Below are 72,089 nucleotides of genomic sequence, written 5' to 3' on the forward strand. Positions count from 1 at the left end.
GTCATATGGTATAGCAGGAAAGGCTGGCCATATGGCCTTAACCAATTTCTAGCCTCTCTGAGCCTGTGATTTCTTATCTGTAAAGTGGGGATCCATCACCTTTGGGATTCAATTCATTTTTCCCTCCTTTATTAAACACTACTATGTACTAACCAATGATAAGGATGGAAGAAAATTAGATATGACTCATTATCACCTGTTACTCTCATGACCCCTCCTACTTCTTAAAACCCTGGTCGGGTAAGAAATGTGAGCACTACAAGAGGGAAGTAGGTTCATTTTAACGCCTGAACAATATGCCTGGTTCCCCAGCTTGCTTTATCCTCATTTTTCTCCTCTGCCAGCTCACAGGTGAGTCCACCCAGATTCTCTTGTTCTTTTGACTGCCTTCCCCATCATGAGGTGTATTTCCAGGCTCTGGGTCCATTCTGGAGGCTCTTCTCCCTTGTCTAATATTGCTTTTTATATCCCGTGGTCTCTGAATACCAGAGGGCAGAAAGAGACTAGAAGGAGACTAGAATGAATGACTCTGAGGACCGATGGCCCTTCTGACTGTCCTAGGGAAAGAAGGGCTGAAAAAAGTAGTTTTGGGTATCAGAAAGACCTGTGTTCTAATCCAGATTCTGCCACAAATTAAATAAAGAATGTCATTTTCCCTGGACTTTAGACTTCCTTCCTTTTGAGGGTAACTTTAAAAGCAAAATGAGATCATACAAGTGTGTTTATTATTTTCATAAATATTAAAAATATTTTATTTAAATATATTTATAACATACTTATACATTTTATATTTAGAAATATATTTTTAAATATAATTAGAAATATATTTTTAAATAATTATACATAATAACTATATTGATGAAAGGAAACATTTGAATTTTATCTCTTAACCCAAGCAATCCAATTAGTCCTTGTAGAGAACCAACTCATATTGTCAGCATTTTATGTTTAATGCCAGGAATGACTGAGGGCTTTTTCTACCTGTCACAGGTATTCTAGTTTTTTAACATTTTACTGTACTCAGGGCTCTCAGAAAGGACCAGGAGCTCCATAAATTAGGAGTATATATCCAGTCATCAAACTTGTGGGGTACCTCCATGAGGTCTCCCTCTGAGGATTTGTCATAGCTAATTCATTTATGTGTGACCCCGGCCTGCTTGACGTGACCTGCCCAAGATTACACATCAGCACTCCCAGTGCTGCCCAAGATTGTACAGTCAGCACTCCCAGTCCTTTCTTACTCCAACCTGTTTTCGCCAAGTGTTCAGCATCAGCAGACTCTCACCCTCCTTGAATTCATTAGAGATTGGCAGTTTTAGGAAGCACTTAGTTTTAGGAAGCAGGTGGTCCTAAAATAGGCTTTCGCTTTGAAAACCCTAAGTGGTGATTAAAAGTGGAACTTGAGAAAGGTGAGGTGGCGGGGGACATGACAGGTGCTCACCCAAAACCTGAACTGTGGGCAGCAGGGTGCAAGTGTGTGCCATGCTCCAGGAAGCCGCGGGCACCTGGGCGATCATAAGTCCACAACTGCAAAGAGTCCAATATTGTTCTAGTCCCTCCAATGGGCAGCACAGTGGAAGCAATGCTGGCCCTGGACACATACTCCTGGGTTTGATTTAGTAGCTAAATTCTGTGAATAAGTTACTCATCTGTGAAGCTTTGTCTTCACAAGTTCATAATGGAAAATGAAACCTAGCTTGCAGAATTATTGTAGTGCTTTAAATGAGATATCAAATGCAAAACAATTAGAATAATAATCACCATTTATTAAGCTCCCCCTACTTCCAAGGTATTTTTCATACAATCACCTCACATGTCTGTAAGATAGGTATTATTATCCTCAATTTACAGATGAGGAAACTTAGGTGCAGAGAGGACAAATATTGGGCAACATTATACAACTAATAAGAGAGAGAGAGAGAGAGAGAGAGAGCAGAGACTGAGATCGCAAAGATGGTGCTCTTTTCATCACACCAACATGCATAACACTGTTGAGCTGGTACCAGAGAAGTGCTCAATAAATGTGCATTCAAGCTGACTCTTCCCAGGAGAGCTAGTTGTCATTCCTGCCCCCTCCAGGTACATGAGGCCAAGGTAGGGACTGGAAATGCCCAAGAAGAGCAGGTAATTCTGTTTCCAAAATATGAGTGCACCGACAGGGACCCACCCCGGGCAAATTCAGAGGGGCCAAGGTGCAACTATGCTGTCTCAGGATTCTCATCTGGAAAACAGGTACTGTAATTTGTCCCCAATTCAGATTTTGTGATGAGTAAATGATACAGGAGTGTTAAGGAGACAAGAAAAAAGGAAAACAGAAAAAGTGTGTGTGGGGAGAGGGGGGATGTTGGGGAGGTGTTGCAAAGAACCAGAATATACAAGAAAGAGGGGCCAGGAGATGAGTGAGGGGCAGAGCAATAAAGAGCTTGAATGTGAATGTTTCGGGTTAGGGCTGGAGAGGTACCAAAGGTGTAAGGTGAACTGGGAGGTTTGCAAGCCTCTGCTTCATATGTAGATGGTTCCCGACTTACAATGACTCAATTTGCTGTTTTCTGACTTTATGATGTTGTGCATCAGTAGAAACTGTATTTTACATTTTGAAATTTGATCCTTTCCCTGGCTAGCAATATGTCCTGGGTCACCATCCTTGATTCTGGCTGTACTGATGATTTCCTTTTCTCCTAATTTGGCCCTCTCCCTCCACTCAACTCTTCAGCCTTGGGGGAACACTTTAAGGAGTGGAGGTAAAGGGAAGTGGCAAAAGGGGGGAGCTGTTGTCCCTTCCTGTTATGGAGGGCATCTTAAGGCTGACTCTCCTGATACCAAAAATATCTATGTCTTGGCCAGGGCAGAAAGCAGAGGGTCTTCTGTCCCAGCTCCCTTAATCTCCAAAGGCCAGTTGTCGGTGAATGTTCCCTGCAGGAGATATCCCCCTGTGTGCTGATCAGACTCACTGTTTTGCTATGAAGTAGCCAGTGACTGGTCTGTAGGCATTAGGTTCCAGACTATCTTCAGAGAAGCTCACCTTGCCAAATAGCCATCCAAAAAAGTTTTGGAAAATCTCTGTTTCTCAATTTTAGCCATTCTTCTGAAAATGAAACCAAAAACTGGGAAGCTTTCTTAAGGTCTGTTCCTTACAACACTACTCCCTGACCTCACACCATGTTATAGACTACTCTGTACTTCTAAAAGTGCTTTCATATCCATATTCACCCTTCATTCTCCCCCAAATCCTGGCAAACAAAAGTTATATTTTGCCTATGAGCGTTAAGAACACCAAAACTCAGAATAGTAAGCAGTGAGTCAGCAGTGGAGAGAAAGCAGGCCTCTGATACAGAGGAACTAGCTAGTTTCTCATCCCACTTCTGCCACTTCCCAGTTTGGGCCTTGGGAAAGTCATTCAGCATCTTGAAGCCCCAGTGTCCTCACCTATAAAGTGGAACTTATCCTCATGGAGTTGCTTTAAGGATCAAGAAAAATAATGCCCATTAAATTAGTTTTATCACAGAGTGATACCAAGTGTTTGTTGCTGGAGTTATTATTATGGAGGAACCAGAATGAAACCCAGTTCTTCTGACTCCCAGATAAGCCAGAGCTCTAAATTTTTCATACACTCCACATTGCCTGGGAGGAGAGACCATCTCCATCCCTCCTTGGGTGGGACCTCAGACCCCATCACCAGGTCATCTGGAACATAATGCCTATAGATATTGGCTAATTCACAGCAAAATGGTATCATGCAGGGTGTTATGCAGGGTATCTGGTCCCGCTCCCCACATAAGAACACAGGACATGGTGAGGCCAAAGAGGAACACCCATGGAGCAATAGAAAGGGGAGTCATACCACTATATTCTAACTGGTGGCCAGGTGAGACACACGAAGTAGGAGCCACATGATCTGCAATTCGCTGTCCACTTCTCTGCCTGCCAACCAACCAACCTCACTTGCTAACTGCAATCCCCGCCTCTCTGCAATCCCCGCTTGCTAGCTCAGCCACCATTTGCTGTTAGCGTAGCCATGACAGTTATATTAGTGGCCAATGGCTCACTGGTTACAGCTGACGGCCAACTAGCCACAGCTGATGGCCATCTGATCACAGTTGATGGCCATTTACTACCTGAGCCAGCACCTTTCCATGTGAGGCCGAGAGCCTGGAAAATTCATTCCTGGCCCTGTCCCCACAAATGGTATGCCCAATCACCACCCAGGGAATATTTCCTTCTGAAGAATTTTAAGTGGAAAATAAATTACTGGTAGATATTCAGAGGGTGCATGTGAGAAAGAGTTGGAGACTTTCTCAGGGAAGGACATTGAACTAGACTTTATGGGTCTTGAATAAGATTTAGATGAGCAGAGACAAGCACAAACAAAAGTTTGTGAGGTAGAAAGTAAAATGGGATCAGGCTGCTTGCCTGGTGGTAGTAAGTGTATGGCATCCTGGGCTTCATATCTTCCCACAGCATCATATGGTCATCCTGACCTTGGAGCAGAAGTCCTGAGCTTCTCTCAGATACAATCAATGCAGGTCATGTGTTATCCCTAAATTAATTACTATGCCAGAGAAAGGCTACCACCTGAGCTGAATGCCTGTCCTTACCCAAACCACCTGGCTACTACAAAGTGAGGAAGGCGTGAAATGGATGCAGGGAAGTGAAGTTACACCATTCACTGTGCTGACCTAGATGGGAGGGTAGGTAGATAAGTCTCATAGGGCCAAATCTTCCCAGGTCTTGTAAATAGGCATTGTTAATAGCCCCTCATTCTCTACAGTCATCTGACCCCACAAATCATGTTAAGTTCCCCCATTGTGCATTCCAGAAGTACCTGTTACTCCCCCTTTTATAATACATGTAGTTACTTATTTCATGACAATCTCCCAACACCATGAGTGCAAAGATCATGACTGTCTTGCTCCCCACTTATATTCTCAACTCCTAAACAGTACCTGGCACAAATGTGAAACTAAATAAAAGTGTTTTTTGGGTTTTTTTCCCCTTCTTCTGCCTCCGCTCCCCGGACTCCAGTTCAAGCCACTGTTTCTCAGTCTAGTTGTGTAGGACACAGCTCCCTGGACTATGCTGGTATTATGAGCTTTGCACTCCCCCCGGCTGAGGCAGTTGGTCGCCTTTCATCAGTGGTCCCCTCATGGTGGAGAGCTGCTGGCCGCTCATGATGGCTGCCGGCCTCCGGCTTCTCATGGCAGCACAACGCAGCCCAGCTCCAGGGAGAGCTGTTGTTCACAGTCTTAGCTGTAGAGGGCACAGCTTACTGGCCCATGTGGGAATCCAATCAGAGACCTCGGCATTAGCTCGGTGCTCCAACCACCTGAGCCACTGAGCTGGCCCTAAAAATTTTTAAAGGAAGGAATGACCGAATGAGAAAAGCATGACCTACCTAAACATGGTAAAACTCTATGGGGTCACACTTGCATGCGAAGAAGCTGTCACAGAAAGGGAAGATTCAGTTCCTCCTTGGACAGCTGAGAATTGAGAAGTTTCTTGTTTCACAGTCAACTGGGAAGAGGAAACAAAACTGGTTGGGACTCATAAATCCTGCTTCCTATCCTCTGAACTCACATTTAGGGATTGGCATGAACCTACTTTCTTCCTTTATGACTGCTTTTGCCACCCTGAAGATACAAATAAGGTAGAACAAACTCCATCTACACTCATGTTAGCAATTTACAGTTATCTGCCAACTTCATTCTAACAAGGACCTATAAATTTGGAAACATTTTCTTATATCGCCACACAATTCACATCTTTTGACATTTATCATGAAAATATAGCTCTTCGTGTGAAGTGAAAAAAATAATTTTTCATGGTTTAAATACATGCACACATGCTAAAGCACTAAAGCCACATCCTGGCAGTTTTCTCACCTCCCTAACTTAAATATCTCTCTAAAACCTCATGTGAAACTGAAATTACTCTAAGGTGCTCTACATTTAAGCATTATACCAAATTGAAGGCAAGTGATATCCAATCTTTATTTGACTGCAAAATTTTAACTCCTTCCATTTCTGTTGTTAAAGTGAATGAATAAATGCATTAATTAATCAATCAAAAATTCAAAATAAAATTGATTTTGTCTATAACATTTACTGGGATTATTTTGACAACCTTTGAGATATTCAAAGAGAGTAACTGAAAAACCATCCTGCCTCAGTATCAGGGGAGTAGGGAGAACAGTTTTTTGAAAAATCAGGTTACTTAATAGGATAATTTGATAAAGTCCTGAAGGATCCAAAGAATAGATGAACTCACTGATAAATTATAGGGAGAAAAATGTTTTAAAACAGGAATCAGCTCCTAAAAGGCATTTACCCAGGGAGAGAAACCAGTGCTTTTGGAGATAAATTTAGCAAAAAAGTTGGTCAAGATGCCAGACCTGTAATCAAGGGACTAGGTTAACATTTGGTAGCATCAGATTCTCTTACTCTGGAGCACTGGGAGAGTAACTTATGCTGGAGGGAAGGTCACCAAAGGACATAAAGAGAAAATTAGGATTCTTAAATCCATTATATCATAAAATAAAAAAATAAATTATCCTTAAACTTCTAAGCTATCACTATCATTAGGAACTTATAGCTTACTTCCCAATGTCCTGATCGTACTTGGGAACAACTGACCCAATGTCAGTTAGGCTGCTCCTTCCTCTGCTTCAAAATCAACTCTCCTAGGAGCAATGGGGTGGGGGTATCCTAAGCAGGGCTTAGGAAGTAACCTCCCCACTTGACCCCTGCAGGAACTTGTCAAGGATGGAACTGGGTCTTATGGTCTACCTCAGAGCTTGGTCTTTTAAGTCAGAGGTCTCCAGGAACCGGGTGGGTTCACCTGCAGTCACCCCTTTCAGGAAAAAGTTCTGACCTCAATGGCTTCATATGAGTGAGGTTCCAAAGGATTTCCCAGGGGCTGGTTGGGTTGGAATTAGAGAGTTTTTTGGGACCTTCCCAGAACCCAAAGGGGGTAAGTAATTGTTCTAAAGTGCAGGGACTAACGCTTATTTTATGATTCTCTGTGTCTGCAGGGCAAGCAGCCTCTGGAACCCTGAAGAAACTGGTTGGTGCCCTTGGGGGGTCTGTGACTTTTCCTCTGACACACTCAGTAAATCAGATTGATAGCATTGTCTGGATCTTAAACACAACTATTCTTGTTACCATACAACCAAAAATGGCAGACAGACAAGACAATATCATAGTGATTCAAAATCATAACAAGAAAAGGGTGAATTTCCCACATGGAAACTACTCTCTGAAGCTCAGCAAACTGAATAAGAGTGACTCAGGTACCTATCGTGTGGAGATATACAGCTCATCCCTCCAGGGTCCCTTCAGCCAGGAATATGAGCTGCATGTCTATGGTGAGTAGAAACAGTTCCAAAAGTGGATGACTGCTTTGATAAAGTGGTAAACTCCTTGATATTGGAGATATTCAAGCAAAGGCAGGATAAACACTTGGTAAGAATGGAAGAAAGAAGTCCTGCATGCATGAAGTAGATATAGCTGATCCCTGAGGTTCTTTCCTACTTAGAGATTCTATAAGAGGCAGTGTGGTGCAGCAGATGGGCAAAACAGGAAGTGGCAATCACACAGGCCAAATGCTTGCTTCTCTACTTACTAGTTTCATGGCCTTAACCAAATTACTTTGAAACTTATTTTTCATATCTGTAATGGGGAGGAAAATAATAGCTATCTTAGAAAGATTATCAGGTATAAACATTAATTACAATTCTTCCCCTACAGATTCCAACCAATTGAGAAATAGACACAAGAATCAGAAGGAGATAAAAATAGCTTTATTTTTTCTGGTAAAGCTAGATAGCAGAAATATTTTTCCCTAAGTCTAGACCTTGAATCTCATTCAAGAAAGATGAACTTTCAAAACAATTGACCAACTACAATAATAACTGCCTCACTAACTGAGCTGCAAAGTCATGGACCCAGGAGATGGACCTCCAGCTTTGCTTGTAGGAGGTAGGCCATTTACCTTGATCTAGGTGTGTCTTCCATATATACATAGTTGAAGGGAACAGAAGACATGCATTCTGTGGGCAAACTAGCTATGGGAGGGGAAGAAAGGGCAAACCACACTTAGCAGTAATCTTAACAGTTCAACCCCACAAGTAGAAAAATGTAGATAATAGATGCCAGATTCTCACCATATCAGCAATTAACCAATTAATCATTCTCTGAGGGAGAGGAGTAAGCACAAAGTATGGAGAGGGACCAGTAGTGTTATTCCTCCAGAAAAGTAAAGTGAAAGTCTCTTCAAAGAAGCCTAAAGATAGGGTAATAGGGAGTCTCTAAAAAAAGTTAAAAGTAGTTAACATCTAATATGCATTTAACATAATATTGAATGTCAACTGTAACTGAGAAAAAAAGAATTAAAAATAAATAAAATAAAATGCATTTAACACAATGTTTGTGATATGGTTGTGTTAATAAATGGCAGCTGCATTCTTGTTGGGTTGTTATTATTTCTATAACTATTGTTGTTGTATAGCTGTGGGCAAGCTGACCGAGATAGTTCTCTTTCCCAGATAAGAATGAAAATTCTACTCTGAATTTCTGCTTCCTCTCCACTCTGTTGTACTTTGAAGAGATTCAGGTCCAAGGTTCACAAGAATAATTCAGAAAAAGGAGGGCAATCGGCACAGTTTCCACCCTTGCTTGTCCATTTCTCTTCTACAGAGCACCTATTAAAGCCCAAAGTCACCATGAGTCTGCAGAACAATAAGAATGGCACCTGTGTGACCAATCTGACATGCTTCATGGAACAAGGAGGAGAGGATGTGACTTACAGCTGGAAGTCCTTGGGGCAGGCAACCAACGAATCCCATTATGGCTCCATCCTCCCCATATCCTGGAGGCTGGGGGAAATGGATATGACCTTTATCTGCATGGCCAGGAACCCCATTAGTAGCAACTCTTCAAACCCCATCTCTGCCTGGAAGCTCTGTGAAGGTAACTGTCTTACTCTTCCTCCAGGAGCCGCTGGTCTGAGGATCTATACCTTCTTCAGCTCCTGGTTCCCATGGGAACAACCCCATGTTAAAACTGGAGGCCTCTCGGGAGTCACCAGACTGGGAGGAAGGTGGTAGTTGCTCCAAAAGTTGGATCATTTTCTCTAACTGATTCTTTCTTCCCTGTGCCTCCACCTATTCTCTCTTTAAAGGTGCTGCTGATAACCTAGATTCCACCATTATCCTGAACCTCCTGTGGGTATTCCTCCTGCTCAGTGTCCTTGCACTGGTGCCAATTATTTTGATTATGTGGAGAGAAAGAAGAAAAGGTAGAGCATGTACCATTTTTGTCTCCACCCTTATTCATGCATTTTCTCCCTCATTTACTCAACAAGCACATGTTAACTGTGTTCCAGGCTTGGTGTTAGGCACTAAGGATACAGAAATGAAAGACCATAGTCTCTGTCCTCAAGGAGAGTACCATCTGCCGGCGCTCCTTAGTTATGGGGTAGAGTGCTTAACTCCTTAACTTCTCTCCTGAGGCCAAAGTCCTTTCAGTTCCCTCTCCAGTACCTACCCTTTCCTTCCCCCAGGGGTACTTACTGATGTGATCCCCTGGTTGACACAGATCCCACCACTGCTGACTCTGCTACCCTGACCTGGGAGGTGATGGCTTCCAGCTCAGAGATCCCATAGAGCAGCACCCTCCAGTCAGCCCTTCCAATCCCCATCCCTGTCAGTGCCCCCCAAAGCAATCTCAGTCCTCTCTATTGGATCAATTTCAGAGACCTCTCTTTACTCCCAACCTCAGTCTAGACACATTCTTCCTGGAGAAGCCTGATTTTGTCTTTGTCTCTCTCTATGCTGCCCCCCATGCTATGTCCCTAAATCCTGCTGATTTGCCTTCTCAGGATCTCACTGATACTGTCCATAAGGGCTATTGGGGAGGAACCTAAGCATTGATTCAGTATGAACTGTAGACTTCCCCCTCTTGAAAGCATTTCTGACCTACTCTCTTTCCATTTGGGTGCTTGGTCCAGAGACTGGGAAGTAAAGTGATGAGGCTAACCAGTTCATCCTGGAATTTTCCTGGGTTTAGCACTAAAAGTCCCATGTCCTGGAAATCCTTCTAGTAACAGGGAAACCAGAATGGTTGTTCACCTTAAGTAGGTTGTCATTTGGGGTGGTAGGCCAATGGAGTGGTGAGTGGAAAGAAAGGCCACTTCTGATTCTCTCCCTACTTGGTTTCAGGGTCCATTAAAAAGAAGAAGAGAATGGACATTCATCAGGAAGTTCTTAATTACTATCCCCCTTCTGGAGAGACCTCAGAGTATGACACAATCTCTAACCTTAATGTGAGTCCATTCCCATTTTTCCTGGGGCCTGATCCTCCTCTCTGAGGCCCTTCTTGTTTTACTTGAGATTTTTTTCATAGATTTGAACAACATGGGAAATGAGGATGTATAGCTCTTTTTTCCCCCCTTCAGATTGCACAAATACTTCAAGTTTTGACAAAAAAAAAAAAAAAAAGATCCTGGGAGGAAGTGCAAAATACAAAATCAAATGACTAAAAAATGCTGAACAAACAGCATTATTACTATACAAAATATTTATATTACTGAACTAGTAACAGTTGATGTTATCCATGTCTGTAAAATTTTGGAATCACATAGCTGCTCTGTTAAATGTAGTCCATGTCAGCTTCCAAAAACCAGAAGAGATTTTAGTTAGCTTCATTCTTGATGCCTCATCAAAATTTTCTATAAGATCTGGAGCATCATCATCCTTTTAGTCAATATATTCTGGTTTTGGTGCTTTGCTATCCGACACTTGCCAAGGGCACTGTTCAGCTCACTTTCTAAGACTTGTTAAGCTGTCAGCACCAAGTTGACTTAATACTCCAGGAAGCATTTCTGTGATTGCTTTGGTTTCTGTATGACTGGTAATTGCACAGGTATTAGCAGAAAGGGAAGCTTGGACTTTGGGATTGTTGAAATGAATAACTGTCCCATCATCTTTAGTCATATTTACCTCTTCAATACCAGCTATATTATTCACAGCCCGTTTTATTTTAGAGAACTCTGAAGATTTTTGTTATCAGCTGTAGCTATTGCATGTATCACCTTCTTCTTTCTGTGAGCTGTATCCTTGCCCCCTATCTGAACCTGAGCCTGAAGTTTGCCTACATTTTCTTGATCCATGCTGTTGGTAAATCTGAAGCAGGGTGGGTCCTCCAATTAAGGATGTATAACTCTTGAAATCCAATGCACATGTGTCTCCCCCAAGTCTTTATGGGTTCTTTCTTATACAGAAGTTGGTGGCCTCCAACTCGTTCTGACCCAAACAGTAAGGCTCATACTGTGATCTATAGAATCACCTCTTTCCTCCACATTTCACAATAACCACTCAACAAGCCTGATTCCTTTTGCATAGGACACTGGGTAGAGAAGTGTGCCTTTGACATCATATTTGAGTTACAGTGTCAGTAGACTGGCTTTCGAGATGCCTTTTCCTCTGAAGAAACTTTAGAAGCCATCAGGAGAGGACTTAGAAGGCTCCACAGTGGCTCTGGGCCCACACTCAGGCTACCCAAGTGTGGGTCACTAAGCTGAAGTGAATGAACACAAGGTTAATCCAATGGAAATTCTTTGAAGAACATAAGAATAAAGTTTAAAGAAACCCAAATAACAAGAGATAATTTGGAGACATAAACTGTGTAGACAACCTCAAATATCCCCCCAGGAACAAACATTGTAGCCCAGGATGGACTAGCTCCTTATAGGTCATAGACTGCTTTTCCACATTGACCCATTTAATGAAGAAATAAGAACACTATGGAGCCTCAAAATCCATTTTACTCCCGCGTTTAGTGTCTCCCAATCAGGTTGCATCTTCCTACTCTTACCTACAACTTTTGCAAGAGGAGACATTACATTTCCTCTTTGAAAATGTTAGTGTCCTGAGAGCTCCTTCCTTCCTACAGGGAGACTGCTCTGTGTTCGATTCAGTCTGGGTTCTTTCAAAATTGATCACGTTCTGCTCCCTTTTGTCCTGCTCAAGACATATTCCCAGGAGACAATAGGACTGTCCTGGATGTTCAGGAATAAACTTCATCAAACCAGAGTATTTTTCTCCAGCCTGGAAGGAGCTTTTGTTATTGCTATTACTTTTTTTTTTTTTTAAGATTTTATTGGGGAAGGGGAACAGGACTTTACTGGGGAACAGTGTACTTCCAGGCCTTTTTTCCAAGTCAAGTTGTCCTTTCAATCTTAGTTGTGGAGGGTGCCGTTCAGCTTCAAGTTGTTGTCCTTTCAGTCTTAGTTGTGGAAGGCACAGCTCAGCTCCAGGTCCAGTTGCCGTTTTCTAGTTGCAGGGGGCACAGCCCACCATCCCTTGCGGGAGACGAGGAATTGAACTGGCAACCTTGTGGTCGAGAGGATGCACTCCAACTAACTGAGCCATCCGGGAGCTCAGCTGCAGCTCAGCTCAAGGTGCCATGTTCAATCTTAGTTGCAGGGGGCGGAGCCCACCATCCCTTGAGGGACTGGCGGAGTTGAACCAGCAACCTTGTGGTTGAGAGCCCACTAGCCCATGTGGGAATCGAACTGACAGCCTTCGGAGTTAGGAACATGGAGCTCTAACTGCCTGAGCCACCTGGCCGGCCCCTATTACTATTGTTTTGTTTTATTCTGCCGCATCATCATTCTTACTCATCTCCTTTTCCAAGGACCCTGATTTCCAAGGGCCCTTTTAACTGATGGAAAGGTTTATTTGCAACATTAGCAAAATTACTTCAAATTATCCTTTAATTAAGAGGCTCATAGCTCATGGGGACTTATATATCTTATATTTTTTAAATTAATTTCAACACAACAGTTTTATTTTATTTTATTTTTCCCCCCTTTCTTCTGCCTCCCCCTCCCCCTCCAGTTGAAGCAGTTGTTTCTCAGTCTAGTTGTGTAGGACACAGCTCCCTGGCCCAGGCTGGTGTTATGGGCCTTGTGCTCCCCCAAGCTGAGGCAGTCAGTCTTCGGTCGGCCGTTCACAGCAGCTCACGACAGCTCTCGCTGGCTGCCCTACTCATGCTGGCTACTGGCCATTCATGGCAGCATACAGTAACCCTTGGCAGCTCACACCAACCTCTGACTGCTCACTGCAGCCCAGCTCCATGGAGAGCTGTTGTTCACAATCTTAGCTGTGGAGGGCGCAGCTCACTGGCCCATGTGGGAATCGAAATGGCGGCCTTCAGTGTTACGCATTAGGAGCCCGGTGCTCCAACCACCTGAGCCACCAGGCGGGCCTACATCACAGTTTTAAAACAGTGCAAGTGTTTCTTTTTAAAAAGTTACTAATAATTATAACAGTCACTAGCAAGAACATTTCCCACTATCCATTCCTATTTCAGAACTCTCTACCTCCATCACCATCTCCTCCTGTCTCTGCTTTCCTTTCTCTGGATTCTGGACATCTCTTTTGCCTTGTCTATGTGATTCAGGGGTGGATGATAATTTGTTTTGTTTTGTTTTGTTAATAGAAAACTATTCCAGAGGAAAATTCAATAAATACGCTTTATTCCACAGTAGAAATACCCAAAAAGGTAAGAAGTGTTAGAACTGTGCTTCATCTTAGTTGTCCCATTGCTTTTCCTAGTTCAAGCTTAGCTTCAAATTTCTTGGACCGCAAGGATCTCATGTTCCCTGTCCTGATATTATAAAGACATCTCCATTCCCTTTGCTTACAGTTACAGAAGAATATAGAGAATAGAAGAAAATTGTGTTTTAGGAGCCAAATGGGGCTAATGTGGAACAAACAGTAGCAGAGAGGTTCTACCCTGTTTCCCTGAAAATAAGACCTAACCGGACAATCAGCTCTAATGTGTCTTTTGAAGCAAAAATTAATATAAGATCTGGTCTTATATTATATAAGGTCTGATCTTATAGTATAGTAAAATATAATATAATATAATATAACATAACATAACATAACATAACATAACATAACATAACATAACATAACATAACATAACACCGAGTCTTATATTAATTTTTGCTCCAAAAGACACATTGGAGCTGATTGTCCGGCTAGGTCTTATTTTTGGGGAAACAAGTTAGGTAGGAATGATAGGGAAAATCAGCCTGATCCTGACTGAGGGTATAAGTGGGGGGAAAGGCCACGGTTAGGTGGTGCTTGGGAGGAGAGGAACAGCTGTTGAGGAGACTCCAGCTTGCTTCTGAGCTACCAGTAAACTGGAGGCAGGAGAGATTTCCTTTTCTTTTCTGTGGTCTAGCTGTTATATCTAGTTTGTACACTTCCCCAAATCTAACTACTAAGGTAGCAAGTTTTAAAGTTTATTCATTCACAGACCACACTTGGCAGAAACAGTGATGCCTCTTTTCTCCCCTCCCAACCAGATCCGAAAAGATGAGGATGAGTAAAACAGTTTGCTTAGTAATAGGAAAGATTGGTTCTGATAGATTATTGGAAGAGAAATTCAGTTCATTAAGCATTCAACAAGACAAATGTGTGTTAACCTTAAGGAATAGTTTCTCTAAAGTCAGAATGATTAAACAGTGGGAGCAAGAACAGCGGGAGGCTCGGGTTAAGTAACCTTGGCAATTAAGAGTGTCTGGGATGAAGGGGTCTCCTAAAGGGGATTCAGAGTCCTGCCCACCTTAACACTATGCCTTCTTATGTCTGCTTAACAGATGGAAAAACCCCACCCATTGCCCACATTGCCAGATACACCAAGGCTATTTGCATATGAGAATGTCATCTAAACAGCTGTGTGCTCTTTCCTGTCTCCCCCTCACCCCCCCAAAAAGTCAAAAGAATTCACTGATGTGACCAAAAATATCGAAGAATGAACATTGACTTCCTTCCAGGATAACTATCTATCTTTTATGCGACTTCAAATTTATGAGTTACTAATTCTATCCACTGCTAAGAAATCTCCTCAAACCCAGAATAACTATGTCTTCCTGGAAATGTTACTGTGAATTTATCAGCCAAGCCCAAGCAAGGGGCTTAGAAGTGTCTCTATTGATATGTAAGTGCAGTGTCACACAAATGAATGATGGCTCCATCCCAGGCCTTCGAAGTCAGGAATACACCAAAGGTCTGTTTGTCAAGAGGGCAAAAAGACAGGAACAGCAGATGTTTCCAGCAGAGGCAGATATAGCAGCCAGAAATAGATTTATTAACCAATATATTAATTATGTACCTGATACAGTGATGAGCTTACACTGATTTTGGTCAGTCATGCAGTCTGCTCTCATGAAATTGGCCCCTCATGAACTACTTCTGTGGGCAGTCACACCAGGCCTGACCACAGATTCCTAACATCCAACGAGTCAGTTGTGGACCCATAGGAGTTGGGGATCAAAGTGCACAAGGACAAAAAAGCCAGGTCAAAGACTCGGTTTAGCTGGATGGAAACTCAGAAGTGCGCCTGACCCCAGGACAATGACCACTGCCCCAGTTGCAATGACCACTGCAATGAGAAGTTCAGGCCTTAGGCCTGTACAGAACCCATCTCAATGGAGAAACTGAGCGTGAAGACACACTTCAAATTATTACAGGAGACTTGGAGTCAAGGTGTGGTCACTTGCAAACCTTTAAATTCACTTAAATCACTCAACCAATATTTATTGAGAAACTCTGCTAGGTCAGTCTGGCAAATAAGACAGACGTCCTCTCTGTCCCCGGGGAGTTTACCTTCTTCTTAATAAAATGAAAAACCTGAGGATGGGAAGCGTTGCTTTTGGTGGACTCATATCTTGAATAGAAATATTGGGAACAGATATGATGTCCCAAGTCTAGGGGTGTGAAGTGTCAAATGACAAAACAAAAACAATTTAATTTGATGTCCTTTATCCATGGATTGGGGGAGTACAGTGCCTTACCAGCAGTGGAACCCTCTTCCCAAGGGAATTTGGGCAAGTGTGAGTTCTATGGAACATTGTTACAAGAGGGAACGAGGAAACAGGCATGATTGGCTAAAAGGTCAGGGCCAGCAGGTCCAGTTTCTAGGTTAAAGTGAGCTAGCTGGAGCCCAGTGAGAGGATTGTGATTGGTATACATGAGGTTTCCTTGACAGGTGTTTCCTATAAGTGCAGACTAATTTAGGTTTAGATTTGTGACATGGGTCGGGCCACTGGGACAGCCTCCATTTTGTGGATCCTGATATACCAATTAACTTTATCAGAAGTTAACACACATGCAGAAATGTGTGTTAAAATTTGTGAAAAGGGAAAATATCAGTAGGCAAGAAAAAAAACCTTCATATGTAAGATGGTCAAGGTAACAGACAATAAACCTTCAAGAAAAAAACTAAGGAAGAGGGAACCAAAAGAACAGCCTGAAGCTGATTCAAGAGGAAATGACGGTAGGAAGTAGGAAACAGTTTGTTAACTCTGAGGAACGTGGAAGAGAGCTGTGCTGGTCTCCATGTGGAGCTGCGCAGGTGTAGAAGAGAAAAAAATAATTTTCCCTCTACTTTTCTAGGTTCTTGGCTGAGACACCCCTGTAATAAAAAGACAGATTAACAGAAGTAAAACAAACAAGTTTAATAACATGTATACATGGGAGATACCCAGGAAAACTAACTCCCTGAAATGGCCCAAGCTATCACCTTAAATATCATCTCTAGCTAAAGACAAAAGAAGATGTTGGGGTTGAGGGCAGTTATGGGAGGTTATTAGCAAAGAACAGTAACTAGGGTAAGGTTGTTATGCAGATTTAAGTTGTGGTCTTGTCCATTGATAGGAAGTTTCTAGAGATTTACTCATCCTGCTCTTTCTGGTCCAGAGAGGAAGACCCTTATAAATGGAGAGCTCCCCTATAAATGTAAATGTCTCCTACTAAAGAGTAACATCTGCTCATTTTCAGAGTTTTTCCTTGTCTGCTAGTTCTTAAAAATAATGAGCTCAAAATAATCGTTATGCCAAAGAGGCAAATTTTGGGGTGACACATTCTGCTTCCTTACATATGTGTGCCCTGCCTGAAGCACTGCACGTGAGGGAATGCCATTCACATGATAAATGTTATAAATGCCTGTATTTATTACTACAATTTTTGGGTGGTGTATGGGGGAATAAAGTATCTTTCTAAAAATAAAATCAGTCTTTAGAAGAGGTGTTTTTTCTAATTCTCACAAAGGTGACAGTGGTTGGGGCCATGACTATAGTAACACTTGGAAAACAATTTGCAATGGAGATAGAGTAAAAGTCAGGGTTTTAAACTTGTCCAATGCCAACTAAGTATTTGTGTGACCCACACTGCTACCACTTCAGCTGTGATACCTTCGGGCCCAGGGTGAAACAAGTGAGGAGGCACTCACCACAACACAAAATTTAAGAGGGCACCAAAAATTCAGCCATCTATGTAAATAATATTTTTGTGCAATATTTTTTAAAATCAAAACTAATGCAAAAAATCCATGATGGACAAAATATCAAATTTTTAAATAATAAGTGCTATGCCAAGCCAAGCCAAATTGGAGACTGAGTAAAAGGAGAAAATAGTAATATTGATACTGTCTTTAATCAAAATTTTAATATTTTGTTCTGAGGACGGAAAAGGGGCCACAAGGTTAAAGCAGACAAGCTCAGGAAACTGATAATAACCACATAAGATTGCATTAGCATAAAAAAATTCATAACTAAGGTGGGCATGGTGGGAAGTCACATCTTTAGCCTGAAGCTTCCTTAGTAAAGTCAGTCTTCACTTTAAGTGAGCCTGTCTGTCTTTTTGCACTTAAGATGACATTCTTGAAATGTCAGTAATCCCTTTTTTCTGGTCCAGAGCAGGAAACTGCAGAATCCCTCGTTTTTATTCTTGACCTCTTAGTACCACCTCTATGTGCTGTAAAAAGCGAACTATTAACTATCTTGCACCCACCTATGATTTCATGTAACCTTCCTCCTTTGATTCCATGTATAAGATAAGTTGCAAACTGCCAGTTAGCAGAGCATTTTTTCAGTCTGTTGAGATTTTGTTTCCCGGCAATTTTCGTCAGTTTAGCTCAAATAAACTCTTATAAGCTTTCGCTTAGGCTGGATTTTTTTTTCGTCGACAATTCTCTGAGCTGCACAGTTCTCTCTCTTTCAGCCCAAAGCCAGGTGAGTCTTTAGACATGAGTGTGAGTCCCTCATTATTTCTAACTGGGAAACAAACAAACAAACAAACAAACAAAAAACCCCACTAATTTATAGTATTCCTTAAACTGAGATCATAGCCTCTCTGATTGAGGCCTCAGGTGTTTGCTTGACTCTACTGGAGAAAGTGCATCACTGAGACTCCCCTAGCATTTTGTACCTGCCTGAACCTCCCAATAATAGGTGAGTCTTCTAAGACGTTCTTAATTTCCCTTACAGCCCTTCCCCACAAACCCCTGCTAGGGGCCAGTTGCTTTCATGTGAAGCAAACTTTTGTCCCATAGGTCCTGATGTAACTCCTATGAGGCAAACTGATATGGAGTACTTATATCCACTTTATGGTTGTTGAAAATGAAGCCAAGAGAAACTAAGAGACATGCCGGAAGTCACACTTCAGTAAGCAAATAAGGCTAGAACAAAAGCAGTGCTCACTCCACCACCCACCATCAACTGCAGAGGATGAGGAAGATGGGGTTCAAAGATTGAAAGAAGTGGCTCTCTCTCTTCCCAAGTGTAGCATGGGGGAAAGGACATAACTTTGGAGACAGACAAGTCTGGAGTCAAATGCTGTTACTGGCAGAGTGGGCCTCAAAAAAGACTTGGGTTCTGTGAGCCTCTATTTTCTTACCTCTAAAACCCTTATAAAGCTTGCAATCTGGGGATTATATGAAACAGGTGGAAGTGCTTGGCACACAGTAGGAGATCCATATATGGTACATGATGCTTAGGGAAGGGAATAGTGCATAAAAAATGGTTAACTTCTGAAGGGGAGCAGATTTTGCCATCCCAAAATATGTCACTTTGGGATATTGATTATTTTAAGCTGGTTATTTTTAAGAACCAGAAGACTTAGGAAGAAACTTTGACCTTTCCTCTCATTGCCTAAAAAAATTTAAGATAGAAGATCTGTTCTAGGAATGAACCATCACCATAGATAACCATAAATAATATAAAATAAATGTGATAAGCAAGAAAGGAACCTGGCAAGGTTTGATCAAAGTTCTCTGTAATTCATTTTCTCAGATGGCCCGGAAATATTTGCTCATTAAACATTAACTCTTTTTTCTTACTGCCTTACTGCCCTCTGAACTCCCAGACCTCTTGCCTCTTTTTCCTTAGACCAGAATGACATATATACCTCATTTTGCCTTACTGTCTTTGTAATGCTTCATGCTTTTGGAAATTCCTGTGTATTCATATTAAAATTTGATTTTCTCCTGTTAATCTGCCTTATGTTATTTTAATTATTTGACCAGTGAAACCAAAGGTCCTCATCATTCTGAGTTAATGTAAACTGTAGTTTTAAAACAATCACTTTTTTCCTTCTTTTTTCTCTCAGCACACTTCACTGACCTAAACTTAGTTTCTCACCTTGGTGATTGTTGACCTCTGAGGCAGCCGAAGAAGACAATAACCTGGATCTGACTAATGGTCAAAGTTTAAGCCCCTGGAAGGCTAAGGAAAACATCTTAATTTAAATTATGTTACAGCTCCTGAGCCCTATGGCTGGACAACCCCCTTGGTTACCTCTCCTTGAAACCATTCTGGACACTGGGACTGACCTCAAAACTTGAAGAAATGATTTATTACACTTATCTCACCTCTGAACAATCAGCTCCTAACATGATTCCAAACCCCTAACCCTCGGTGTCTTGTGATTTTGCCCTATATGATCTGTAACCTATACACAATTAGTGAGTTGGGTCTTTGAGGGCACAAGCTCACCTGTGTCCAGATTGGCCAATTTTAATACACTAATTCCTTTCTTTATTGCAAACCCACGCTTGTGCATTTTTGGGCCGAATCACACAGGCAGACAAACTAAATTATTGGGCTTCAGCAACACCCGCCATAAGAACCAACAGAAGGAGGGAATTTTCCCTTTCCGATACTTCCCAAAAGTCAACTTAGGATAAGATACAAAAGTTTTAAAATGGAGAATCAGCCCTTCAAAGAGAGTCATCTGGTGTTAAAAAAATGATTAAAGAAAACAATTTAGATGATACAAACAAACCATATTTAATACTTCATAAAGCAGAGAGTCTCCATTTAGAAGACATAAAGCTTTCATAGTACAAAGAATAAAGAACAAAAAACAAGGAACAGAAAAACTGAAAGTATCTAATTGGCTGGGTTCAACCTTGTTTGGGGTGAGAAGACCCAGACTTGATTTGATATTTGGGGATAGGTTGACCGGATGTACTGTGTTTCTGAGCATACAGAGCATTTATTGGGACACAAAAGTTATGTAAGTTTCAATTTGCTGATGTGGTACCCTGGGCAGAAGTGGCTTCATCTTTGTACTGGAAATACCCTCAACACTGGCTTACGGCAAAGAGGGTATAATATAAATGGATCCATTTCAAAATGGAGTTGGAGTTGCCATCCAGAGAGACTTTCTTGCATGTCTTACTCCTCAAACCTTTGGAATGTTGAAATAACCTTTGGACTGGGCATAAAGCAACATTGTATGCCAAACAACAACTTTCAAAGATAACAGAAAAGCAGAAATTCTCACTACTGGACTGAAAATTGAAGAAATTCTTTAGAATTAGCACCACCATGCATAGCTAAAGAATAACTTAGCTTATCTGCACCTATAGAAATTCCTTCCTTGACTTATTAACATCAATAGAAATTTCTTCTTTCTGTTCATGTAATTATTCCTCTTCCCTTTCACATAAAGCCCCCTTGACATCATCCCCTAAAAGGAAAATTATTTGGGTTTCTGTCTGATCAGTGTTTCCCAAATAGCTATTCTTTGGATCTCAAATAAAAGCTGTTGCCTCTCACTTTGACATTTTATTTTTAGGTTAACAAGGGACAGGAAGAGAGGGGGGAAATGGTAATTCATTTTTCCCCCAAGTGTTGAAAAAATTCAGAAACAATGCTTCCTGGTTGAGAATGGAATTGAAAATCATTTTGTCTCACTGTGAGATTTTCCTACAAAAACATGCATCATTTTGCTATTGCAGTAGTGAAATTCTGGAAACTACCTAAGAATCTGACCATAGGGAAAGGTTCAGCGAACACAGACATTTGAAATTAGGAATTATAAAACTAAAAACGTTCTGACATTGAAGGGTAGCTGAATGTGCAACCCCAAAAATATGCTTCTTAGGCATAAGAATTATTTTCAGCTGATTATTTGTAAGGAAGAGCAGACACAGGATAAACTGAAAACCTAGCAGAAGTTACCCATTTGTAAGGGACATTTACGTTTATAAAGAAAATTTCTATTTATAGGGTGTCTCTCTCAGTACCAGGATGAGAAGGATGACCCTAAATCACCAGAAAATCTTATCAATGGAGGAGAAACTGACTTAAATCTGCATAACAAACATACCCTTTCCTGTGATTTTCCTGATAACCTCCCATAATTGGCCTCTTCCTCAACATCCTACTTTTATCTTTAGCTGAAGATGGTAGCTTGGGGCATTTAGGAAAGTTTTATTGTGTTCCTGGTGTGAAAGAAAAAGGGGCTACATAGTAGACCAGACAAGCTCAGGGGGTCACATGGCAGGCCTCACAAGCTTAGAGACCAAAAGTAACCACACAGGATGGTCTGATCATAAATTTCTAACTGGGCAAGTCATGTCCTAGATCTAAGCTTCCTTAGCAAAGGTCAATTTTTATCTTAAGAGACCCCTCTCCATTGTTTTTATACATCTAGGATAACATACTTTTGAAATGTCAGAGTAATTTTCTTTTCCAGATTACTTGAATGCACAACTGCTGGCACCAGAACACAAGACCACAAAACTCCTCACTGTTTGTTACCTTCCTGTCTGCATATAATCTCTATTTGTTATAAATGTTCAATGTTAACTACCCTCAACCCACCAATGTAAAATAAGTATGTGTTTCTCCATTTGGCTTTTTATCTAATCCTAGAGGTTTCCTTGCTTTGCTTTCTCCTGCCTCCTTAATCTACCACAAATGGATTTCATGTAACCTTCCTTATGTTTTCTCCTTTGATTGTAAATGTATAAAATAAACTGCAAAACTGCCATTCTTTAGAATATTTCTCTCAATCCCTTTAGAAAGATCTCAAGGGATTGTGGGCATAACCTCAAAAAAATTGGCTCAAATAAAGTCTTATAAAATTTATCTATAGATCTGGACAATCTTTCATCAACACTGGATATGTCCCGTGTATATAGGAGGTTGTGGATGAAAAAAGAGGTTCTAATTACATAATGATAAAGGATAAGTCCAACAAGAGGGCATAACCCTTGTAAACATTTATGCACCCGACATAGGAGCACCTAACTATATATAAAGCAAATATTGACCAACATAAAGGGAGAGTTTTACAGTGATATAATCATAATAGGGGACTTCAAGACCCCATTGACATTGATGGACCCATCTACCAGACAGAAAATTAACACAGAAACAGTGGTCTCAAATGACATACTAAACCAGATGGATTTAGTTGATATTTTTAGAGCATTTCACCCCAAAGCATCAGAATACACATTCTTTTCAAGTGCACATGGAACATTTTCCAAGATAGATGACATATTAGGCCACAAAACAAGTCTCAATAAATTTAAGAAGACTGAAATCATATCAAGTGTCTAATCTGACCACAATGGTATTAAACTAGAAATCAGTTACAAGAAAAAAACTGAAAACACACAAACGCATAGAAGCTAAATAACATGTTAAATAATAAATAACGAATGGGTCAACAACAAGATCAAAGGAGAAATCAAAAGATACCTAGAGACAAATGAAAATGAAAATACAATGACCCAAAATCTATGGAACAGAGTCAAATCATTCCTAAGGGGGAAATTCATACCAATACAGGCCTACCTCAAGAAACAGAAAATCTCAAATAAACAACCTAACCTTACACTTATGGGAACTAGAAAAAGAACAGTGAACAGAGGGTATAACTCTTGTAAACATTTATGCACCCAACATAGGAGCACCTAATTATATAAAGCAAATAATGACCAACATAAAGAAAGAGTTTGACAGTAATATAATCATAGTAGGGGACTTCAACATCCCAAAATGAGTAGAAATAAGGAAATAATAAAGATCAAAGCAGAAATAAATGAAACTGAGTCTTAAAAAAATACAAAGATTAATGAAATGAAGAGCAGGTTTTTGAAAAGATAAATAAAATTGATAAACATTTAACCAGACTTATAGAGAAAAAAAGAGAGAGGACCCAAATAAATAAAATCAGAAATGAAAAAGGAGAAGTGACAAGTGACACCACAGAAATACAAAGGATTATAAGAAAAGATGAAAAATTATATGCCAACAAATTGGACAATCTGGAATAGATAAATTCCTAGAAACATACAACCTTCCAAGACTGAATCAAGAAGAAACAGAAAATGTGAACCAACCACTTACTTCTAATGAAATTGAATCAGTAATCAAAAAACTCTTAACAAAGAAAAGTCCTGGACCAGATGGCTTCACAAGTGAATTTTACCTAACTTTCAAAGAAGAAATAACACCAATCCTTCTTAAACAATTCCAAAAAATTCAAGAGCAAAGAAAGCTTTCAAACTCATTTTATGAGGTCACCATTACCTCGATTCCAAACCCAGCACAAAGACATTACAAAAAAAGAAAATTAAAGACTGATACACCTAATGAACATAGATGCAAAACTCCTCAACAAAATATTAGCATACCAAATTCAGCAATACATTAAAAAGATCATATGCTATGATCAAATGGGATTTATTACTGGGATGAAAATTTGGTTTAATATCCACAAATCTATTAATATGACATACCACATAAACAAAATGAAAGATAAAAATTATATGATCATATCAATAGATGCAGAAAAATCATCTGACAAAATCCAGCATTTATTTATGATAAAACTCTCAGTGAAGTGAAACTAGAGAGAACATATCTCAATATAATAAAGGCCATATATGACAAAACCACATCATACTCAACAGGGAAAAGCTAAGTGTTCTCCTTAAGACCAGAATGCCCACTTTCACCAGTTTTATTCAACAAAATATTGGAAGCCCTAGCCACAGCAATCACACAAGAAAAGGAAATAAAAGGCATCCAAATTGGAAAAGAAGAAGCAAAACTTTCATTATTTGCAGAAGACATGACACTATATATAGAAAACTCGAAAGATTCCACCAAAATCTATTAAACTGATAAATGAATTTAGTAAAGTAGCAGGATACAAAATCAATATTTAGAATTGGTGACCTTTTTATACACTAATAATGAACTGTCAGAAAAGAAGAGAAATTAAGAAAACAAACCCATTTACAACTGCATCAAAAAAGAAAAAAGGAATAAATTTAACCAAGAAGGTAAATGACCTGTACTTAGAAAACTTATAATACATTGAAGAAAGAAATAGAAGAAGGTACAATTAAATGGAAGCATATGCTGTGCTCATGGATAAGAATTAATATTGTTAAAATGTCCCTATTACCCAAAGCAATCTATAGATTCAGGGCGGTCCCTATCAAAATGCCAATGGCATTTTTCACAGAACAGAAACAAATCTTAAAATTTATATGGAACCACAAAAGACCCTGAATAGCCACAGTAATCTTGAGAAAAAAGAACAAAATTGGAGGTATCACACTACCTGATATCAAACTATACTATACTACAAGACTATAGTAATCATAACAGCATGGTACTGGCATAAAAACAGACACAAAGCAGAGAACAAAAAAAAATGGCGGCGTGAGGTGAGCCTCTGTAACGCTCCCCTGGAATTTACAACGAATCGGACAACAATAACTCCACAAAGGACTCCTTGCACAGCAGACAGGCAAGACGAAGAGGCCCAGTACTGAATTCACCTCCAGGTGGGTGAATCGCGCGAGCGGGGGAGGAGGGAGAGGAGAAGTGCGGAGACGGAGCCGCGCGGGCACAGGACACAGACCCAGCTCAGTGCTCGGAGCCCGCTGCTCCCGGATCTTCCGCAGCTGCGGGAGAGGGAAGGACTCGGACTGCTAGGGCTCCGCTTACGGCCCACAGGGCTGAGAGGGCAGCTTATAGCACGGCTGAACCCAACGCTCCCAACGCTTCCGGCAGCAAAGACTGAGGGAAGAGGGCTGAAATCGGTGGTTTAAGCCCTCACTGCCCAGCGGAGAAAGGAAGCCCTAGGCACGGAGACTAGCCGCCCCCTCCCTACCCTCCCAGAGCTCGCCCCGCCCCCACCTGCCCGGTGCTAGAAGCGATAAAGTAGCAGTGTCGGATCAAAGGACAGAATATTTGCTGCTCTGAGAACTGTGGACCGCAGACACAGATTCGCAGCTCAACTAGTTCCGGCAAAGGGGAGGGAGCTGTGGAAGCAGGACTGGCTGTGGTGGTGGTCGCCGCCATTGCTCTGGGCCACCTCTCACAACTCACCCCGCCCCTGGCCCCACCTATCTGGGCGGATCCCTGCAGGAGTAAACAGAACTGCTGAAACAAACGGGCTCTGAATCTGGTGCAGAAAGAGCTTTGGAACTCCAAAAGCTCTTCGCATACCTATCAACCTGTTGCAGAAGACACTCCTGTAGATGTCTAGGAAGAGAAATAGTAAATCAGCGATTGCCATGAATAACCAAGGCAACAAGATAGCTCAGAAAGAAAGTGAAAAGTCTCCAGAAAAGGAACTTAGAGATATGGACCTTTGTGATTTAAATGACAGAGAATTCAAGATCGCAATTCTGAAAAAACTGAACGAGATGCAAGAAAACACAGAAAGGCAGTTTAATGAACTCAGAAACACAATCAAAGAACACCATGAGCATTTTACAAAAGAGATTGAAATTTTGAAAAAGAACCAAATAGAATTTCTGGAGATTAAGAACTCAATAGAAGACATTAACAATAAAATATCCAGCTTAGGTAGTAGAGTTGACCAGATGGAGGAAAGAATCAGTGACATCGAAGATAGGAACCTGGAATTTACACAGAGGAAAGAAGAAAGAGACTTGAGACTTAAAAGAAATGAAAGAACTCTACAAGAACTTTCTGACTCCATCAGAAAGAGCAATATAAGAATAATGGGTATACCAGAAGGAGAAGAAAGAGGGAAGGGAACAGAGAATATATTCAAACAAATCGTCGATGAGAACTTCCCAAACTTGTGGACAGAACTGGATCCTCGAATCCAAGAAGCAAATAGAACTCCTAATTACCTCAATCCCAACAGGCCTTCACCAAGGCACATTGTATTGAAGCTGTCTAAAATCAATGATAAAGAAAGAATCCTCAAGGCAGCCAGGGAAAAGAAGACGGTAACTTACAAAGAAAGCCCATTAGATTATCATCAGATTTTTCAGCAGAAACTCTACAAGCTAGGAGGGAATGGAACCAAATATTCAAACTATTGAAAGATAGAAATCATGAGCCAAGAATAATATATCCAGCAAAGATCTCCTTTAGATATGAAGGAGGAATAAAGACCTTTCCAGACATCCAGAAGCTGAGGGAATTTTCTAATACACGACCTGCACTACAAGAAATACTAAAGGAGGCTATTAGACCACCATCAACAGGGACAACTTGTGGCAACCAAAACATAAAAAGGGGGAGCGTAAAGGCCTGAACTGGAATGTGGGAATAGAGAAAGTAAGCGGACTGAAGAAACTGGAATACTCTAAATATCAAACTTTCTTTTACATAAACTCAAGGGTAACCACTCAAAAAACATCCAAATCTGAAATATATACTGTAATAAAAGAAGAAACAGAGGGAAACATCATAGAATACTACCACACAGAAATAACAGACAACAACAAAAAGGCAAAGAAACAATGGAGACACAGCCTTACCAGAAAACTAAAGACAGAATGACAGGAAATCCTCACATATTAATAATCACCCTAAATGTAAATGGACTGAACTCACCAATAAAGAGACACAGAGTAGCAGATTGGATCAAAAAACTAAACCCAACCATATGCTGCCTACAAGAGACACATCTCAGCTACAAGGACAAGCATAGACTCAAAGTGAAAGGGTGGAAATTGACACTTCAAGCAAATGGTACCCAGAAAAAATCAGGTGTAGCCATAATGATTTCCGATGAAACAGACTTCAGGGTGAAAAAGATAACAAGAGACAAAGATGGACATTTCATAATGGTAAAGGGGACTATACAACAAGAAGACATAACAGTCATCAATATTTATGCCCCCAATCAGGGAGCACCGAAATATACCAAGCAACTACTAACAGAACTAAAGGGAGAAATTGACCAAAACACAATTATACTAGGGGACTTAAATACATCATTGACAGCTATGGATAGATCATCCAAACAGAAGATAAATAACGAAATAGCAGCCCTAAATGACACATTAGATGAATTGGACATAATTGACATATATAGAGCACTTCATCCTAAAACATCAGACTATACATTCTTTTCTAGTGTACATGGAACATTCTCAAGGATAGACCATATATTGGGACACAAAATCAGCCTCAGCAAATTTAAGAAGATTGAAATCATACCAAGCATATTCTCTGATCACAAAGCTTTGAAATTGGATATCAACTGCAAAAAGAAAGCAGGAAAAAACACAAATACATGGAGATTAAACAACATACTTTTAAAGAACGTCTGGGTCAAAGAAGAAATTAGAGGAGAGCTCAAAAGATACATAGAAACAAATGACAATGAAAATACATCCTACCAAACTTTTTGGGATGCCGCGAAAGCAGTTTTAAGAGGGAAATTTATATCATTACAGGCCTATCTCAAGAAACAAGAAAAATCCCAAATAAATAACCTCATGTTACACCTTAAAAAACTAGAAAAAGAAGAACAAGCGAAACCCAAGGTCAGCAGAAGAAAGGAAATAACAAAAATCAGAGCAGAACTAAATGAAATAGAGAACAAAAAGACAATAGAAAAAATTAATGTGACAAAAAGCTGGTTCTTTGAAAAGATTAACAAAATCGACAAACCCTTGGCTAGACTCACTAAGATAAAAAGAGAGAAGACACTAATTAACAAAATCAGAAATGAAAAAGGGGAAGTTATCACGGACACCACAGAAATACAAAGGATTATCCAAGAATACTATAAAGGACTATATGCCACCAAATTTAATAACTTTGAAGAAATGTACAAGTTCTTAGAAACATATAGCCTTCCAAGGCTGAATCATGAAGAACTGGAAAATCTTAACAGGCCGATCACCAGTAAGGAAATTGAATCAGTCATCAAAAGCCTTCCCAAAATCAAAAGTCCTGGACCAGATGGCTTCACCAGTGAATTCTACCAAACCTTCAAAGAGGATCTAATACAAATCCTGCTCAAACTCTTCCAAAAAATTGAAGAAGAGTCAGTACTCCCTAACTCATTTTATGAGGCCAACATTACCCTGATACCAAAACCTGGTAAGGACAACACAAAAAAAGAAAACTACAGACCTATATCTCTGATGAATACAGATGCTAAAATCCTAAACAAAATTCTAGCAAATCGAATGCAACAATGCATTAAAAAGATTATTCATCACGACCAAGTGGGGTTCATCCCAGGGGCACAAGGATGGTTCAACATTCGGAAATCCATCAATGTGATACATCACATAAACAAAATAAAGGACAAAAATCATATGATTCTATCAATTGATGCAGAAAAAGCATTTGATAAGATACAACATCCATTTATGATTAAAACACTTACTAAAATTGGTATAGAAGGAAAATACCTCAACATAATAAAGGCCATATACGACAAGCCCTCAGCTAACCTCATAATTAATGGTGAAAAGCTGAAGCCCTTTGCTCTACGTTCAGGAACACGACAAGGTTGTCCCCTATCACCCCTGCTTTTCAACATAGTGTTGGAAGTCCTCGCCAGAGCTATCAGGCAAGAGAAAGAAATAAAAGGCATCCAAATTGGGAATGAAGAAGTTAAATTGTCACTCTTTGCAGATGACATGATGCTATACATAGAAAACCCTAAAGACTCCACCAAAAAGCTATTAGAAACAATCAATGAATATAGTAAAGTTGCTGGCTACAAAATCAACGTACAAAAGTCCATTGCTTTCTTATATACCAACAATGAAATCTCAGAAAAAGAGATAGAAAAAACAATTCCTTTTGCAATTGCAGCAAAAAGAATAAAATACCTAGGAATAAACTTAACCAAGGATGTGAAGGATTTATATGCTGAAAACTATAAGACATTTTTGAAAGAAATTGAAGAAGACACAAAGAAATGGAAAGACATTCCGTGCTCATGGATTGGAAGAATCAACATAGTTAAAATGGCCATATTACCCAAAGCCATATACAGATTTAATGCAATCCCCATTAAAATCCCAATGGCATTTTTTAAAGAAATAGAACAAAAAATCATCAGATTTGTTTGGAACCACAAAAGACCCCGAATAGCCAAAGCAATATTAAAAAAAAAGAACAATACTGGAGGTATCACACTCCCTGATTTTTGCTTGTACTACAGGGCTACAATAATCAAAACAGCTTGGTATTGGCGGAAAAACAGACACGTAGACCAATGGAATAGAATTGAGAACCCAGAAATAAAACCATATAAATATGGACAGATAATTTTTGACAAAGAAGCTAAAAACATACGATGGAGGAAAGACAGCCTCTTCAATAAATGGTGCTGGCAGAATTGGATAGCTACGTGCAAAAGAATGAAACTGGACTGCTATCTGTCACCATGTACCAAAATTAATTCAAAATGGATCAAAGACTTAAGCATAAGACCTGACACAATAGACTGCATTGAAGAAAACATAGGTACTAAACTTATGGACCTTGGGTTCAAAGAGCATTTTATGAATTTGACTCCAAAGGCAATGGAAGTAAAAACTAAAATAAACAAATGGGATTATATGAAACTGAAAAGCTTCTGCACAGCAAAAGAAACTATTGACAAAATAATGAGGCAACCAACTGAATGGGAGAAGATTTTTGCAAACAGTTCCTCTGATAAGGGGCTAATATCCAAAATATACAAGGAACTCATGAAACTCAACAACAAAAAAACAAACAACCCAATTGAAAAATGGACAGAGGACCTGAAGAGACATTTCTCCAAAGAGGATATACAAATGGCAAATAGACATATGAAAACATGCTCAACATCGCTAATCATCAGAGAAATGCAAATGAAAACCACAATGAGATATCACCTCACCCCAGTCAGAATGGCTTTCATCAACAAAACAAATAGTAACAAGTGTTGGAGAGGCTGTGGAGAAAAAGGAACTCTCATACACTGTTGGTGGGAATGCAGACTGGTGCAGCCACTATGGAAGGCAGTGTGGAGGTTCCTCAAGAAATTACGAATAGAATTACCATATGACCCAGCAATCGCTCTCCTGGGTATCTACCCCAAAAATATAAAAGCATTTCTCTATAGAGACACGTGTACGCCAATGTTCATTGCAGCTTTGTTTACGGTGGCCAAGACATGGAAACAACCAAAATGTCCTTCGATAGATGAATGGATAAAGAAGTTGTGGTACATATACACAATGGAATACTATTTGGCGTTAAGGAAAGATGATATAGGAACATTTGTGACAACATGGATGGATCTCGAGAGAATAATGCTAAGTGAAACAAGTCAGACAGAAAAAGCAGAGAACCCTATGATTTCACTGATATGTGGTATATAAACCAAAAAGAACAAGACAAACAAATGAGAAACAAAAACTCATAGACACAGACAATAATTTAGTGGTTACCAGAGGTAAGGGGGTGGGGGGTGGGTGATGAGGGTAAAGGGGATCAAATATATGGTGATGGAAGGAGAACTGACTCTGGGTGGTGAACACACAATGGGATTTATAGACGATGTAATACAGAATTGTACACCTGAAATCTATGTAAATTTACTAACAATTGTCACCCCAATAAAATTAATTAAAAAAAAAAAAACAGACACAAAGATCAATGGAACAAGATAGAGAGCCCAGAAATAAACCCACACCTATATGGTCATTTAATCTATGACAAAAGAGGCAAGAACATACAGTGGGGTAAAGACAGTCTATTCAATAAATGATGTTGGGAAAACTGAACAGATACATGTGAAAAAACTTACACCATATACAAGAACAAACTCAAAATGGCTTAAAGACTTAAGTGTAAGACCCAAAACTATAAAACTCCTAGAAGAAAACATAGGCAGTAAATTCTCTGACATTGCTCTTAGTGATAATTTTTCTGATCTATCTTGTCAGGCAAGGGAAACAAAAGAAAAATAAACAAATGGGACTATATCAAACTAAAACAGTTTTACACAGCAAAGGAAACCATCAACAAAATGATAAGACAGCCTACTGAATGGGAGAAGGTATTCACCAAAGATACATCTAATAAAGGATAAATACCCAAAACTTACAAAGAACTCATAAGTCTCAACACCAAAAAAAAATAAAACCCAAACAATATCATTAAAAAATGGGCAGAGGGCCTGAATAGACATTTCTCCAAAAAGGACATACAGCTGGCCAATAGACTTATGAAAAGAGGCTCAATGTCAGTAATCATCAGAGAAATGCAAATTAAAACCACAATGAGATATCACCTCACAGCTGTCAGGATGGCTGTTATCAATAAATCAACAAATGACAAGTGCTGTTGAGGATGCGGAGAAAAATTACATTGTTCTTGAGATTGCAAATTAGTGCAGCCATTATAGAGAACAGTTTGGAGGTTCCTCAAAAAATTAAAAATACAACTACCTTGTGACCCAACAATTGCACTTCTGGCTATTTACTTGAAGAAATCCAAAACATTAATGCAAAAAGATATATGATGCACCCCTATGTTTATTGCAGCACTATTTACAATAGGCAAGATATGGGAACAACCGAAATGCCCATCAATAGATGATTAGATAAAGAAATTGTAGTAACAAATGCAATGGAATATTATTTGGCCATAAAAAAAATGAAATCTTACCATTTGCAGCAACATGGATGGACCTAGAGGGTATCATGCTTAATGAAATAAGTCAGATTGAAAAAGATAAATATCATATGATCTCACTTATATGTGGAAGATAATAATCAAAATAAGCAAAACAGAAATAGAATCATAGATATAGAGAGCAAACTGATGGTTACCAGAGGGTAGGGGTGTTGGGTACTGGGTGAAAAAGGTAAAGAGATTAAGGAATACAAATTGGTAGTTACAAAATCGTCACAGGGATTTACAGTACAGTACACAGAATATAGTCAATTATGTTGCAACAACTATGTATAGTGCCAGGTGGGTACTGGACTAATTGGGGGGAATCACTGTATAAATTACATAAATGTCTAATCACTACACAGTATACCTACTAATATAAAATAATATTGAATGCCAACTGTAACTGAAAAAAAGAAATAAACAATTTAAAGAAAAGAAAGAAAATAAAACATGTTCCACATAAAATAAAAAGCAGCATTAGTAGAAAACAGAAAAAAGGGCTTCTATGAAAAGTAACCTCATAGGGTGATATCATCATAAATTCCTAACTGGGAAGGTCATGGTATGTAGTCTCACCCAGACGTATAACTTCTTTCTTTTTTGTGTGTGTGTCCAAAGAATTTTGTTTTGTTTTTCAATTTATTGGTGTGACAATTGTTAGTGAAATTACATAGATTTCAGGTGTACAATTCTGTGTTACATCATCTATAAATCCCACCCAGAGTCAGTTCTCCTTCCATCACCATATATTTGATCCCCCTTACCCTCATCTCCCTCCCCAACCCCCTTACCGTCTGGTAACCACTAAACTATTGTCTGTGTCTATGAGTTCTTGTTTCTCATTTGTTTGTCTTGTTCTTTTGTTGTTTTTGGTTTATATACCACATATCAGTGAAATCATAGGGTTCTCTGCTTTTTCTCTCTGACTTATTTCACTTAGCATTATACTCTCAAATTCCATCCATGTTGTCACAAATGTTCCTATTTCATCTTTTCTTACCGCCGAATAGTATTCCATTGTGTATATATACCACAACTTCTTTATCCATTCATCGATCGAAGGACATTTTGGTTGTTTCCACGTCTTGGCCACCGTAAACAAAGCTGCAATGAACATTGGAGCACACGTGTCTTTATGTATAAATGTTTTCAAATTTTTTGGGTAGATACCCAGGAGAGGGATTGCTGGGTCATATGGTAATTCTATTCGTAATTTTTTGAGGAACCTCCACACTGCCTTCCATAATGGCTGCACTAGTCGGCATTCCCACGAATAGAGTATGAGGGTTCCTTTTTCTCCACAGCCTCTTCAACTCTTGTTACTATTTGTCTTGTTGATGATAGCCATTCTGACTGGGGTGAGGTGATATCTCATTGTGGTTTTCATTTGCATTTCTCTGATGATAAGTGATGTTGGGCATTTTTTCATATGTCTATTTGCCATTTGTATGTCCTCTTTGGAGAAATATATCTTCAGGTCCACTGCCCATTTTTCAATGGGATTGTTTGTTTTTTTGTTGTTGAGCTTCATGAGTTCCCTGTATATTTTGGATATTAGCCCCTTATCGAAGGCAGTGTTTCCAAAAATCTTCTCCCATTCAGTTGGTTGCCTTTTTATTTTGTCGATGGTTTCTTTTGCTGTGCAGAAGCTTCTAAGTTTCATATAGTCCCATTTGTTTATATCAGCTTTTACTTCCATTCTCTTTGGAGTCAAATTCATAAAATGCTCTTTGAACCCAGGTCCATAAGGTTAGTACCTATGTTTTCTTCTATGCAGTTTATTGTGTCAGGTCTTATACTTAAGTCTTTGATCCATTTTGAATTAATTTTGGTAGATAGTGACAGATAGCAGTCCAGTTTCATTCTTTTGCATGTGTCCATCCAATTCTCCCAGCATTATTTATTGAGAGGCTGTCTTTTCTCCATTGTATGTTTTTTGCCTCTTTGTAAAAAATTATCTGTCCATACATATGTGGTTTCATTTCTGAGTTCTCAATTCTATTCCATTGGTCTACGTGTCTGTTTTTCTGCTAATACCATGCTGTTTTGATTATTGTTGCCCTATAGTACAAGCTAAAATTAAGGAGTGTGATACCTCCAGTATTGTTCTTTTTTCTTAAGATTGCTTTGACTATTCGGGGTTTTTTGTGGTTCCAAACAAATCTGATGATTTTTGTTCTATTTCTTTAAAAAATGCCATTGGGATTTTGATGGGGATTGCATTAAATCTATACATTGCTTTGGGTAATATGGCCATTTTAACTATGTTGATTCTTCCAATCCATAAGCATGGAATGTCTTTCCATTTCTTTGTGTCTTCTTCAATTTTCAAAAATGTTTTATAGTTTTCAGCATATAGGTCCTTCACATCCTTGGTTAAGTTTATTCCTAGGTATTTTATTCTTTTTGCTGCAATTGCAAAGGGAATTGTTTTTTGTATTTCTTTTTCTGAGATTTCATTGTTAGTATATAGGAATGAAATGGACTTTTGTACGTTGATTTTTGTAGCCAGCAACTTTACTGTGTTCGTTGATTGTTTCTAACAGCTTTTTGGTGGAGTCTTTAGGGTTTTCTATATACAGCAGCATGTCATCTGAAAAGAGTGATAATTTAACTTCTTCATTCCCAATTTGGATGCCTTTTATTTCTTTCTCTTGCCTGATAGCTCTGGCAAGGACTTTCAACACTATGTTGAAAAGAAGAGGTGATAGGGGACAGCCCTGTTGTGTTCCTGAACGTAGAGCAAAGGGCTTTAGTTTTTCATCGTTAATTATGATATTAGCTGAGAGTTTGTCATATATGGCCTTTGTTATGTAAAGGTATTTTCCTTCTATATGTATTTTATTAAGCGTTTTAATCACAAATGTATGTTGTATCTTGTCAAATGCTTTTTCTGCATCAATTGATATAATCATATGCTTTTTTTCCTTTATTTTATTTATGTGATGTATCACATTGTTGGATTTGCGGATGTTGAACCATCCTTGTGCCCAGGGGATGAACCCCACTTGGTTGTGATGAATAATCTTTTTAATGCATTGTTGCATTCGATTTGCTAGAATTTTGTTTAGGATTTTAGCATCTGTATTCATCAGAGATATTGGTCTGTAGTTTTATTTTTTTGTGTTCTGGATTTTTTTTGAGTGGTTACCCTTAAGTTTATGTAAAGGAAAGTTTGATATTTAGAGTATTCCATTTTCTTCAGCATGCTAACTTTCTCCATTCCCATATTCCGGTTCAGACCTTCACTCTCCCCCTTTTTATGTTGCCACAAATTGTCCCTGTTGATGGTGGTCGAACAGCCTCCTTTAGTATTTCTTGTAGTGCAAGTCATGTATTAGAAAATTGCCTCAGCTTCTGTATGTCTGCAAAGGTCTTTATTCCTCCTTCACATCTAAAGGATATCTTTGCTGTATATATTATTCTTGGCTCATGATTTCTCTCTTTCAATAGTTTGAAAATCTGGTTCTACTCCCTCCTGGCTTGTAGAGTTTCTGCTGAAAAATCTACTGATAATCTAATGGGCTTTCCTTTGTAGGTTACCGTCTTCTTTTCCCTGGCTGCCTTGATGATTCTTTCATTTGTGTTATTTTTAGACAGCTTCAATACAATGTGCCTTGGAGAAGGCCTGTTGGGATTGAGGTAATTAGGTGTTCTATTTGCTTCTTGGATTCGAGGATCCATTTCTGTCCACAAATTTGGGAAGTTCTCATTAACAATTTCTTTCAATATATTCTCTGTTTCCTTCTCTCTTTCTTCTCCTTGTGGTATTCCCATTATTCTTATATTGCTCTTTCTGATGGAGTCAGAAAGTCCTTGTAGAGTTCTTTCATTTCTTTTAAGTCTCAAGTCTCTTTCTTCTTCCATCCGTGTAATTTCCAGGTTTCTATCTTCGATGTAACTGATTCTTTCCTCCATTTGGTCACCTCTACTACCTAAGCTGGTTATTTCATACTTAATTTCTTCTATTGAGTTCTTAATCTCTAGAAATTCCATTTGGTTCTTTTTTAAAATTTCGATCTCTTTTGTAAAACGCTCATGTTGTTCTTTGATTGCGTTTCTGAGTTCATTAAATTGCCTTTCTGTGTTTTCTTGCATCTCTTTGAGGTTTTTCAGGACTGCAGTCTGGAATTCTCTATCATTGAAGTCACATATTTCCATATCTTTAAGTTCCTTTTCTGGAGACTTTTCACTTTTTTTCTGAGCTGTCTTGTTGCCTTGGTTATTCATGACAATTACTGATTTATTATTTCTCTTCCTAGGCATCTACAGGAGTGGGTTCTGCAACAGGTTGATAGGAAGAGGTCTTTCTTTTGTTTTCCAATACTTGTTGATAGAATGTTTTATTTCCTCTCCGACTGCAGCCTTTTTTTTTTCCTCTCTGACACAGTAGTGCTATGTTTTCTCTGCACTATTCCAGGTTCTCACACAATGGGGGGATTCCCTGGGAGACGGGCCTCTCCTCTGTTAATAGTTCATCTGGGTCATAGGGCACCACGTCCCTGTGGGGGTGCGGAGAGGTTTTGAAGTTCCAAAGCTCTTTCTGCACCCGATTCAGAGCCCGTATGTTTCAGCAGTTCTGTTTACTCATGCAGGGATCCGCCCAGATAGGTGAGGCCAGGGGCAGGGTGAGTTGTGAGAGGTGGCCCACAGCAATGGCAACCACCACCACCACAGGTGGTCCTGCTTCCACAGCTCCCACCCCTTTGCAGGAACTAGTTGGGTTGCAAATGTGTGTCTGTGGTCCACAGTTCTCAGAACAGCAAATATCCTGTCCTTTTGATCTGTCACTGCTACTTTATCGCTTCTAGCCCCAATGCAGGTGGGGGTGGGGCGAGCTCAGCGATGGTAGGGAGGGGGCGGCTAGTCTCAGCCTAAGGCGTCCGTTCTCTGCTCAGCAGTGAGGGCTTAAACCACCGTTTTCAGCTTCTTCCCTCAGTCTTTGCTCCGAGGTCTCTGCCGTGAGCGTTGGGTTCACCCATGTTATATGCTGCCCCCCTCAGCCCTGTGGGCCATAAGCGGAGCCCTAGCAGTCCGAGTTCTTCCTTCTCCTGCAGCTGCGGTAGTTCGGGATGCTGCGAGCTCGGAGCACTGAGCCAGGTCTCCGTCCTGTGCCCCCGTGGCTCTGTCCCTGCACTTCTCCCTTCCCTCCTTCCCCGCTCGGGCAATTCGCCCACCTGGAGGTGAATTCAGTAGTGGGCCTCTTCGTCTTGCCTGTGTGCTGTGCAGGGAGTCCTTTGTGGAATTATTGTTGTCCGATTAGTTGTAAATTCCATGGGAGCTTTACAGAGGCTCACCTCACACTGCCATTTTGATGACGTCCTCTCAAAATTGACAAATCTTTAGCCAGACTCATTAAAAAAAAAAAGAGAGGACCAAAATTAATAAAATCAGAAATGAAAGAGGAGAAGTAACAGCAGACACTGCAGAAATACAAAAAAATTTAAGAAATTACTATGAGCAACTGTATGCAAACAAATTTGATAATCTGGAAGAAATGGACAATTTTCTGGAGGTGTACAACCTTCCAAGGCTAACTCAAGAAGAAACACAAAACCTGAATAGACTGATTACCACCAAGGAAATTGAATCAGTAATCAACAATCTCCCAACAAACAAAAGCCCTGGACCAGATGGCCTTACGGGTGAATTTTACAAAAAGTTCAAAAACGAATTATAACCTGTTCTCCTCAAGCTCTTCCAAAAAATCCGGAAGGAGGAAAGACTCCCAAACACTTTTTACGAAGCCACTATCATCCTGATCCCAAAATCAGACAAAGACACCACAAAAAAACAAAAAACTACAGGCTGATATCTCTAATGAACATAGATGCAAAAATCCTCAACAAAATATTAGCGAACAGAATTTGGCAATACATTAAAAAGATCGTACACCATGATCAAGTGGGATTCATCCCTGGTATGCAAGGGTGGTTCCACATCCGCAAATCAATTAATGTGATACACCACATTAACAAAATGAAAAATAAAAATCACATGATCATATCAATAGATGCAGAAAAAGCATTTGATAAAATCCAGCAACATTTATGATAAAAACCCTTAAGAAAGTGGGAATAGAGGGATCATATCTCAACATAATAGAGGCCATATATGATAAACCCACAGCTAACATCATACTCAATGGGGAAAAGCTAAAACCATTCCCCCTAAGATCAGGAACAAGGCAAGGTTGCCCACTATCTCCACTTCTATTCAACATAGTGCTGGAAGTTCTAGCCACAGCAATCAGACAAGAAAAAGAAATAAAAGGCATCTAAATTGGTAAGGAGGAAGTAAAATTATCATTATATGCAGATGATATGATACTATATATAGAGAACTCTAAAGACTCCACCAGAAACTTTTAGAGCTGATAGATGAATTTAGTAAAGTAGCAGGATACAAAATTAATATTTAGAAATTAGTTGCATTTGTATATACCAATAATAAAACATCAGAAGGAGAAATTAAAAAAACAATCCCACTTACAATTGCTCCAAAGACTATAAAATACCTGAGAAAAAATTTAACCAAAGAAGTAAAAGATCTGTACTCAGAAAATTATAAGACACTGAAGAAAGAAATGAAAGAAGATATAGATAGATGGAAACACATACCATGTTCATGGATAAGAAGAATTAATATAGTTAAAATGTCCATACTGCCTAAAGCAATAAACATGTTCAATGCAATTCCTATCAAACTACCAACGATAGTATATGTTTTATTTCTGAGAAATATGTTGTATTTCACAGAAATAGAACATATAATTCTAAAATTTATATGGAACCATAAAAGACCCCGGACAGCCTCAGCAATCTTGAGAAATAAGAACAAAGTGGGAGGTATAATGATACCTGACATCAAATTATACTACAAGTCTACAGTAATCAAAACAGCATGGTACTGGCATAAAAACAGACATATAGATCAATGGAACAGAACAGAGAGTCCAGAAATAAATCCATGCATATATGGCCATTTAATCTACGACAATGGAAGCAAGAATATACAGTAGGGTAAAGACAGTTTATTCAATAAATGGTGCTGGGAAACCTGGAGAGACACATGCAAAAAAAATGAAGTTGGACCACCTCCTTACACCATATACAAAAATAAATTCAAAATGGCTTAAAGTCTTAAATGTAAGATCTGAAACCATAAAATACCTAGAAGAAAATACAGGAAGAAACTTCACAGACATTACCCGGAGTAAAATTTTTACTGACATATCCCTTCGCGCAAGGGAAGTGAGAGAAAAAATAAACATGTGGGATTACATCAAACTAAAAAGTTTTTTCACAGCAAAGGAAACCACCAATAAAACAAAAAGGGATCCTACTGAATGGGAAAGGATATTTGCCAATGATATATCTGATAACGGGTTAATATCACAAATCTATAAAAAAAACTCACTCAACTGAACTCCAAAAAAACAAACAACCCAATTAAAAAATGGGCAGAGGATATGAAGAGACATTTTTCTAAAAAGGACATACAGATGGCAAACAGACATATGAAGAAATGCTCAACCTCACTAATGGTGAGCATTCCTCTTTGATGAGAGAAATGCAAATAAAAACCACAATGAGATACCACCCAGTCAAAATGGCTATCATCAATAAATCAACAAACAAGTGCTGGTGAGGATGTGGAGAAAAGGGAATGCTTGTGCACTGTTGGTGGGATTGCAGATTGGTGCAGCCACTGGAAAACAGTATGGAGGTATCTCAAAAATCTGAAAATGGAACTACCTTATGACCCAATAATTCCACTCCTAGGTATCCGGAGAAATCCAAAACTCCAACTCAAAATATCTTTATGCACTCCTATTTTTATTGCAGCACTATACACAATAGCCAAGACATGGAAACAATCGAAATGCCCATCGGTAGATGACTGGATTAAGAAGCTGTGGTACATTTATACAATGGAATATTACGCATCCATAAAAAAGAAAGAAATTTTACCATTTGCAACAACATGGATGGACCTAGAGAACATTATGTAAGTGAAATAAGTCAGACAGAGTAAAACAAATACCATATGATCTCACTTATATGCAGAATCTAAAGAAAAGAATAAGTGAATGAACTAATCAGAAACAGTTTTGGAGACAAAGAGAAAAAACTGAGGGTTGCTAGATGGGCGGTGGGGGTGGGGATAAGGGGTAAGGTGAGGGGATTAGAAAACAGTCAGTAACCACAAGATGGCCACGGGGTTTTGAAAATTAATTTGGGGAGTGTAATCAATAATGTTGTAAAGATTTTGTAGGTTATCTGATGGACACGTGTCCCATTTGGGAGACCACCTCAGGGATTTTGTAGATGGCTGATCACTGCACTGTACACCTGAAGCTGAACAATAATGAATGCCAACTATAATTTTATATATATGTATGTATATATATGTATGTATATACTTACAAGAAGCTGAGTACAGCATTAGGAATAGAGAGAGTGGAAATGTAATGGTTCAGTGCGAATGTCAGAGGGATAGTGGATGGGGGGAGGGGAGTCCACGCAGTGTGAGGGATATAAATGATAAATGTCTAAGTATTACTTTGTCTTATGCACCTGAAACTAATACAAAAAATAAAATAATGGATAAAAGAAAAATGAGAAAAGTTTCATTAAGTCCCGCTAAACTAGGAAGCCAGGAAGTTAGGAAGAAAAATCTAGGCTGAAGAATCTTGTTTTTAGTTTAATATTGGAAACTATATCATGAATTTGTTGAACTTCTTAAGTTAACATAGGAAATAATAGAATTGAGGTTAGACTCTAAAGCAATGGGCAGCAGTTAGAGCCAGGGCTTCAAGGTCTTTTGAAATAACTTTTCTAGAGTCCTTTTTAAGTTAATTTGTTTGTTTTATATTTTCTTTTAAGGTATAGACCAATGATAAGGAACAGGCTGTCTTTATCGGGGGGGGGGGGGGACTGTCTTTATCTTTACAACCAAGCAGTTTCCAGAGGAAAAAGGTCCAGAGTGAGCAGTTGAAACAGAATAAATGGCTTCTATATAAATTAGGAAATTAATAGGCTTACCTGTCACTTCCCTGCAGTTTTACCCCCTGTGATGAGAAAAGCGTGGGAGCCACCGGGAACTTTAGGCCCAACAGTGATAAGTCATTTTGGGAGAGGGAGTTGGTCCCTGCTCCCTTCAGAACAAGGGGTACTCTCTTCTGTAATGCCCTTTAGTCTGTATAGGGGGCACAGCTGTTTTGGAAGATTAGGACTTCAGTGATCTAGGCTTGCATAACCAGAGTAGGCTCTTTTTATCCGATGTTTCCTCTTCTGGGGCTTTTGGGGTGACTTGAGGTGACTTCAGCCCTAGGTTGTCTATAACTGAGGCCAAAAGTCTGGCATGTCTCTGGTCTTATCATCTGGTCTCACTATTCCTTTATTCCTCGTTTTTCTATCTTGACTGTTAAAGACATGTAAACAAATTCCTGGCCTTCTATAGGATCTGAGCCTCTTAATCGGGAATGTAACAGTGGGCCAGAACCATTAGAATTCCCTGCCAGTTAGGGGAAAATATTAGGCTAAGCTTCCTTATATTGGCCTGTAGCTGATACCAAGGAGGGTACATGAACTCTAACAGTTCTAAAGTATAGAAGTTTACTTAACTATTAGCAAAACTTAGTTTTTAGATTTAATTTTTGAGTAACCGAGGACCTGATTGAGAAAATATAAAATATAGAAAATTATTTTGGTGACATATATAATCTTTGCTTTTTTAGGTAGGAAACTTTTTCGTGTCAGTAGCAGACCAATAGTGTAACAAACTTTAGCGTAAACAAATCTTAGTAAAGGGACTTTTATTTTGTACCAGCTTACTTTTGTTATTTAAATTTACTTAGTTACTTGTATTAACTTAACTATACATAAAATTCTCAAAACTTCTCACAAACCTTTTACAACTTTCCCAGTCCCTCTTACTTTGTCTCTTTTCATTCATTCAGAAACAACCATCTTTAGGACAAACTGTTTCCTTTCAGTACCTTCAAAAATGCATTTCCATACCTTATACCTTTCTTACCTATACACATCATTTTTTCCCCCATATTAGAATCCATAACCTTTTAGAACCGTAAATTTTACTGACGACCAAAAGCAAATAATTAGCACTTCCACTGGCAAATCCAGGAATATATTTGTCAACCTTCAAAAGCATAGGCTTTTGTAATAAAATATAAGGTATATTTATTAACAGATCTTAATTTATCTCTTAAAAAGAAGCCAGAAACAGATGAACTTAGACCTACCTAATAATTAACACCTCAGCATTTTGTTACTTTGAAATACCTAGATATTTAATCTAAGCTATTTTCTTGACAAATTCTGTAACAGAGATAACATGACTTTAAAAGTGGGCTTATTTAGAATGTTAGTACTCTGGGACTCCAATCTAAAGGCAAGTTTCCTTATAATGAATCCCACTGTGAGTGGTCCCTGCAAGACTTAGAATTAGAGCAGCGGAGTAAGGGGGAAGGGTCTGGCTTGAGAATTATTAGCTACTTGGTTTTTTAAAATGCCACTTTTTTCCTTCAGTTACCTCAGCCTCAGGCATTCCTGTTTATAGGTGGATTAGGAGATGGATTTTTGTTGAAGGGGCCTCCTCAGGAGAGGAGGATCCCGCTGGAGGTTCCTTTGGAGGAGTCCCTTTAGAAGGAGTCTCCTTAGAGAGAGTCTCCTTAGAAGGAGTCTCCCTAACAGGAGGGAGGCAAGAGATCACAGCTAAAAGAGCCGGGTCAACACTACATTTCTTACAGAGATCTGGGTTGTGCCTTAGGGTGAAAAAAGCCTGAACATATGGAACTTCTGACTATTTGCCCTCCTGTCTGCAAAGCAAGTCTAGCTGCATGATAGTATTGTAATTAATACTTCCCTCAGAAGGCCAAGTCTCCCCATCTTCCAATGTGTATTAGGCTAAACCTCTGAACAAAAGAAAACCAGGTGCTGCTTCTTCAAAGTCTGAGGGTCAAATTTGTCCCAATGTTTCAAGATGCAATTCAGGGGGGTGAAGGCGCTTGAGGGCTGATTGCCCATCTGAAAGGGAGGAAGAATAGAAAGGCAATTCATCTCCCACAGCTTGTTCTAGAGCGTCCCCCAGAAAACATGGGCCACGGACACTGCATGACCAGTTCCAAGGTGGGTAAGGAGACAAGGCGTGCCAGGATTTATTCTCACTTACCTGGGCGGTCCGACCCATGCCTCCAGTGGGTGCCTACCTAAATCCATGTATGTGTGTGTGTGTGTGTGTGTGTGTGTGTGTGTGTGTGTCCCCACCTGAATGTCTGGCGCTGGCCCACAGGCCAATAAACGCTGTGGCTGATAATGAGGTGCTTTAAAGTGGAGGGAGCATATACTTAAAGCTTATAGGGAAGGCATACGGCCTAGGCGAGAGAGAGTGGAAGGAGACTCTGAAGCCCAATATGTGAGTGGGGGACAAAAAGAGATATCTGAAGCCCCAAAAGGCTTAGGACAAGGTTGTTTCCTTAAGGAAAAGCGAATCCGGAATATATTGGTCCTCCTTAAAAACTTTGCCTGGTGGTGGCTGAGGTGGCCTAGTGGGTGGTGCTCCAAGAGAAGCTGCGCTCTTGTGGCCCCTCCCTCTAGGCTGTTGCTGCAGTGGAGCTGGGGGTGGAGCCAGGCGGCATAGAAGCCCTGCGTGGTCCCCGGAGGAATACAGCAATAGAACAGAGGAAATGAAAAATCAAGTCTCCAGAGAGACATTATGCCGTAGAAACACAGACCTCACTGGTGCTTGGACTTGTCTTGAGTCCGGCAGGTTCTAAATGACCTGTTTCAAGACCAGGTTATCCTGTCATGGGAGTTAACAAGTGGTGGACACCCTGATGGCCATTTAACTGCCTGACCTGTGCCCACAAAGGACGGCAAACAAAAGAGGTATAGGAAAGTGAGCGAGAGGTTTTGAGGTCTCCTAAAAGGGGCTTACCTCCTGGCTGGCTTGTCAAAATATGTTACTGGAGAGTGTTGAGGAGGTCTCACAGGAAAGGGACCCCGAATCAACGTCTCCAAGAGCTAGGGAGAGAGAGTGACAGGATGAAAAGAGCAGCAGAGACAAAGGAGTCATCTTTTGTCTGCTGGCACCCTTATGGACAGTCGGACTGAGAAGGGACTAGAAGGACCTTTGGGGCCCACCGTAGAGTAGCCATGGCCAGGATCCCTCAGTTGTCTGCAAAGACCCACAGTCCTGGCCACGTGCCAGTATTCACTTTCCTTGTGGAAAGGAAAAAGGCAGCAGAAGTATATGAGAAAATAGCAGAGACGGGGAGGGAAGCCTCCAAACAGCACCCTTATGGGCAGTCGGGCTGGAGGAAGACCCAGGGAGCCTTTGGGACACACCGCAGAGTAGCTACAACAAGAGTCCCACAGTTGCTGCCAAGGACCATTCACCTCAACTGCATGCAGTCTTTGGGTTTTACTCCACCCAAGAGAGAAAGCAAGAGAGAAGGCAGTTTGACTCTGGTCGCCATTCCTTAGGCTCAGTGCCGGAGGGGATCAATCAGAGCCCTTCTGCAAAGCCTTTACCTCCGTGGCTTAAGATCGGCAGCCACGCTAGTCGCTTTTAAATGACTGACGGAGGCCCGATATTTGTGTGACAGGAGAAAGAGACAAAAAATGATGAAGGCCCATAGGGTGGGCAAGTAGAAAGGCACAGATAATATTTACCTCTCCTTCAGTCCTGGACACGAGCCCCCAAATGACGTAAATGATGTTGGATCTGCCGGCAGTTTCTGAGTGCGGGCCGGGATCGTGTCTCGTGAAGCCTAAGAATGGACACACAGACCAGGGAGAGGCAAGGAGTTGTAAAGGAAGATAGTTTATTAGAGGCAGGAGAAGAAGTTGTAGCTCCCGAGCGGGAGGGGGTACCCAAAACTGGGAAGCCCAGTGACTGAGACAAAGGCTTTTACTTTCATACTTTCCTCTGCCTGCTTGGGGAAGGGGGCTGGAGCTTTCTAATGGAATTCATCTATCAGGTTTGTCCTGTTTGCCTATCCCGAAGGGATTAACGAAATAACCCATTCCTGTCTATCAGATCTGTTCCTTCGTCCAGCCAGAAGGGATTTGAGATTATTTATTAACCTCAACGCATATTCTCATGTCTCTGTCCTGGAGTAAAGGAGACATTCCAGGACCTGGAGTTTCAGGATATGGCTGCTTTTTATTTATTCCACCAGGGACCCCCTGTCTACCTAGCAATATACTAACTAACCTGTCTCAATAGGAGGGTCCCAGCCACAGAACCTAGAAAGGTAAAGGGGAAGTTATTTTTCCTCCCTTACAACATCAAGTTTAAAAAGTAGAATGTGAAATGCAGTGTGCTGTATGGTTACAACTATATTTTTTAAATACCTATATTTTTTAAATGCATTAAAAAAACTTAGAAGAAAATACATAAAAGTTTTGACATAGTTTTTCAAGGGGGTGAAATCTTAGGTGGCTTGGTTTTCTTCTATTTGTCTTCATTTTCCAAATGTTCTTTAATGAAAAAGCCTGTATTACATAATGGAGTGGAAGAAGTTTTAAATGAACAGTCAGTGAGAAAAAAGAGGTGTGGCCCACTGTGAGGGACTGAGGGGCAAGTCTGAGACCTACATGTTGGGGTTGCAATGGAAAAGGAGGGAAAGTGCCTACTGTAAGTGAGAATGGGGTGGGCAGAAGGGAAGAAGCCCCCCTCAGCATAATCAGAGGAAAAGATTACTCTCCCTCAGAGAGGACAGCTTGAGGTTGGGAAGCTTGAATGCGTAAAGATTGGAAGGGGGAGAAAGATGATGAGGGCTTTAGAATACTTTCGTTTCCCCACCCCTTTCTCCTCTGAGATAGTTCAGATGGTAAAATAATTGGAAATAGTCCTCCCTACCCACTTTTTTTTTTTTTAAAACCAGTGACGAAATTGGGTCCAAGGATACCAATGGAATCAGGACACTTAACAAGATCTTTCCCACAACCAGATGCTGGCTCATGAGATCAACAAGCAAGCAAAAGAAACCACCAACTTGGTTGGGTGGAAGTCACATCAAAGTCCACACATGCAGTCCCCAGAGCTGTGTGGTTTGGAGCTTGTGAACTGCAGATACCAGGTTCTCAAATACAGAAACCATGATAGTGGAGAAAAGAAGGTATCTGTATTATTTCAGGCAGTATTCACTCATTCATTCATGCATTCAGCAATATTTAATGAGCACCACAAAGTGCCACGCAATGTGCTGAATGCAGAGAATACAGCAATGAGCCAAAACAGAGGCCTCTGCCTTCAGGGTGCTTACATTCTAATGAGAGATGCTGTGATACTGTGATATAATAATATTTGGTCTTTCTCCCAGTTTCCTTGCATACATCTCCCCCAAACCCTGGAATCTTAGAAGTGATGTGTCTTTTGTATGCTAATGAGATGACTGGAGGCTGGAAGCACATGAATAACCTCAGGATGGAACCATTTGCCAGGAAAACAACTATGTGATTAGAGGGTTGGAATTCCAGCCCCATCCCCTGCCCAACTCCCTTACCCCTCAAACTCTAACCTCAAGAGATGGGAGAGGGACTGAAGTAGAGTTTTGTCACCAATGTTCAATGATTTACATAATTGTGCCTACATAAGGAAGCCTCCATTAAAAAATCCCAACTGAAGGGATTCAGAGAGCTTCCAGGTTATTGAACACATGGAGGTGCTGGCAGGGTGGTATGTCTGAAAATGGTACAGAAGCTCCACACTCCTTCCTGCCTACTTTGCCTTGTCCATCTCTTTCACTTGGCTATTCCTGAGATGTATCCTTTTATAATAAACCAGTAATCTAGTAAGCAAACTGTTTTCCTGAGTCCTGTGAGCCATTCCAAGCAAATTATCAAACTTAAAGAGGGGTTCCTGGGAACTCTCAGTTTATAGATAGTGGGTCAGTCAGAAGTACGGAAGATCCAGACTTGTGATTGGCCTCTGAAGTTGGAGTAGTATTGTGGGACTGAGTCCATAACTTGTGGAATTTGACACTAACTCTAGGTAAATATTGTCAGAATTGAACTGAATTATAGAACACCCAGCTGGTGTTGGAGAATTGGTTGGTGTGTGGAAAGAAACGAACACATATTTTGTGTCAGAAGTGCTGGTTTTGAGTAGAAAGGAAACAGTTTTCCTTTAATAGTAAAGAGAGAAAAAAGAGTTTCCTCTTTGGAGGCTAACAATCAAATTATTTTTCAAATAACACTACAGCAGCAATAACTGGAAGAAAATGCATGGTGCTATGATAACTTATAATGAGGGATTTTGCTAGGATCAGGGTAGGCTTATTCAAAACATGAAGATTGAACTGATATGTAAACATGAGTAGAAGCTACTGATGAGAAAGGGAAGGGTGATAGCCTTCTACTAATTAGAGGGCAGAGCCTGTGCAAAGGACCTATGCATGGTGAGAGAACCTAAAAGAAAGAAAATTAATGTGGCTGATTCGGAAATAATTATGTTTCTAAAATTTCACTGGTTGCAGTGACAAACTATAGAAGATCAAGGTTGGATGCAGTCAAACAACTTAAAAGACTACACAGGAGAGAGGTTCAAGAGAAAGGTCATGGTAAATGGACTTGGTTAGTAAGATGGAGATAGAAAGGGAAGGATGGTTACAAGAGATATCTAAAAGATAAGAGGACTTCTGCTTCCAGTACTGTCTTGGGGATGTTTGCTTGTCTGAAAGAGAAGACCAGAAAGCTAACATTGCTTTTGACAATTTCTTGGGACTGGAGGGACAAACTTGGTATCCAAGGCCACCAAGATTAGGAAATGGGTAAATCACTTATTCCTTTGACCTGGACCCCAAAGGCTTAACCTAGGAGAAAGGGCAAACAAGAAGTATACCAGCTTTCTGCAGCTTCATGTCATCTGTGTAGCTAAGAAAATCTCAAGCCACAAAACTGGATTAAGTTAAACTCCAAGACTGTTAGTGCCAATGAGTACCTAGCCAAAGAAAATGAAAATTATCTTTAGAAGAAAAAAAACATTTTTAGGTCTCAAATTTTTCGTACAAAAATTTTTTCATGAGCAATGTTCATCACACAATCAGAGGTAACCAGGCAAGACATCATGAGAAGAACCTCCTGGGGGCGGACAGCCTGTCAGACTGTAGCCCAGGGTGTAATATGGCCCTTTCCTCTCTTATTTAATCCATAGAAGAGGACAGAAACAACTGCAAACCCTCTCTGTTTATGTATTTGTGGGCAAACTTTAAAGATCCTTTGGAGTCTATCTGGCTATGATTCTAAGCATGTCCTTTATTTCAATCTGTCAAGAAGCTGACCAGCAAGAGAGACGAGTTCACTAACCATAAAATATTAATCTACAATATTTAATATTTATTGAGTATTGACTGTATGCCAAACATCATTCTAAACATACATACATACACACACACACACACACACACACACACACACGCATGTATAGGTTTATATGTATGTGTAGGGTGTCGGGGAAAAAGGAACTTTACCCTCAAGATTCTTTTGGCTGGTCAAATAGACAGAAGACAGATTAACAAGAGAAAATGACCAAACTGAATTAAAAACATAAGTATGGGGGCTCCACATACATGAGAGAGTCAGAGACACCACATACATGAAGATTCAAAGACAGCAAGGGGAAAGTTAGGTACATATGACATTCTGAACTAAGGATAAGTTAAGGTGCTTTGGGGCTTCAGAGGGGAGGAAAGTCACTGTAAGAAGAGCAAATGTTCAGTAATTAGTAGTTTGGCCTGCCATATAGATAGGTCAAAAAACAAAGTTATTGTTAGTGATTACTTTTATTATGGGCAAGGTCTCTAATTTAAATTCTTTTAGGGGGAGGTAAAACTTTCTAATGAGCATGCAGGGTCTTGATTGACTTCAACTCAAAATAATGCACAGACCAATGTGCCACATTTGGGGAAGGTCTGTTCAGAACCCCTAAAAGTAGTTGAGACTATATATTCCTCATAATAAATATAACCATTTTACAGATGAGGTAATGAAGTAAAGATTGTCTTTTATCTTATCAGTTTTGTTTTATTTTGTTTTTCATTTTTGGCCCACAAATAATGCTGCTCTGGACATTTATTCTTTTAAAATAAATGCTGGTATTGGTTATCTTTTTAAATTAAAAAAGTCGTTTATTCTTTCAGCTAACATGTACTATGCACCTACAATATGCTCACAATGCTTCTAGTTGCTCACAATCAAGTGGGAAACAAAGATACAAATGGATACTGAGATGAGCTGGTAGGTAAGAAATAAAAGGTGAGTACAGGCCATACTGGGGGCCAATAATTGTTTTCTCTTTGCCAAGGTAGATTCTCCATATAAGGCTGGCACAGCACTGATGGAGTAGCTTCCAAAAGGAACATTCCTGGATCTGAGTCAGTCTTGGGAGAATGCAAACAACAAAAGGCCAGGAAGAGATGGAGGTGAGGCTGAAGGAGAGCAGAGTTTAATATCTAAGGTCTACACTTCAGATATGGGTGCATAGCAAGGTGAGTGGTGGGAAGGTTGAAGGAGACCAGAGACCAGGGAGTTAATAAGAGGAGACAGTGGTGAGGACCAGGGCTCCCCAGAGCTAGGGCCACCCAAAGTTTTTGCTCTTGCTCTTCCACACCACCAAATTAGACAGAATGAAAACCAAGGGATGAACTAGCCTAAAGCCAGAGAACAAAAATAAATAAAAGGATTCTCAACTTAAAATGAGAAAAGGAAGTAGGTCAAAGATGGCAGCATAGGAAGATACTGAGCTTGACCCCTCCAATGAGCACACTGAATGTACATCTCTATTTAGAGCAATTCCTCCTGAGACAACTGAGGGCCTATTGAATAGCTTCTGCATAACAAATTAGAGAGAGAGAGAGAGAGAGAGAGAGAGAGAGAGAGAGAGACAGAGAGAGACAGAGAGAGACAGATAGCATCTGAGGATACTCTCCAGGATCAGAAGAACTGGTGAGCACCATTGTTTACATTCTTCCTCTACTTGGGTAGTCCAGGTGACTGCTGTGTAGTCAACCTGAAAGGCCACCATAAAACATTCCTGGTCATCCATTCTGGAGTTACTTCCATCAGGAAAAACAAGGTGCCATAGCATGCATGCACAGCCCCCCCCCACACACACACCTGGGGCTTGATCCAATGGGTACAACTGGGTGCTGAACCACTGCTGTATGCATCCACTGGGTTGCTCCAGCCAGACACCACTCCAGCCTTGGACAATCAGATCAACAGGGAGCTCCATGCATGTACATCAGGCAGCCCTGCCTGGAGCAAGAGCAAGACAACCAGGGAGCTGCAATACATGTGCCCACAGGGCCACTCCACCCAGATCACCAAGGTACTGAAGCATGAGCACACTGGACTGCCCTGTACTGATTCCATTCTTGCCATGGGCAACAGGATGTCATATCCTGAACCTACTCCTTCTAGCCAAGTGACACCCTGGGCACTACATGTGTCTGTCCCAACTCCAACATGCCTGCCAAAACCATATGGCACACAGACCAAATAGAGGCTGCTTCAACACAAGATCACTTGTCAAGATTGGAGAGATAGGTATTTCATAGGAAAAAACACAGAAAGTCAAACAAAATGAGAAGACAGGAAAGTACTTCAAATGAAGGCACAAGAAAAAAACACAGAAAAAGTAAAAAGAAAACAAATGAAACAGAGACAAGTAATTTGCCTGATAAAAATTCAAAGAAACAGTTATAAGGTTGCTCACCAACTTGAAAGTATAATAGAGGAACTCAGCAAGAACTTCAACAAAGAGTTAGAAAATATAATAAAGAACCAATCAGAGCTGAAGAACACAATAACTGAAATTTTAAAATACACTAAAAGGAATCAACAGCAAATTATTACAGAAAAACAGATTAGTGACCTTGAAAACAGAATAGTGGAAATAACCCAATCAGAACAGCAAAAAGAAAAAAGAATTTAAAAAATCAAGGATAGTATAAGGGCCTTCTGGGACATAGTGCTCTAACATCTGCAGGATAAGGATCCCAGAAGGAGGAAAGAGAGAGAAGGGGGCAGAAAGTGTATTTAAATAAATAATGGCTGGGGGAAAAAAGAAATAATGTTTGAAAACTTTTCTAATCTGGGGAACAAAACAGACATTCAGGTCCAAGAAGCACAGAGAGCTCCAAATAAGATGAATCCAAAGAGGCTCACACGAAGACATATTGTAATTAAAATGGAAAAAGTTAAGGATGAAAATACAATTTTGAAGTAACTCAGAGGAAAAGAAAAAGGCACATATGAGGGAAACCCCATAAGGTTAGCAGCTGATTTCTCAGCAGAAACTTTGCAGGCCAGGTGGGAATGGTACAATATATTGAAAGCAATAAAGGGGGAAAAATCTACTACCAAGAATACACAGCAAAGTTATCATTCAGAATACATGAAAGATACAATTCCCAGACAAGCAAAATCTAAGAGCTCATTTACCACTAAACTAGCTTTACAAGAAATGTTAAAGGGTCTTCTTTATGTAGAAAAGAAAAGGCCATACCAAAAATAAGAAAATACATGAAAGAACAAAATCTTACAGGGAAATGCAAATATAGAATTAACACGTGAATCAGCCACTTAGAAAGCTAGTATGAAGATTAAAAAACAAAAGTACCAAAATTAACTATAACTGCAATGAATAGTGAAGGGACACACAAAACAAAAAGATATAAAATATGACATCAAAAATATAAAGCAGGCTGTTTCTTTAGCTAACTATGGAGACGGCAGCCATCTCCTACTTGGCATCAGGACTGCCCTCAGACCTTTCGTAAAGCCCAAGATTGTCAAAAAGAGGACCAAGAAGTTTATCCACCACCAGTCTACATCTACAAGACTCACTTCAGATAAAAAGACAAAGAGACTAAAACTAAAGGGATGGAAGAAGATATTCCATGCAAATAGAAGCAAAAAGAAAGATGGGATAGCAATACATTTAGAAAAAAAATTTATTGGGGAACAGTGTGTTTTTCGAGGACCCATCAGCGGCATGTCAAGTCGTTGTTGTTTTTTTCAATCTAGTTGTGTGTGGTGGGGGCGCAGCTCAGCTTCAAGTCGTTGTTTTCAATTTAGTTGTAGAGGGCGTAGTTCAGCTCCAGGTCAAGTCATTTTTTTTTCAGTCTGTGTGTTTAAGTCTTGCTCATTATACGCTAATAATGAACAATCGGATTGCTAAATTAAGAAAGTAATCCCCACTCAAAAAAAAAAAAAAGAAAAGAAAAGGAAAAACAAGAAAGCAATCCCATAAAAGGAATAACATACATAGGAATAAATTTAACCAAGGACGTAAGAGACCTGTACTCTAAAAAATATGACATTGATAAAAGAAATTGAAGATGATACAAATAAATAGAAGAAGTAAATAAATAGAAGAAGAAATAAATACCATGCTCATGGACTGGGGGTATTAATGTAGTTTAAATGTCAATATCACCCAAATCAATATCTAGATTCAATGCAATCCCTGTCAAATACCAATGGCATTTTTCTCAAAACTAGAAAAAATAATCCTAAAACTTATATGGAATCACAAAAGACCCCGGATAGCCAAAGCAATCTTGAAAAACAAGAACAAAGTTGGGAAGACGTCATCAAAATGGTGGCGTGAGGTGAGCCTCTGTAATCTCGCCTGGAATTTACAACTAATTGAACAACTATAACTCCACAAAGGACTCCCTGCAGAGCAGACAGGCAAGACGAAGAGGCCCAATACTAAATTCACGTAAAGGTGGGCGAATCTTGCAAGAGGGGGAGTAGGGAGGGGAGAAGTTCAGAGATGGAGGTACGTGGGTGCAGGACACAGACCTAGCTAAATGCTCTGAGCTCGCTGCATCCCGGAATTGCCACGACTGTGGGAGATGGACGAACTTGGACTGCTAGGGCTCCGTTTATGGCGCACAGGGCTGAGGGGACAGCATATAACACGGCTGAACCCAACACTCACGGAGGAGACCTCGAGTCAAAGACTGAGGGAAGAAGGCTGAAAATGGTGGTTTAAAGCCCTCATTGCCACAGAGAATGGAAGCCTTAGCATTGAGACTAACCGCCCTCTCCCTACCCTCAAAGAGCTCGCCCCGCTCCCACAAGCCCAATGCTAGAAGCGGAACAGTAGCAGTGTTACATCAAAAGAACAGAATATTTGCAGTTCTGAGAACTGTGGTCTGCAGACACAGATTCACAGCCCAACTAATTCCGGCAAAGGGGAGGGACCTGTAGAAGCAAGACCCGCTGTGGTGGTGGTTGCCGCCATTGCTCTGGGCCAAGTCTCACAACTCACCACGACCCTGCCCCCATCTATCTGGGTGTATCCCTCCAGGAGAAAAGGAACTGCTCAAACACACGGGCTCTAAATATGGTGCAGGAAGACCTTTGGAACTTCAAAAGCTCTCCGCATCCCCACACAGATGCGGCACCCTATGACTCAGGCAAACTGTTAACAGAGAAGCCAGCCTTCCAGGGAATCCCACCATTGTGTGAGAATCTGGAATAGTTCAGAGAAAATATAACACGACAGTATGAGAGAGAATAAAAGGCTGCAGTCTGAGAGAAAATAAAACATTCTACCAACAAGTACTAGAAAATAAAAGAAAGACCTCTTCCTATCAACCTGTTGCAGAACCCACTCCTGTAGATGTCTAGGAAGAGAAATAATAAATCATTAATTGCCATGAATAACCAAGGCAACAAGACAGCTCAGAAAAAAAGTCAAAAGTCTCCAGAAAAGGAACTTAAAGATATGGAAATATGTGACTTAAATGACAGAGATTCAAGATTGCAGTTCTGAAAAAGCTCAACGAAATGCAAGAAAACACAGAAAGGGAGTTTAATGAACTCAGAAACACAATCAAAGAACAACATGAACATTTTAACAAAGAGATTGAGATTTTGAAAAAGAACCAAAGAGAATTTCTGGAGATTAAGAACTCAATAGAAGAAATTAAGAATGAAATAACTAGTTTAGGTAGTAGAGTAGACCAACTGGAGGAAAGAATCAGTGACATCGAAGATAGAAACCTGGAAATGACACAGATGGAAAAAGAAAGAGACTTGAGACTTAAAAGAAATGAAAGAACTCTACAAGAACTTTCTGACTCCATCAGAAAGAGCAATATAAGAATAACGGGCATACCAGAAGGAGAAGAAAGAGAGAAGGGAACAGAGAATATATTCAAACAAATTGTCCGTGAGAACTTCCCAAACTTGTAGACAGAACTGGATCCTTGAATCCAAGAAGCAAACAGAACACCTAATTACCTCAATCCCAACAGTCCTTTCCAAGGCACATTGTATTGAAACTATCCAAAATCAACAACAAAGAAAGAATCTTCAAGGCAGCCAGGGAAAACAAGACAGTAATCTACAAAGAAAGGCCCATTATATTATCATCAGATTTTTCAGCAGAAACTCTACAAGCCAGGAGGGAGTGGAACCAAATATTCAAACTAGTGAAAGAGAGAAATTATGAACCAAGAATAATATATCCACCAAAGATATCCTTTAGTTATGAAGGAGGAATAAAGACCTTTCCAGACATACAGAAGCTGAGGGAATTTTCTAATACATGACCTGCACTACAAAAAATACTAAAGGAGGCTATTCGACTACCATCAACAGGGACAATTTGTGGCAACCAAGACATAAAAAGGGGGAGAGTAAAGGTCTGAACCGGAATATGGGAATGGAGAAAGTAAGTGTGCTAAAGAAAATGGAATACTCTAAATATCAAACTTTCTTTTACATAAACTTAAGGGTAACCACTCAAAAATAATCCAGAACTGAAATATATACTGTAATAAAAGAAGAAACAGAGGAAATACCACCACACAGAAATAATAGACAACAACAAAAAGGCAAAGAAACAATGGAGACACTGCCTTACCAAAAAACTGAAGATAGAATGATAGGAAATCCTCACATATCAATAATCACCCTAAATGTAAATGGACAGAACTCACCAATAAAAAGGCACAGTGTAGCAGATTGGATCAAAAACTAAACCCAACCATATGTTGTCTCCAAGAGACACAGCTCAGCTACAACAACAAGCATAGACTCAAAGTGAAAGAGTGGAAATTGACACTCCAAGCAAATGGTATCCAGAGAAAATCAGGTGTAGTCATGCTGATATCAGATGAAACAGACATCAGGGTGAAAAAGGTAACAAGAGACAAAGATGGTCTACGGCCATACCACCCTGAAAGCGCCCGATCTCGTCTGATCTCGGAAGATAAGCAGGGTCGGGCCTGGTTAGTACTTGGATGGGAGACAAAGATGGACATTTCATAATGGTAAAGGGGACTATACAACAAAAAGACATAACAGTCATCAATATTTATGCCCCCAATCAGGGAGCACCGAAATATACCAAGCAACTACTAACAGAACTAAAGGGAGAAATTGACCAAAACACAATTATACTAGAGGACTTAAAAACATCATTGACAGCTATGGATAGATCATCCAAACAGAAAATAAATAGCGAAATAGCAGTCTTAAATGACACATTAAATGAAACAGATATAATTGACATGTAGAACACTTCATCCTAAAACATCATACTATACATTTTTTTCTAGTGTACGTGGAACATTCTCAAGGATAGACCATATATTGGGACATAAAATCAGCCTCAGCAAATTTAAGAATATTGAAATCATACCAAGCATATTCTCTGATCACAAGACTTTGAAATTGGATAGCAACTGCAAAAAGAAAGCAGGAAAAAACACAAACATATGGAGATTAAACAACATACTTTTTTTTTTTGGTACAGGTGTCAATGCTATCGTTTTTTTTTATTATTATTATTAGTTTCAGGTGTACAAGACAAGGTAATACTTAGACGTTCATCATTTATATCCCTCACACTGTGAACCCCCATCCCCCCATCCATTATCCCTCCGACCTCACACCCAGCCATCACATTATATATATAAAATTATAGTTGGCATTCATTAATGTTTAGCTTCTGGTGTACAATGCCATGATCAGGCATCCACATTATCTCTGAGGTGGTCTCCCAACTGTTGGTGGGATTGCAGATTAGTGCAGCCACTATGGAAAACAGCATGGAGGTATCTCAGGAATCTGAAAATGGAACTACCCTATGATCCAGTAATTCCACTCCTAGGCATCTACCCGGAGAAATCCAAAACTCCAATTCAAAAATCAGGATGCACTCCTATGTTTATTGAAGCACTTTACACAATAGCCAAGATATGGAAACAACCGAAATGCCCATCGGTAAACAACATACTTTTAAAGAACGAATGAGTTAAAGAAGAAATTAGAGGAGAGATCAAAAGATACATAGATACAAATGACAATGAAAATACATCCTACCAAAATTTTTGGGATGCAGTGAAAGCAGTTTTAAGAGGGACATTTATGTCATTACAAGCCTATGTCAAGAAACAAGTGAAATCCCAAATAATTAACCTCATGTTACACGGTAAAGAACTAGAAAAAGAACAAATGAAACCCAAGGTCAGCAGAAGAAAGGAAATAGCAAAAATTAGAGCCAGAACTAAATGAAATAGAAAAGAAAAAGACAATAGAAAACATTAATTTGACGAAGAGCTGGTTCTTTGAAAAGATTAACAAAATTGACAAACCCTTGGCTAGATTCACTAAGATAAAAAAAGAGAAGACACTAATTAACAAAATCAGAAATGAAAAAGGGGAGGTTATCACGAACACCACAGAAATACAAAGGATCATCCAAGAATACTATGAAGGACTACATGCCACCAAATTCAATAACCTAGAAGAAATGGAAAAGTTCTTAGAAACACATAGCCTTCCAAGGCTGAACCATGAAGACCTGGAAAATCTATACAGACGATCACCAGTAACGAAATTGAATCAGTCATCCAAAACCTTCCCAAAAGCAAAAGTCCTGGACCAGATGGCTTCACTAGTGAATTCTACCAAACCTTCAAAAAGGATTTAATACCAATCCTGCTCAAACTCTTCCAAAAAATTGAAGAGACAGTACTCCCAAACTCATTTTATGAGGCCAACATTACCCTGATACCAAAACCTGGTAAGGACGACACACAAAAAAAGAAACTACAGACCAATATCTCTGATGAATACAGATGCAAAAATCCTAAACAAAATTCTAGCAAATCGAATACAACAATGCATTAAAAATGTTATTCATCATGACCAAGTGGGGTTCATCCCAGGGGCACATGGATAGTTCAACATTCGCAAATCCATCAATGTGATACATCTCATAAACAAAATAAAGGACAAAAATCATATGATTATATCAATTGATGCAGAAAAAGTATTTGACAAGATACAACATCCATTTGTGATTTAAACTCTTAATAAAATAGATGTAGAAGGAAAATACCTTAACATAACAAAGGCCATATATGACAAACCCTCAATTAATCTCATAATTAATTGCGAAAAACTGAAGCCCTTTGCTCTATAATCAGGAACATGACAGGGCTACCTCCTATTACCTCTGCTTTTCAACATAGTGTTGGAAGTCCCTGCCAGAGCCATGAGGCATGAGAAAAAAATAAAAGGCATCCAAATTGGGAATGAGGAAGTTAAATTACCACTCTTTGCAGATGACATGATGATATATATTAAACCCTAAAGATTACACCAAAAAGCTATTAAAAACGATCAACGAATACAGTAATGTGGCCAGCTACAAAATCAACGACAAAAGTCTATTGCATTCCTATATACTAACAATAAAATCTCAGAAAAAGAAATACAGAAAACAATTCCTTTTGCAATTTCAGCAAAAAGAATAAAATACCTAGGAATAAACTTAACCAAGGATGTGAACGACCTATATGCTGAAAACTATAAAACATTTTTGAAAGAAATTGAAGAAGACACATGAAATGGAAAGACATTCCATGCTCATGGATTGGAAGAATCAACATAGTTAAAATAGCCATACTACCCAAAGCAATATACAGATTTAATGCAATCCTTATCAAAATCCCAATGGCATTTTGTAAAGAAATAGAACAAAAAAATCATTATATATTTTTGGTACCACAAAAGACCCCAAATAGCCAAAGCAATCTTAAGAAAAAAGAACAATACTGGAGGTATCACACTCCCTGGTTTTAGCTTGTAGTACAGGGCTATAATAATCAAAACAGCATGGTACTGGCAGAAAAACAGACACATAGACCAATGGAATAGAGTTGAGAACTCAGAAATAAAACCACATAAATATGGACACATAATTTTTGACAAAGAAGCAAAAAACACACAGTGGAGAAAAGACAGCCTCTTCAATAAATGGTGCTGGGAGAATTGGATAGCCACGTGCAAAAGAATGAAACTGGACTGCTATATGTCACCATGTACTAAAATTAATTCAAAATGGATCAAAGACTTAAACATAAGACCTGACACAATAAACTGCATAAAGAAAACAGACGTACTAAACTTGTGGACCTTGGGTTCAAAGAGCATTTTATGAATGTGACTCCAAAGGCAAGGGAAGTAAATGCTGAAATAAACGAATGGGACTATATGAAACTTAAAAGCTTCTGCACAGCAAAAGAAACCATCGACAAAATAAAGTGGCAACCAACTGAATGGGAGAAGATTTTTGCAAACAGTGCCTCCAATAAGGGGCTAATATCCAAAATATACAAGGAACTCATGAAACTCAACAACAAAAAGACAAACAATCCAATTGAAAAATGTGCAGATGACCTAAAGAGACATTTCTACAAAGACAACATACAAATGGCAAATCACATATGAAAAAATGCTCAACATCACTAATCATCAGAGAAATGCAAATATAAACCACAATGAGATATCACTTCACCCCTGTTAGAATGGCTATCATCAACAAGACAAATAGTAACAAGCATTGGAGAGAAAAAGGAACCCTCATAAACTGTTGGTGGGAATGCGGACTGGTGCAGCCATTATGGAAGGCAATGCGGAAGTTCCTGAAAAAATTACAAATAGAATTACCATATGACCCAGCATATGACCCAGCAATCCCTCTCCTGGGTATCTACCAAAGAAAATCTGAAAACATTTATACATTTATACATTTATACATAAAGACACTTGTGCTGCAATGTTCATTGCAGCTTGTTTACGGTGGCTAAGACATGGTAACAACCAAAATGTCCTTCGATAGATGAATGGATAAAGAAGTCGTGATATATATGCACAATGGAATACTATTTGGCAGTAAGAAAAGATGATATAGGAACATTTGTGACAACATGGATGGATCTTGAGAGTATAATGCTAAGTGAAATAAGTTCGACAGAAAAAGCAGAGAACCATATGATTTCACTGATATATTGTATATAACCCCAAAACAACAAAAGAACAAGACAAACAAATGAGAAACAAAAACTGATAGACACAGACAATAGTTTAGTGGTTACCAGAGGGTAATGGGGGGGAGTGGAGGATGAGAATAAGGGGGATCAAATATATAGTGATAGAAGGAGAACTGACTCTGGGTGGTGAACACACAATGGGATTTATAGATGATGTAATACAGAATTATACACCTGAAATCTATCCAATTTTACTAACAATTAGCACCTCAAGAAATAAATTTAAAAAAAATTAAAAAGAGCAAAGTTGGAGGCATCATGCTCCCTGATTTCAAACTATATTGCAAAGTTATAATAATCAAAACAGTATGATACTGGCACAAAAACAGATACATAGATCAACAGAGCATAATAGAGAACCTAGAAATAAACCCTCATTTATATCCTCAATTAATCTAAGATAATGGAGGCAAAAGTGTACAATGGAGGAATGACTGTCTCTTCAATAATTGTTGGGAAAACTGGACAGACACATGCAAAAAGAGAAAAAAGAAAAGAAAGAGAAACTGGACCACTCTTTTACACCATATACAAGAATAATCTCAAAATGGATTAAAGATTTAAATGTAAGACATGAAAACATAAAAGTCCAGAAGAAAACAGGTAGTTAATTCTTTTACATCAATCTTAGTAATATGTTTGCAAATATGTCTCCTGAAGCAAGGGAAACAAAAGCAAAATTAAACAAATGGGAGTACATCAAACTAAAATCTTCTGCACTGTGAAGGAAACCATCAACAAAATCAAAAGATAACTTGCTGAGTGGGAGAAAATATGTGCAAGTTGTAGTATATCTGATTAGTGGTTGATATCCAAAATATGTAAAGAACTCATACAACTTAACATCAAAACAACAAACAATCTAATTTTAGAAATGGGCAGAGAACATGAATGGACATTTCTCCAAAGAAGACCTACAGATGGCTAACACACATATGAAAAGATGGTCCACAGTACTGATCATTAGGGAAATGCAAATTAAAACCACAGTGAAATACCGCCTCAAGTCTATCAGAATGTCTATTATCAAAAAGTCAACAAATAACAAGTGTTGGTGAGCATGTGGAGAAAAATGAAACCTCATGAACTTTTGGTGAGATTGTAAATTGGTGCACCCACTACGGAAACAGTATGGAGATTCTTCAAAGAAATATAAATAGAACTACATACAACCTAGCAATTCCACTACTGGGTATTTATTTAAAGAAAATGAAAACATTCATTTGAAAAGATATATGCACACGTACGTTCATTGCAGCATTGTTTACAATAGCCAAAATATGGAAGCAACCTATGTGTCCATTGATAGATGAATGGATAAAGAAGCTGGGGCATATATACACAATGGAACATTACCTAGCCCTAAAAAATAACGAAATCTTGCCATTTGGGACAACATGGATGGAACTAGAGAACATTATGCTAAGTGAAATAAGTCAGAGAAAGACAAATACTGCATGATTTCACTTTTATGTGGAATCTTAAAAAAAAAAAAAAGCAAAACAAAATCAGACTCTGAAAAAGGGAGAACAGACTGGTGGTTTCCAGAGAGGGTGTGGGGGGGATGGGTGAAAAGTTGGAGGGGAATAAAAGGTACCAACTTCCAGTTATAAAATAAATATGCCATGAAGATGTAGTGTACAGCTCAGGGAATCTAGTCAACAATATTGTGATAACTTTGTATGGTGACAGATGGTTAGCCATCTTAGTGTGGTCATCATATTATCAGGTATATAAACGTTTAGTCACTATGTTGTACATCTGAAACCAATATACTATTGTATGCCAACTATACTTAATACAAAATTTAAAAATACTAATAATAAAAATGAGCAAGGAAAAAAAAAGCTCATACGCCTAAAGGTGGTTAATCACTCATCTTTTGCCACCTTGAAAACTGGAGAGAGAAAAGGGGGGTTGGGGAGCTCAGCATCATATATCTCCTGATCGCCTATAACCATGAGCAAGGAGCTTAGCTTCCCTGAATCTCAGTTTTCTTATCTAGAAACTGTGGATAATAGCTTCCACCTCATAAGGGTATAGTGAAATTAATGGTTGAAGGTAATCATACATGTAAAAGGTTTAGCAGAACATTTATTACATAATAATCATTCAACCAAAGTTAACTAGTATTAAGGAGGCCACTGCTTAATCACATACATTCCATTCAGAACACAGCCTCTAGACGTTTAAGAATAAAAAGCAATTGAAGACCTGGGAATAGCTATTAACCAGATAATTAAAATATTGAGGTATATGTTAACAGTGCTGATGACTTACCAGTGCTCACAGAACAAGTGAAGTACCTAATGCTCCCCTCTCCCATTCATTCATACAACACCTACAGAAGGCTTATATGGTATAAGGCTCCAAAATGTTCTTCTAAGCCCTCACTCCTCTGGCGCCCATTCTTTCTCCCTCTCCTCCTTGCTATACATGTGTGCTCCACTTTCCCTCTCAGTAGTTATGCATGTTAGGAACTGTGCACCACCCCATCTGCTCAGGAGCAGGCCCTGCTGAGGAACATTAAACAGGCTTACTATTTCTGGATGTGTTGTAGGCACAGTTGTCCTGTGGATATAACTCTTTTGTGTCTCCTCCCAGTCAGTCAGTCCTCTCCCACTGCCAATCTCTAACTTTATTGGCCCTAAGAATAGATTGCTTTCTGCTCCCACCTCATTTGGCTCCAGCAAATCCCATTCTATTTCCTGCATTGCCTGGTCTCTGGACCTATCTAGTGCCTACTCATCATGCCTTGGCCTGACTTTTTACCCAGGCTCACACCCTCCATGTCTCACACCCATCCCATCACTGTGGCAGCCACAGAGCTCTGGAAAGCCCCACTGGAATGTAAGCCTCATAAGGGAAGAAAATTCTTGTCTGCTTGGTGCACTGTTCTGGCCCCAAGGCCTAGATCAGTGCCAAACTTCTCCTATTTAAACCTTACACAGAGAGTTTTAGAAGAGACTCTAAGGATTACTCAGACCAATCCCTTCTTTCCACAGGTGAGAAACAGAAACTGAGAGAGAGAGTAAATGATGAAACCAAGGTCCCAATGCAAGCTACTAGTGGGACCATCAGGATTTTCTACTAACTCACACAGCAAGCCCTGTATCAGGTCGCTGTTTCCCTCTCCTGGTGCAGCTGGCAAGCCATGCACATATTCAACCAATTGACTAGTGAGTTGGGGTTTCTTTGTTTGTTTGTTTTTATTTTCAATAAAATATAAAACCTTATGAAAATATCTGCACATTAAAGTTTTCCATGGGGACAGAAGCTGCGGCACTCAGGACTCTTCCAGACTCCACTCTATGTACACCTCTTAATCTGGTTGTTCAGTGTATTCTTTATAATATCCTTTATAATAAACTGGCAAATGTAAGTAAATGTTTCTCTGAGTTCTATGAGACATTCTAGTAAATCAATTGAGCCTGAGGAGTGGGTTGTGGAAACTTCCAATTTATAGCTAGTTGGTCAGAAGCACAACTTGGACTTGTGATTGGTATCTGAAATGGAGGTAGTTTCATGGGACTGGGCACTTAACCTGTGGGATATGACACATCTTTATTTCAAATATCGTAACACAATTCACTGCATACATGGGTATGTATGGGTATTATTTAAATGTACGGAAATATCACTGTGCTGAATACAACTTACAAGAGGGTGTTAGAAAACATCTCATTCAGTACAGTGCTATTTCTGTGAATAGAAATGAAACCAATTCTGTAATCCATATAGTGAAGTGTTTCACAAGACTTGTAATAATGACTCCAACATGTTACTTGCAAACCGAATTTTTTTTCGTTTAATAATTGTTTATTCATAAATCAATAAACTTATGTATACTAACCCAAAAATTTAGACAATCAAGACTACATTAATGCACAGTGAATGTTGCACATGAATGTTTTCTAAATAGTATAATTATTGTGTATCCTAAATGTCTATAATCACATTTTTAATACTAACTCTGTTCAGAACAGATAAATTCTATTTCTTTGCTTGAAGTATTATAAACCCCAAATTAATAAAGCTCTACTACATTAGAAGATCACTCTTTGTCTAAGGTACTGATTGCTTCAACCATTTTTTCCTACTTACCTGTGTATTGGTAAGTCATATATATGTGTTTTTATATACCATTAGTAACTGGCACACAGACTTCCTGTGCAAAATCAAGATGTTAATTTATATATTTGATATTTTAGAATCCTATGTTCTGACCCTATCATTCTTAAAAAAAAAAAGTGATCTGTTATTTCTAGACAACTTAGAGAGAAGTTATGACATTTTCAGCATTTTTTTTTCAGTTTAAAAATAAATAGTCCTTCTGTTTATTAAATTTCTCAATTAGTCTTTGTGAATTCCCTGGCTTCTAATACTGGCCGTAAGTAAAGGCCAGTAACTAAATAATTACATTTAAATGTTCTATTGACAGTATTTTTTAAAAAAGATCTGACCGGGATCTTTTAAGAAAGTGGAAATTATTTAAAATATGAGTGGCGGGGATCAAGGATGAGTTGTATACCCATTCAAATTACATTCAAACCTAAATATAAAATATAAACAGAAGTGAAGTTTTCATTAAAGAAAATAAATATTAGCTATTCCTCCTACAAAGTAAGCAATATTACACTACAGAAAACAAATCTACACGTACTCAGGCTCTTTCTTGTTCTGACAGATGTAAAAAAAATAGAATTTCATGTCTAAATTTTTAGGGTTAGTTAGAAACATATAATTCTACTTTTCAAACTAGGAGAAATAAGTTAGCACAATCATTTGAATTGGCTGTCTACATACTGGGCAGGGCTTATTCCTTTTCTTTAGCTTCTTTGCACATGTAAAGCATGCCATAAGATGTCCTCTTTTGCCATGGACAATGCAGCCATTTTTAGGTCGACCCTGGCAAATCACACAAGGTTCAGTGGCATTAAGGGGAAAACTAGATTCCACACTTTCTTCTTTGTCTTGTGTCTCTTCCCTCTCAAGATCTTTGACATCTTCTGGGCTGCTATAAATTATGCTACTGGAAGTTGATGGCTGAGAGTAGTCCTCACTTTCTTGGGATTGGAAGGCTTGTGTGATCTTTTCATCATTTTCCTCAACACATGATTCTTGGGAATCATCCACTGTGTGTTTTTTACAATCAGGGACATCAAAGCCCTCTTCTACTTGTGTTGAGTTTTCTAGTTCAGTTTTCTCAGGCATTTCCCCTGTGTCTTTCCCTTTGTCTTCAGGAAGCCAATTCTCACGAAGGGCCCAACATCTGTTGCAATGTGGTGGAAGGGGAGGGTTCATTTCACTGCATGAAGTACACTTCCAATAGTCCTCATCATCTTCATCCGAGAGTTCCTGTCCTTCTTCTATAACTAAGGTTATAATCCTCTGAATTGAAAGACTCAACTTCAAATTCTACACTGAATCGATCTGAAACTGAATCCTGATCCAACCAATCAGCTGAATGTTCACTTACACCAGCATCAAGATCCGGATTTGAGGGAGTCCCTGTTGATTCACTGCTACTGTTTCTTTCACAACGTATCTCCCTTATTACACACACAGCAACGCTTTCATCAAAGGAAAAGGAAATACTATCAGACTTGTGGCGCTTTCCTTGTTGTTCACCAGGTAATTCATCTGAATTTTCTTCTGTCTCACTAATTGTTCTCCTTCTAGATGAGGTAGACGGTCTAGAAACTGAATGTGAAGATGAAGGTTTCTCTTCCTGTAGCTCTTGCACAGGGTCCTTTGGATCACTCCCACCTTCAAGGTGATACCTTCTTTCACTCACAGATGTGCCTGAATCTGATGGTTCCTGCTGATTGACTATTACTAAGTTCCTGTAGATCATTGTATATATTTTCCTGTGTTCTTTTACAGAGAAGCTTGGCACTCCAAACAAATCCCCTAGAAGATCATTTGAACAATACACAATATGCTGTTGCTTCTCATCATATAATCGTTTATTCATAATATACTGGCCAAGATAAAATATAACCTCTTTCATAGTATACGTGTCTTTTTGTGCACCAACAGATTTTAATAACTTCAAAAGCAATGGCTTTGGTCTAACCAGGGTCTCTTGTTCCGACGCTGGAATCTGTGAGGTGCTTACAGTATCATCAGCAGACACAGACATGTTGGTATTGCACATATGCTAGGTCCGGAGAAGGAGGCTCCTGGCGGCGGAAGCGGCAGGATCTCGCTCAGAGGGCTTAGAGGCTTGTTCCATTTCTCTATACACACAGGCCCGCACATGCCCCAACAGGAGCGGAGCGGGCCAGGCGGCCAACTCACGACCCCTGCCGGCCGAGCGCAAACCGAATTTAACACAGGGTTATTTTAGTGAATAGAGGTAATGCAAATTTTCCAATGCATGTAATAGAGTGCTTGACTGATTTGTAATAAACAAAAGCTTGTGAAGACTCCTAATCAAGATGGCAGAGTAGGTAAACGCTGTGCTCACCTTCTTCCATGACCACATCAAAATTATAACTAAATTATAGAACAACTGTCACTGAAAATCACCTGAAGAATAGCTGAACAAAATTCACATAGCTAACGATATAAAGAAGAAGCCACACAGAGACTGACAGGAGGGGTGGACATATGGACTATCCCAAACCATGGTGTGGCAATTAAGAATCAGAAGGGATATCTCAGCTTCAGATATCCCTCCTCAGGGAGTGAGGGGACTCAATCCCACACAGGGCTCCCCCACCCGAGGCACCAGTGTCAGAAAGAGGAGTCCCCATAACACATACTGTAAAAATTAGTGAGGATTATGTCCCAGAGAGACAAAGGACTTCAGGAGATGACACATGTTGCTCTTAAAGGAACCACTCACAGACTTACTCACTCACAAAGTCACTTACTCTAAGCTCCAGCACAGGAGCAACAGCTCAAAAAGCTCCAGGAACACATGGGGAAGAACTAAATTGACTAACTCCAGGGCAAGGCCTGGAGGGGCAGGGGTTGGGGCAACTCTCCCCAGTGACAAAAGTGCTGGCAGGTGCCATTGTTCCTTTGTTGAGCTCTCTTCCCACCCAATGGGCCCTGAGCAGGCAGGTGCCAAACATCTTTCTCCTCTGGTGCTGAATCCATGAGATTCTGCCCCCCCCCAACCCATGCAACAGCTGGAACCTCTTCTGGCAGCTCCTCCTCAGGAGCAGCCTGCCTTAGCATGCACTGCAGAATCCTCAAGAGACTGTAAACCCCGCAGGAGTGATGGCTGCCCTAGGCTTGCACTGCAGACTATCTCAAAGGTCCACAAACTCCAAACAAGTAGTGGCAGGCCTCAGTGTGTTGTAGTTCCTGTCGAGTGTCCCAAGGCCAGCACAAGCAGTGACCAATCTCATCTTGCATTGTAACTCCCATCATGTGGCCCTAAGCCTGGTATAAGTGGTGGCCAGTTTGGACCTAAAAAGTAGCTCCAACTAAGTGGTCACAAATCCAGCATAAGTGTCAGCCAGCCTTGGTTCACACTGTAACCTCTCCCAAGAGCTTCTAAGCCCAGTATAAGCAGCAACCACAGATCACTTTGTAGCTTCCATCAAGTGACCCAAGCCCAGCACAAGTGGTCGCTGGACTTACCCTGTTCCAGAGGCCCTCCCAAGAGGCCCCAGACTCAACAAACCCAGTGGCTAGCTTCAGACCACACTAGAGCCCCATGCAACCAGCTCCACAACTGACACTCCTGAAGGCCAGCCTCAGCTGGCACCAGAGCCCTGCTAAAGGGACTACCATTCTATGGTTTCACCCCCTGTACAATAGCTCATCCACTGTACTTGCAGCCAACCATCACAATCAGCCTGAGGGTCAACCCCATCCACTGGTCACATGTGCCAGCAGCAATCAAGGCCCAACTACAATAGGAGGGCACACACAACCTACACAGGGGATATCTTGGAGAACCCAGCTCAGGTGACCAGAGAGATTGTGCTACTGGGCTCCATAGGACACTTTCTACATAAGGGCATTCTGTCAAGGTGAGGATAGAGTAGAAAATCAAATCAGTGATCTGGAAGACTAGGTAGCAGAAAACACCCAATCAGAACAACAAAAAGAAAAGAGAATAAAAAACATGAGGATAGTTTAATGGACCTCTGGGACAACATCAAACATACCAACACTGACATCATAGGGAAGCCAGAAGGAGACTAGAGAGAGAAAGGGATGAAAACCTATTTGAAGAAATAATGACTGAAAATTCTCTTAGCCTGGCAAAGAAAATAGACATACAAGTCTAGGAAGTTTGGAGAGTCCCAAACAAGATGAACACAAAGAAGCTCATATCATATTTAAAATACCAAAATTTAAAGACAAAGTGAGGGTCCTAAAAGCAGCAAGAGAAAGTCAACTAGTTACTTACAAGAGAGCTCCCATAGACTGTCAGCTGATTTTTCAACAGGAACTTTGCAGGCCATAAGGGATTGTCATGAAATATTCAAAGTGATGAAAAGTCAAAAGCTACAACCATGATTATTCTACCCAGTAAGGAAGGCTATCATTTAAAATCAAAGAAGAGATAATTTCTCCAGACAATAAGAAGCTAAAGGAGTTAACCACCGCTAAGAATTACAAGAAATGTTAAAGGGACTTCTTTAACTAGAAAAGAAAAGATCAACAAAAGCATGAATAAGGAAATATAGAAAAGAAAAAAATCTTACAAAGACAAGCACTTAGTAAAAGCAGTGGGTCAACCAATTATAAAGCTAGTACAAAGTTTAAAAGACAAAAGTAGAAAGATCATACATAATTACAATAAATTTAGAGATACAAATACACACACAAAGGAGTAAAAAATTAACAAAAATATAAACATGAAAGGAGTCAGTAAAATTGTAGTGATTTTTTTAATGTGTTTGAACTTAAGTGACCATCAACTTAAATAGACTGCTACAAATACAGCTTGGTATATATGAAGCACACGGTAACCACAAACCAAAATCAATAACAGATGTACAAGAAATAGAAAGGAATCAAAACACAACACTACAGAAAGTCATAAACATACAAGAGAAGAAGCAAGAAAATAAAAAAGGAACAGAGAACAATTGCAAAAACTATCAGAAAACAATTAAAATGGCAAAAACCACATACTTATCAATAATTACTAAATGCTCCAATCAAAGACTTAGGGTGACTGAATTGATTAAAAAATAAAATATGTATATATTCTACCAGAGACCAATTTTAGGTCAAAAGATACACAGAGACTGAAACTAAAGTGATGGAAAAAGTTATTTCATGCAAATGGAAACCAAAAAAGCTGATGTAGCAAAACTGATATCAGACAAAATACGCTTTAAATCAAAAGCTATAACAAGAAACAAAGAAGGTCATTTCATAATGATAAAGGGATCAATCCAATAAGCAGATATAACTCTTGTAAACTATTGTAAACAAGATAGGAGCACCTAAATATATAAGCAAATATTCATGGACATAAAAGAAGAGATTTACAGTGTTACAATAATACTAGGGTACTTTAACACCCCATTAGCATCAATGGATAGATTATCCAGACAGAAAATCAACAAGGAAACAGTGGCCTTAAATTACACATTAAACCAGATAAACTTAATAGATATTTCTAGAATATTTCACCCCACATCAGCAGAACAGTCATTTTTTTAAGTTCACATGGAACATTTTCCAGGATAGACCACATGTCAGGTCACAAAGCAAACCTCAATACATTTAAAAAGATTAAAATCATATCAATATCCGATAAGGGGTAAATATCACAAATTTATAAAAAAACCTCACTCAACTCTACTCCAAAAAACAAAACAACCCAATTAAAAACTGGGCAGAGGACATGAAGAGACATTTTTCTAAAAAGGACATACAGATGGCAAACAGACATATGAAGAAATGCTAAACCTCACTAGCCATCAGATAAATGCAAATAAAAACTACAATGAGATCCCACCTCACTCCAGTCAAAATGGCTATCATTAATAAATCAACAAATAACAAGTGCTGGCAAGGATGTGGAAAAAAGGGAACGCTTGTGCACTGTTGGTGGGATTGCAGATTGGTGCAGCCACTATGGAAAACAGTATGGAGGTATCTCAGAAAGCTGAAAATGGAACTACCTTATGATCCAGCAATTCCACTCCTAGGTATCTATCCAGAGAAACTCAAAACTTTAATTCAAAATAGTTTATGCACCCCTGTGTTTATTGCAGCACTATACACAATAGCCAAGACATGGAAACAACCAAAATGCCCATTGGTAGATGACTGGATTAAGAAACAGTGGTACATTTATACAATGGAGTATTACGCAGCCATAAAGAAGAAAGAAATCTTACCATTTGCAACAACATGGCTGGACCTAGAGAACATTATGTTAAGTGAAATAAGTCAGACAGAGAAAGACAAATACCATATGATCTCTCTTATGTGTGGAATCTAAAGAAAAGAATAAATGAATGAACTAATCAGAAACAATTTCAGAGACATAAAGGAAAAACTGAGGGTTGCTAGAGGGGTGGGGATAAGGGGGAAGGTGAGGGGATTAGAAAGCACAGTCAGTAACCACAAGATTGCCACAGTGTTATGAAAGTTAATTTGGGGAATGTAAACAATAATGTTGTAAAGATTTTGTAGGGTGGATGGACACTTGTCTCGTTAGGGAGACCAACTCAGGGAAGATGTAGATGCCTGATCACTGCACTGAACACCTGAAGCTGAAGCTGAACAATAATGAACGTCAACTACAAGTTTATATGTGTGTGTGTGTGTGTGTGTGTGTGTGTGTGTGTGTGTGTATGTATATTCTTACAAGAAGTGGAGTACAGCATTAAGAATAGAGACAGTGGAAATGTAATGGCTGTGTGCGATGTCAGAGGGATGATGGATGGGGGGAAGGGGGTTGACAGAGTGTGAGAGATATAAATGATAAATGTCTAACTATCACATTTTTTTGTGCACCGGAAACTAATAAAAAAAATTCATTGACCTTGAAAATTAAGACATTGTCCTTTTAAGCAGTAAGAGTAATTAATATCACAGATTTATATTTCTTACTGTATAGCTCCAGCTGCAATCCTTGATTTTTCCGTGAATCATATCAGTTAAATTATTATCTCTTTTGCAGTGTTTACAACGGTGCCTACAAAAAATCTGTTTTATAAAGATTTGAAATATAAAAAAAAATTATATCAAGCATCTTCCCCAATCACAATGATATAAAACTAGAAATCAATTACAAGAACAAAGCTGAAAAGCACTCAAACATGTGGAGGCTAAATAACACACTACTAAACAATGAATGGGTTAACAATGAGATCAAGGAGAAAATCAAAAGATACCTTGAGACAAATGAAAATGAAAACACATGACCCAAAATTCTATCAAACATAGCCAAAGTGGTTCTAAGAGGGAAATTAATAGTAATACAGGTCTACCTCAAGAAACAAGAAAAATCTCAAATAAACACAATCTAACTAACACCTAAAGGAACTAGACAAAGAAGAACAAGTAAAGCCTAAAGTTATCAGAAGAAAAGAAATATTAAAGATCAGAGAAGAAATAAATGAAATAGAGACAACAGAAACAATAGAAGAGATCAATGAAACCAAGAGCCAATTCTTTGAGAAGATAACCAAAACTGATAAACTTTTATCCAGACTCAACAAAGAGAGAGAAAGAGAGAAAGAGAGAGAGAGAGAGAGAGAGAGCCCACATAAATAAAATCAGAAATGAAAGAAGTGACAACCAACACCAAAGACATACAAAGGACTATAAGAAAGTTCTATGAACTTAAGGCAACAAATGGGATGACCTGGAAGAAATGGATAAATTCCTAGAAACATACAATCTTTCAAGACTGAATCAGGAAGAAACAGAAAATCTGAACAACTAGAAACTACCAACAAAATTGAATCTGTAATCAAAAACTCCCCCAAAAAAGTCCTGGACCAGATGGCTTAAAGATTAATTTTACCAAACATTTAAAGAAATAACACCATACTTCTCAAACTATTCCAAAAAATTGAAGAGGAGGGAAGACTCCCAAACTCATATTATGAGGCCAGCATTACACTGATACCAAAACCAGACAAAGACACTACAAAAAAGAAAATTATAAGCCAATATCCCTGATGAACATATATGCAAAAATCCTCAACAAAATATTAGCAAAATGAATTCAGTAATACATTTAAAAGATCATACACCATAATCAAATAGGATTTATTCCTGGGATGCAAAACTGATTTAATATCTGAAAATCAGTTAACACGATACACCACAGAAATAAAATGAAGGATAAAAACCATATGATTATAGCACTAAAAGCAGAAAAAGCATTTAATAAAATCTAACATCCATTTATGATAAAAACTCTCAGTAAAGTGGGGATAGAGGAAACATATCTCAACATAATAAAGGCCATATATGACAAATCCAGAGCTAACATCATACTCAATGGTGAAAAGCTGAAAGTATTTTTGTTAAGGTCAGGAACAAGACAGAATGCCCACTTTATTCAACATAGTATTGGAACTCCTAAACACAGCAATTGCACAAAGAAAAGAAATAAAAGGCATCCATATTGAAAAGAAAGAAGTAAAATTGTTAGTATTTGCAGATGACATGATAATACATAAAGAGAACCCTA

General features: G+C 39.3%; 2 protein-coding genes and 1 pseudogene across 3 annotated transcripts; 1 reads left to right on the forward strand and 2 right to left on the reverse strand.

Annotated features, from left to right (window-relative positions):
* Window positions 1-251: 251 nt before the first annotated feature.
* Window positions 252-17,069, forward strand: SLAMF7 (SLAM family member 7). The gene is made up of 7 exons (XM_081026349.1): window positions 252-351; window positions 7,028-7,360; window positions 8,691-8,963; window positions 9,175-9,291; window positions 10,214-10,317; window positions 13,497-13,559; window positions 14,668-17,069. Exons 1-7 carry the CDS (start codon window positions 297-299, stop codon window positions 14,737-14,739), a joined length of 1,017 nt encoding a protein of 338 aa, XP_080882475.1. The 5' UTR covers window positions 252-296; the 3' UTR covers window positions 14,740-17,069.
* Window positions 10,723-11,163, reverse strand: LOC308487731 (transcription factor BTF3 homolog 4-like; annotated as a pseudogene). Its single transcript has one exon. The product of its transcript is annotated as a transcription factor BTF3 homolog 4-like (transcript).
* A 47,138-nt stretch (window positions 17,070-64,207) lies between the features above and the next one.
* LOC308487148 (E3 ubiquitin-protein ligase Mdm2-like) lies at window positions 64,208-65,668 on the reverse strand (the record flags this gene model as incomplete). The annotated part of the gene is given in 2 exon segments (XM_081025133.1): window positions 64,208-64,819; window positions 64,821-65,668. Coding segments are annotated over 2 exon segments (1,401 nt in total). The 5' UTR covers window positions 65,610-65,668.
* Window positions 65,669-72,089: the final 6,421 nt, after the last annotated feature.

The sequence above is a fragment of the Rhinolophus hipposideros genome (assembly GCF_964194185.1).
Source record: "Rhinolophus hipposideros genome assembly, chromosome: 19".
NCBI classification, from domain to species: domain Eukaryota; kingdom Metazoa; phylum Chordata; class Mammalia; order Chiroptera; family Rhinolophidae; genus Rhinolophus; species Rhinolophus hipposideros.

Coding starts and splice junctions, on each gene's coding strand:
- SLAMF7 (XM_081026349.1), top strand. CDS start 297: ATGCCTGGTTCCCCAGCTTGCTTTATCCTCATTTTTCTCCTCTGCCAG. Junction 9,292..10,213: donor GTGGAGAGAAAGAAGAAAAG/GTAGAGCATGTA, acceptor ACTTGGTTTCAG/GGTCCATTAAAAAGAAGAAG. Junction 10,318..13,496: donor ACACAATCTCTAACCTTAAT/GTGAGTCCATTC, acceptor TTTTGTTAATAG/AAAACTATTCCAGAGGAAAA.